General features: G+C 43.3%; 5 protein-coding genes and 1 long non-coding RNA gene across 8 annotated transcripts in view; 3 read left to right on the top strand and 3 right to left on the bottom strand.

The window, feature by feature from the left end:
• LOC130120531 (uncharacterized) overlaps positions 1-3,097 on the bottom strand; it is a 6,734-nt gene extending 3,637 nt beyond the window's left edge. Inside the window, exon 1 of the long non-coding RNA XR_008810984.1 lies at positions 3,063-3,097. This is a non-coding gene — a long non-coding RNA (uncharacterized LOC130120531). The remainder of the gene's footprint in view (positions 1-3,062) is intronic.
• Positions 3,098-5,392: 2,295 nt separating this feature from the next.
• Positions 5,393-9,603, top strand: si:ch211-160b11.4 (proteoglycan 4). Its single transcript, XM_056289869.1, has 5 exons — positions 5,393-6,542; positions 6,992-7,080; positions 7,224-7,364; positions 8,532-8,643; positions 9,159-9,603. The coding sequence occupies exons 1-5, from the start codon at positions 5,393-5,395 to the stop codon at positions 9,224-9,226; spliced, it is 1,560 nt and encodes a 519-aa protein (XP_056145844.1). The 3' UTR covers positions 9,227-9,603.
• Positions 9,604-18,976: 9,373 nt separating this feature from the next.
• On the top strand, positions 18,977-23,835 carry mettl21cb (methyltransferase 21C, AARS1 lysine b). The gene is made up of 5 exons (XM_056289919.1): positions 18,977-19,000; positions 20,076-20,220; positions 21,789-21,949; positions 22,029-22,146; positions 23,034-23,835. The coding sequence occupies exons 2-5, from the start codon at positions 20,103-20,105 to the stop codon at positions 23,429-23,431; spliced, it is 795 nt and encodes a 264-aa protein (XP_056145894.1). The 5' UTR covers positions 18,977-19,000; positions 20,076-20,102; the 3' UTR covers positions 23,432-23,835.
• A 602-nt stretch (positions 23,836-24,437) lies between these two features.
• LOC130120714 (rhodopsin kinase GRK1-like) lies at positions 24,438-36,108 on the bottom strand. Its single transcript, XM_056289410.1, has 7 exons — positions 35,410-36,108; positions 31,492-31,619; positions 29,371-29,528; positions 27,542-27,625; positions 26,095-26,219; positions 25,800-26,001; positions 24,438-24,895 (listed from the first exon to the last, which is right to left on the bottom strand). Exons 1-7 carry the CDS (start codon positions 36,106-36,108, stop codon positions 24,606-24,608), a joined length of 1,686 nt encoding a protein of 561 aa, XP_056145385.1. The 3' UTR covers positions 24,438-24,605.
• A 1,547-nt stretch (positions 36,109-37,655) lies between these two features.
• On the bottom strand, positions 37,656-56,941 carry tfdp1a (transcription factor Dp-1, a). Its single transcript, XM_056289696.1, has 12 exons — positions 56,905-56,941; positions 55,970-56,052; positions 55,654-55,720; positions 55,328-55,443; positions 54,606-54,727; positions 53,541-53,706; positions 48,695-48,841; positions 43,432-43,500; positions 41,100-41,251; positions 40,707-40,873; positions 39,030-39,108; positions 37,656-38,843 (listed from the first exon to the last, which is right to left on the bottom strand). The coding sequence occupies exons 2-12, from the start codon at positions 55,979-55,981 to the stop codon at positions 38,717-38,719; spliced, it is 1,224 nt and encodes a 407-aa protein (XP_056145671.1). The 5' UTR covers positions 55,982-56,052; positions 56,905-56,941; the 3' UTR covers positions 37,656-38,716.
• Positions 56,942-60,049: 3,108 nt separating this feature from the next.
• Positions 60,050-65,209, top strand: dcun1d2a (DCN1, defective in cullin neddylation 1, domain containing 2a). 3 transcript variants are annotated; one of them, XM_056289382.1, is made up of 7 exons: positions 60,050-60,090; positions 61,614-61,830; positions 62,034-62,202; positions 62,556-62,686; positions 62,808-62,890; positions 63,008-63,104; positions 63,236-65,209. In XM_056289382.1, the coding sequence occupies exons 1-7, from the start codon at positions 60,088-60,090 to the stop codon at positions 63,313-63,315; spliced, it is 780 nt and encodes a 259-aa protein (XP_056145357.1). In that variant the 5' UTR covers positions 60,050-60,087; the 3' UTR covers positions 63,316-65,209. The 3 variants fall into 3 exon arrangements, with proteins under 3 accessions (XP_056145357.1, XP_056145356.1, XP_056145355.1); XM_056289381.1 differs by lacking the exon at positions 60,050-60,090 and adding an exon at positions 61,356-61,496; XM_056289380.1 differs by lacking the exon at positions 60,050-60,090 and having other exon boundaries at positions 61,371-61,830.
• Positions 65,210-70,993: the final 5,784 nt, after the last annotated feature.

Below are 70,993 nucleotides of genomic sequence, written 5' to 3'. Positions count from 1 at the left end.
CTTTAAGTTCATAAGTAATTGGCAGGAACTTTTTGGAGAAGATAACAGCTACTCCTCCACTCACTGAGGTTAAGGAGCTTAAAATGACTTCCCCGTCCCACTCTGACCTCCAGTTAGTTTGTGTGTTTCCTGGACAAACATCACATCAACACTTTTCAGCTTCATCAGCCCATATAACTGCATCCTTTTCTTGATGTCTCTAACACATTCAATGAACCAATTTTAAAATTCATCATTGAGAAAAAAATAAAAAGGAGAAAAACAGACATCACATACAGTTTGACAAAAAGAAATCCTTTAACTTGATTTTTCATTTTATTCAATCAGCTCTTGTCTGACCTTGGGCACTATTTTCTTTGGTCTGTATATTTCCTGCTCAGTAGACCCCCCTTCCCCTTTAGTCTTAAGAAAAATCACTTTATCTGGAAAGTAATTTTCCAATTTCACTCGTTTTGCATTCTTTGTTTTTTCTAGGAACTGTTTTATTTTCTCAACCTCATAAGTTTGCTAACTCACATTGTCTGTATCAGAAAAATCTTCATTGCTGGAGTCACACTCCACCATTCGCCCCACCCGTTTGTTTCTGTTTTCTTGTCACCTTCCTTGCCGTTGAACCACTACTGTTGATGTTAAGATTTCTTTTCTGACGAGTGACAGTCAGACTGCTCTCCTCATCTACTACATCTATAGCTACACCTTCTCCTCTGGCCCAGCCTCAGCTGTTTTACAGTCTTCCTTCTCCTCCTCCCCTTCAATGTTTCATCACCACCACCCGTCTCACTGCTCTGCGACTCGCTTAGCTCCTTTCCTTCATCACTGATGACTTCACTGTTTAAAGTCCCATTTTCTCCACCACCTTTACTTCCTTCCTCCCCTTTTCCACCATCTCTATTGTTGTCCCCACCCGCTCCCTCCTTCCTTTCCTTCATCTCAGGTCTGTCTCCTCGCTCTTTGTCTGACTGCCCTGATGTTCCTTCTCCAGTAGTTCAATCAGAAGCTTTTTGCCATGTACCAGCAGGTTTCTCTGGACAGACTCTGACCACGTCCCCCTCTACCATAGCCCACGCAGTTCATATCTTCTGATGTAGCACACAATATATAATCAATCCCGTCAATACTCAGCCGAAAAGACAAGTTTAACTCCTCATTGCTATTATTCAGTATCATGAACAATTGTCTCACGTGAGAAACCACATGCTTACGTGACGGAGGCTTACACCCAGACAGAATTTTTTTTAATGGGGGGCGAGGGACACCACTTTACCATGTCTGGAAAGCTCTCTTTCCAACACGTCATCTCTGGTGAACAGGTAGACATTAGACAGAATCACCTTCCTGGTCGGTGAAGCCAGAGGCAGCACCTGCACATACGGGTCATTCATTACAATGCTGTTTGTGATGAAGGCGTTAGCCTTCTCCACCTTGTCCGCAAAAATCACCACCGCTCCATTAATTCTGGCCGCAGATTTAACACTGCCGGCCCCGACAACCTCCACTACTGTTAACACACACCCCTCCACCGAATAAGAGATACTCGCACAAATCTTAAGTCTGTGTTTCCTCATTAGCTTGGAGAGATCTGTTATGCACAAAAAACCAACAAAAATCTGACAAAACTAAAAATCTAACTGATAGAAATACACACCACAATAATATAATATAGTACAAAACGTCGAAAAAATAGAACATTAGAAAAAAACTACCAAGAAAGAAAGAAAGAAAGGAGAAAAAAATAAAAAAGAAAGGCGAAAGGAAGGAATAAAGAAAGAAAGAAAGAAAGAAAGAAAGAAAGAAAGAAAGAAAGAAAGAAAGAAAGAAAGAAAGAAAGAAAGAAAGAAAGAAAGAAAGAAAGAAAGGATTAACTAAAAATAATTTCTGCAGATTTTCCTGTCATATCATGATTATATAGGTTACTAATACCAGGAAGAGGTGTGATGACCTCTTTTGTTTCATCAAACAAGGTTCCCTGGTTTTGTTTGCAGACATTTCTGTTTCCTCGACCCTGATCCTTCTTTTCTCTCATCTGAAAGTCTGCTGTATGGATGGAGTCCCTGTTTGCACAACGTCTGAGTTGCAGAGACACCCCAACTTTTACTTTTCAGATCACTTCATGTCCTTCATTATGTTTGTGAATATTCTGTGTGTCCTGTTTGCTCTGCATCCCACGAGTCCATCATGTGCGGGTGCAGCGACCCGGTTAATAAATAAGAATTAATCTCCTTTTATCTTATCTCAGTTCTCAAGCTGGACTTCATGTTTACTGTTATATGCATGAAATGATAAACACGATGCAATAACAAGCTTGTGTCCTGGCTATACTTTCTAGGCCATCGACGTGTGCAGTCACCACACACACACACACACACACACACACACACACACACACACACACGTGTATACAAGCATGCACATTGTTGTGGATTTTCCTTTATCCTTTTAATGGGCTCTTGCCCCAGCAACCTCTGGGATGAATGATCATCGGACAAATATTGGAGCAAACGGAGCATCTTTAATGCATCTGCAGATGGAGAGACATAAGGCCACACAGAGGTTCGTCTATGAGGATATGCTCTGCCCCTGAACTGGAGATAGTGGTTTTTTATAGAACAGTCCGTCGTGTCATACACTATGTTTCCTGCATCAGCTAAGGTGTAATCCTACAAAGGAATGCAGGAAACATCTACGTTAATAACGTTCTGTGCCTCGTGAGTGTCTGTTAAGTCTGTTGCACTTGTCTTTTGCTGTACCAGGCCATTCCTGGGATGCAGCAACGGGGAGGCAAGCATGATAACAGTTGCTATGTGGCCCCATGGAAGGTACGCATGAGAACAATGGGTAGGTGTGTCTGCAGTGAGTGAGAAGTTTCATTCACACAGAGAAGTGGAAAACTACAGAGTACATACGGAGTGCATATGGAGTGCATTTTCTACTCCACAACATACACATGTGTGTGTGTGTGTGTGTGTGTGTGTGTGTGTGTGTGTGTGTGTGTGTGTGTGTGTGTGTGTGTGTGTGTGTGATTGATAACAGTATCAATGGTAATAGTTGTATTTCTTACTCACGTTTCCTTTTCTAGAAGAACTTTGGCTTTGTGGACTCTCGGCCCCATTGATCAGGGTGGCACATAGGAGCAAATAGGGCGGTAAATTAAACGCTGCCGAGTCCTGATGAGGTCGGACTATTGGGAAGGGCCACGGACCAACCTTGACTTATAACTTATTGACAGAGAACAGGAATCCGAGGGACGGGCCGGCGTTCCTGAAAAACAATCAGGAGAATCAAAAGCGAGCACAGAGACAAACAGACCATCACAGAGTCCCGTCTACAGGTAAGAATCCATCTGATGTGTTAATATGTGGACTGGGGAACGCACCGGGACATGCACGCCATAATACAGGTTACCCTTTAATGCACAGGCCATTCATTACACAGAAACAAGTAAATTAGATGTAATCTGTACTATGATGAGCGGTTGTTACTGAGTAATATGGAGACTTTTGGATATTTGTAGTTTGCTTCCTTGTCATTACAATGTGATGTTAAATATAATCTACATTAATACTGTCTGGGATAAATTTATAAATCACATTGGGACAAAAGTATAGCGACAGGCATGGGCGCAAGTCCATGAATACTGGGATGGCATCCAGCGCTTTACCTGTGCCCCCGTCCATAGGGTTAGTGGTTGTGTCAGGAAGGGCATCCGACGTAAAATTTTGCCAAATCAATATGCAGATTGACAAGACCATACCAGATCGAACAACGGTCAGCATTGGTACTGTGCCCTCACAGGGTCCTGATGGAAACTGTAAAATCTGCTGTGGCGACCCCTGAAAAACAGGGAAAAAGCTGAAAGAAGAAATCTGAAACATTGGGACAAAAGTATTTTGAATTCATTGTGTCGCAGCCTCGCAGGGATAGTTAATAGAGAGTATTTTATTATAGTATCATATATTATAACATATATATTATATATATTGTAATGACCGGGGATGACTAGACTTGTTAGCCCTTGGCTAGATTCTGCAGTGGATTCCCGGCTGCCCCCTGAATTCGCTAAAATATATTCAAATATATATTATCCATCCATCCGAACTGCTTATCTTGCTCTCAGGGTCGCAGGGATGCTGGAGCCTATCCCAGCAGTCATTGGGTGGCAGGCGGGGAGACACCCTGGACAGGCTGCCAGGCCATCACACACACACACATTCACACCTAGGGACAATTTAATATGGCCGATTCTCCTGACCTACTAATATTATTATATATGAATTATTATAATATTACTGTATAATATTAATGTTAATATTATCATAATTAACTATATATTACAGTATTACATATTATAGTATATTATTTATTATAGTAGTTTGTTATTAGTTAATAAGTAGATAATAATAACTTGAATGTAAGGTGAATATTGAGTGTGGTGCCATCTTTACTATGGTTACCTTGGCAACACCACATTCACTATTCACCATTAACAGATAATTACTATTTATTCCTTTGACAAAAAGGATTAAATATACTTGTTTGGTAGAGTGTCATTTATATAGTTATCCCGTACAGTGTTTGATGTATATTATATTTAACATGACATCATAATGACAAGGAGACAAACTGGAGAAAAAAAGACCCTATTTTACTCATATTATATTATTACTCATATAGCTACTTTTCTGTTTTTTTTTACTCATACATTACTCAGTATTTACTACCTATCCAGGTTGAATTACATCTATTGATACTCGTATGTTCCTTGATTATGTCTGCTCAATGAATGGCCAGTAATTCAAAGTATAACCACTATGAATGACTGACCTGTATGGGAAGTGCTGTTGTGTTTCTTTGCATTGTAACATTTTATGTTTTTAATTTGCATCCAGATCAAAATGAAGAAATTACTATTACTCTCACTGAGCCTTGCAGGTAATGGATTTTACTTCACATTTCAGTTTCAAAGGTGTTTTCTGAAAGTATCGATTTCCATTTACAGTCATGTTTACCCCGCGGATCCATTAATTTTACACGCAACACACTTTCTATCTTTGCCTTTGCAGGACATTGTATTATTATATCGTGACTGAGTATCGTCTCATTAAAATTCAAATGTTTTTATCAAATGTTTGTCATCATTTCCCTACACTACATTGTGTAGCTGCGGTGACTAAAGTGACACTGTTGATCATAGAAATCTAAAGAGACAAAAAGGTATCTACCCTCAAAATCCTGTTTATTACTGTCTATCAATGCAAAAAAAAAAATGTCAGGTCAAATCTCATATCAGGCCCCATAGTAAACCTCTTTGCTATCATGATCTCATTACCTTTCTATATGATAACTATCAGACACTGAAGCTGTATTTGTCTTGAATGTGTCAGTGGCTCTGGGAATGCCGACCGTTCAGAATCCAGATTTATGGCCAGAAGTACAAACACAGACAGAGCTTAAGGTGGAACCAAGGATTGATGTAAAACCAGAACCAGAAGTTAAGGTAGAACTCAAACCAGAAAACAAGATAGAACCAGAAGTTAAGGTGGAACCAGAACCAGAGGTTAAGGTGGAATCAGTACCAGAAGTTAAGGTGGAACCGAAACCAGAAAACAAGATAGAACCAAAGTATAAGGTGGAACCAGAACCAGAAGTTAAGGTCGAACCAGAGGTTAAGGTGGAACCTGAACCAGAGGTTAAGGTGGAATCAGAACCAGAAGTTAAGGTGGCAACAGAAACAGAGGCTAAGGTGGAAATAGAACCAAAAGTTAAGGTGGAACCAAAGCCAGAAAACAAGATCGAACCAGAGGTCAAGGGGGAACCAAAAGTTAAGGCGGAACCAGAAACAGAAGTTAAGGTAGAACCAGAGGTTAAGGTGGAACCAGAACCAGAGGCTAAGGTGGAACCAGAGGTCAACATGGAGGCACACCAGGATATAGAGATCAGCCCAGAATTTCCATCGGAGGAAAAGAATCTTGTGACAGGGGGGGAATCCACTGCGGAAGAAGAGCCAATCATGGAGCTAGAGCCCCTGGAGGAATTGAGTGACGATGAACTCTTCGCGCAGGAAGAGGCTTTAAAGACCGAATTTCTAGGTCAGTCACAGGAGGAGACACTGATGAACCTGGAACCAAGGTCTAGCGAGAAGGAGCCCATGGACGGGACCGAGTCCATCATGGCTGAAGATGTGATCATGGAACTGGAGCCTGAGGTGAAGGAGATGACCTTTGCAGATGACCCCACTGCGTCAGATATTCGTGTGATGGAGGATAGGCCGGAGCTGGATGCCATGGTAGAACAGAACATAATTGCGGAGGAGAACTACTTCCCAGGAGGAGAACCCTTCATGGTGTCCGAATTAGAGCAGGACTCTTACACAATGGGGAAAATGGACTCTATCAATGACATTGCAGGAATGGAAGGGGAGCCTTTCCTAGGTGGAGGTGCACAGCTCATTGAGGAACCAATCAGAAAGACGGGGACTGTGGTAGAAGAGCAGGAAAGACACATGGCAGCTGAGAAGGAACTCAGTCCAAAGAAAGAAAACAAAGGTAAGGGCATGGATGAAAGATGACAATCTGTGTGTGTGTGTGTGTGTGTGTGTGTGTGTGTGTGTGTGTGTGTGTGTGTGTTCATATCTGTTGGGCTATTGAACATCTGCAGGGTTTTTTTATACTGATTATTTGCATGTAAGCATGGGGACCCTGTGTACCACTTAATGGTTTAAAAAAGGAATGTAGGTATAGACCGATAAGTTTTCCCAACACCCTCGACACATGATGGTCGTGGTTTTCTATGATAAAAGTAAAAATTTTACTGCTCGCTCCTTTAAGTATAACAAATGAATTAAGCACAGAGAAAACATGTAAATCATTTGAAATAAATATCTACTTATTTGTGTATTTTTTTCATCTGAATGGAATATGTATATTAATATTATTCAAAAACATGGCACTCAGGCACATGCAATAAAATGAAATGTTGTAATGTCGTTATATAGCCACAAGGTGGAACTATTGCCCGGGTGTGATCCTGGAGGGGAAGTGTTACCAGTTCTTCAGAGGACCAAAGAAGGCTCAAGACGCTGAGGTGATTTATTTTCAAGTTTTCCTAGATTCCCAGGGTTAATTACTAGATTTCCCAGTTACCCACCGTCAGTTATTTTTAAAAGCTAATGAAAGGAGAGACTGATTATAACAGGCATAATTAAACCTGATGTATTTCCTCTACAGTTTTTCTGCCAGGGCAATTTCCCAAATGGTCACTTGGCCTCCATCACTAGTCGGAACATCCACAGACAGGTGATGAACATGATGCTGCAGCAGAACGGAGCATACACACGCACATGGGTTGGAGGACTACGCTACCTACAGGTGTGTGTGTGTGTGTGGGGGGGGGGGTTCATGACGTAGATTCAACAATAACAGTAATAATAATAAGCTTTATGCATATGGCCTGTTTCATATACAACATACAGCTTTACGTTGCCGAGGAACAAATTAAAGCAGCTGCAAGCAGAAAAATCCAGTGCACAAATAGAAAAGGCAGTTTAAAGTGCTTTGAAATCAACTTGAGACTCTAATCCTGAAGATTAACCTGCGAACAAATGCTTTCTCTTTATATCAGAAATACTCTATTCATCCCCGAGGGGAAACTGGGTATATTTTCGATGGCTGGCGTTTTTAAGATAAAAGCTAATCCACAAATCTCAAAATCAGCAGCGCTTTTGCACATTTTAATGGCTACCCAGATAGCAAAATTGCCGTGGCCCAGACCCTTCCCGCACCCGACACTTTCATCTGGCCCATATACCGCGTGGAATGATGGCATGTGGGGTGGTCCGCTCCTGTTTGCCAGATCTGGGCCAGAACCAAGCCATAGCAATGCTGCATGTGCCACATATTTGCCAAAGGTGGCCCATATCTGTTTTGTGATATTTGGGCCATATTCACCATTTACCACACGGGCCACTTCAGGGTCACATCCAGATCACATGTTGCCGAGAGCACTGCATCTTTGCCAAAAAGGGCCCACATTTGATTTGGCATATTTGGGCCATATTTGCTATTATACATGTGGGCCACTTGGGCCGGAAGAAGGCCATCAGTGCCACATCATTGGCTGAAGTGGCCCACATCCGAATGCTGTCTGGGTATGGTTGGCTAGGACCCTCTCAGAAAAAGAACAGGAAAGAAGAATCAGCGAAAAGTTTGAAAAGAAACAAAGTTGGTTTGACTAATTCAGTAAATGCGGCTGAACAAACGTTTAGAGGACCTTGACCAACAGATAGTGCAATATTAATAGAAAAGTCACTCATTCTGAAAGGATCTATGGGATTTGTACTTTTACATCACCAGTGCAAATACAAGCGTCACCACAGGGGCGGGCCAGCACACAGATCCTCGGGATTGTAGCGTTACCGTCATTTATATAGTAAATCACAGAATAACACTGCATTGTATTATTAACCTTGAATCTGACTACTCTGCTGTGGGCACTTTTACAATGAGTCACCTCCGTTCATCTCCATTACCTACCAGACCAGTCGCTTCATCTGGCTGGACGGAGCTCACTGGAGTTATGCCGACTGGCTGGCAGGCGAACCCAACAACACGGCCGGTGTGGAGGACTGTGTGGAGCTGCTGGCCGTCGGTATGGCAGACCTACAATTCATAGCATGCTATTAAAATCTCTCACACAGATAAGATGTGTGGGTGTGTGTGTGTGTGTGTATTGTTCTCCTTGTTTCTTCACTTGAGATGTTCTCAGATCAACATTTGATATGAAGTGTACCTGTCCTGACCTGTCGTATCAGTTAGCCAATCACATTCATGTTAGAATTAGGGTTGATGTCAGCACACACACACACACACACATGCACACACACATGCACACACACAGAAACACACACCACACAAACACACACATACCACACAAGCACACACACAGAAACACACACACCACACAAGCACACACACACACCACACAAGCACACACACAGACACCACACAAGCACACACACAGAAACACACACACACACCACACAAGCACACAGACACATACACAGGCACACAGGCACAGACACACACACAGACACACACACTGTACATGATCATTCAACAGTGTCATTGTTCTGCTGGATTTCTAATCTTTCATTTGTCTTCCAGGAAACGGAAAATTCAACGACATGCCATGCTGGGACCTGCGAGCGTTCATATGTTCCTACTCTGGCTAGAAAGCAGAGTCGGTCAACAGAGACCTCATTCTAATTCAACAGCAAATCTGTATGGTGTTTTCTTCACTCTTTTCATTTTAAGTTTGATTTGTTTTCTTCTGAGGTTCATTTAACTGCACAACGATTTAGAAATTCAGGTTTACTAAAAACTGGTGGACTTCACACTGTGGACTGAATATTAATGAGGACTACGGTCTAGCTGTCCTACTTATACCCACATAATGTCTTGCAACACAAGCCTGTTGACTATCAGAACTGTTGTCCTTAGTGTCAAATAGAATATGAGGGGTTTTTTTGGGTTTTCTTTTTCCTTTTTCACACATACTTGTTCAGAGATGTGGCTTTGGATACAATAAAACAACCGTTTTATATTTTGTTGCTGGGTCTGGTGTTATTGTCATCATTTGTTATTTTAGTCTTTCACTTTGATCTCACTTTGATCTGGGAGCATAAAGCTGTGATGGGCTTTAGGTGTGGAGTGTTTATCGCTGCACAGGACCCAGCCGTGGGTCTGTTGTCCCATCCCCGGCCCCCCGTCAGCGTCCACTTACGCCACCCGACCCGCGTCCAGCCGTGGATTCCTGTCATTCTGGTCTTTTCTGCAGGATCAGTCCAACAGAGATCTGTTCTCATGCCAACCATCTCTCATGCCCACATTTTATATTTGACATGGGTTAAGGTGGAACCAGGGTTGGCGTCCGGGCAGCGTGGCAGTCTATTCCGTTGCCTACCAACACGGGGATCGCTGGATCAAATCCCCGTGTTACCTCCAGCTTGGTCAGGTGTCCCTACAGATACAATTGACCGTGTCTGTGGGTGGAAAGCCGGATGTGGCTATGTGTCCTGGTCGCCGCACTAGCACCACCTCTGGTCAGTTGGGGCACCTGTTCAGTGGGGAAGAAGAACTGGGGAGAATAGCGTGATCTTCCCACGTGCTACGTCCCCCTGGTGCAACTCCTCACTGTCAGGTGAAAAGAAGCAGCTGGCGACTCCACGTGTATCGGAGGAGGCATGTGTTTGTCTGCAGCCCTCCCTGGATTGGCAAAGGAGGTGGAGCAGAGACCGGGACGGCTCAGAAGACTCGGGTAATTGGCCAGGTACAATTGGGGAGAAAAAAAAAAGGTAGAACCAGGGTTGGCGTGTGTGTGTGTTTGATTGGTCCTGTGTTGAATGTGGCTTCAAAAGCAGCTCTTTTCTTCACCTTATAAGCAAGTTTCAATGGGAGACTGACGTCCATTAACAGTCGCATTCACACACCTCATAGCATGCAGCTAATGTTAAAGCTTTACAGGCACTCACATGCTGCTCTGTGTGAGTATGAGTCATTTTCCACTCACGCACATATGCACACACACACACCCACACACACTCACTCACAGCCTTTTAATGACCGCTCGAGATGGAGTTGAGGATTAACAACTCTCAGGTGATGACTAGCAGCCCTGTAGCCATCTATTTCAACTGCTAATTGTTGCACCCTCACTCACTCACTCACACACACACACACACACACACACACACACAAAACAATAGATAGGCAAATGGGCAGGCACACACGCACACACACACACACACACACTTTTAATGACCGCCCAAGATGGAGTTGAGGATTAACAACCCTCAGGTCATGACAAACAGCTCTTTAGCCATCTATTTCAATTGCTAATTGTTGCACATATACATGTACACACACACACACACACAAACGTACAGACAAACATCAACATATACAGAGAGATAAAAACTAACAGCTTGATATGGAAACATTGGGATGGAAATCTATCATCATCATCGGCAGTCACTCAAAGCGAGTATGACCGTCCTCTCCGTTGGGTTGTCTACTTGTGGGTCTTCAGATGGCTGTAGAGGCCGATCCGTGATCGTCATACTTTGGTGCAGTGTGGGCAGGGGAAACTGGTGGTGGTGGTGGTGGTTGAGCCTTTTTCTCTCTCTCTCCTTGCGGTGCTGTCACTTTTTCTCTGCAGCACAGTGGAGTTCCATTTCATGACGTGCAGCTCCTTCCTGCATGAATTTCTTCCAGGAGTGCCTATCCAGTGCAGTGTGTTCCCAGTTGCTCAATGTGGTGTTGAATTTCTTCAGACTGGTCTCGATATTGCCCTTGAAACCTTTCTTTTGCCCACCAGGAGCTCGCTGACCTTCCTTCAACTGGGAGTACAAGATGTGTTTGGGGAGACGTGTGTTGGACATGTGGACGACATGGCCTGTCCATCGGAATTGGTGCTGCATTATTGTGGTGGTGATGCTAGTCATGTTGGCTTCTTCCAGAACACTGATGTTGGTGTCTGTCCTTCCAGCTGATCCTCAGGATCTTCCGTAAGGACCTTTGGTGGTATTGTTCCAAGGCTCTCGGGTGCCTGCTGTAGGTGGACCGTGACTCTGCTCCATACAGCAGGGTGGGGAGAACAACACCTCTGGAGACCATGAGTTTTGTTTGGGCCTTTAGGTCTCGGTCTTCAAAAGACTCTTTTCCTGCATCTGGCATAAGTGCCACTGGCACAACTCAGGCGATGATTGACCTCAGAGTCAATGTCAGCTTTTGAGGAGAGAAGGGTGCCGAGGTAGGGGAAGTGGGCACCATTTTCAAGAATTTTGTCGTCCACTTTTATGGTGGGCTGGGTAGATGGCTGGAGGCTGATATAGGACCTGGGTCTTCTTGATGTTTAATTCTAGACCCAGGGCTCTTTATGCCTTGGCAAAGGAATTCAGAATGTCCTGAGGTCTTCTGCAGAGTACGCTGCGATGACATTGTCATCTGCATACTGAAGCTCCATGATGGTGGTGTTGCAGACTTTGCTCTTAGCCTTGAACCTATTAAGGTTGAAGAGCCTGGCGTCAGTTCCGGATAGGATTGGGATCCCCCGTACTAGCTCTTCGCCAATGAAGTGGAGTATGGCAGCAATAAAGATGGCAAACAGGGTGGGTGCGATGATGCATTCCTGTTCGACCCGTTTCCTGCCGTTGCTGAGCACTGTGACTGACATACCGTCATGTACAAGCCTCAATGTTCTGATGTATTTGTCAGGGCAGCCATATCTTGATAGTATGCTCCAAAGAGCCTGGCAGTCTACCGAGACAAATGCCTTTGTCAGGTCAATGAAAGCCATGTACAAAGGCTGTCTTTGTTCACAGCATTTTTCCTGGAGTTAGCGTGCTGTAAATAGCATGTCTGCTGTACCTCTGGATGGGCAGAAGCCACACTGAGATTCTGGGAATACTTTCTCAACCAGTGGTAGCAGTCGGTTTGTGAGGATGCAAGCAAGGACTTTGCCTGTTGTTGACAGGAGTGAGATGCCCCTGTAGTTTCCACATTCTGCCTTGTACCCTTTCTTGAATATGGCCACTATTAGAGCATCCCTGAGGTCCGAGAGAAGGTCTTCTTCTTCCCCAGACCTTGAGGAAAAGGGCATGGATGTGGTACAGGAGCTCTGGTCCACCTCTCTTTAAGATCTCAGCTGGGATCCCATCTGGACCGGCGGCCTTGCTGTTCTTAAGGCTCCTGATAGCATCTTGAACCTCTGTCATGGTGGAAGGTTCCCCCATGTCTTCTCTGATGGGACTCTGGGGAATGTGGCTGGCAGTGTCTAGTTCAGCTGCGCTGTTGCGGTTGAGGAGTTCCTGGAAGTGCTCCTTCCATCAGGTGTTAATGGACTCGTTGTCCTTCAGCAGCTCCTGTCCGTCCTTTGAGCGCAGAGGGTTTAAGCCATGGTTGCTTGGACCATAGACAGCTTTAGTAGCATTGAAAAAGCCTCTGGTGTCACCCGAGTGTGCCAGTCGTTGGATTTTCAGAGCCTTTTCTGTCCCACAAGAGTTCTTCAGCTCCCTCACCTGTCTCTGGACGTCAGCCTTGGCTCTGGAGTGAGCCACACTCTTTTAGCCTTGCAGGTCACATCATCTTGCCAGGCACGCAAGGTTTTTCTTTTCTTGATGATGAGCTGTTCTATCTCTGTCATTCTCATCAAACTAGTCCTTGTATTTTCTGGACTTGTACCCAAGGGTGCTTTTGCAGGTGTTGAGGATGGTGGATTTGAGCAGGCTCCAGTGCTTCTCAATGTCATCAGAATATTCCTTTTGGAGGGTTTCCCCAATACAGGTCTGAAGTCGCTGCTGGGTGGCAGTTTCATTCAGGTTTTCAAGGTTCAGTCTTGGCCAGATCTGTTTCTTTTGAACCTTCCTCTTGAGTTTGGACATCATGGAGCGGATGAGGTGATGATCTGTCCAGCAGTCATCTGCATTGATCATGGCCCTCACGATGTTCACGTCATGGCAGTCCCTGGTTTGTTCAATGACATAGTCAAGGAGTGCCACTGCTTGGAGCGTGGGTGTCTCCAAGATGTCTTAAATTTATTTTTCTGGTGAAACAGAGTGTTAGTGATGGTGAGGTCATACTGAGCACATCTGTTAAGAAGCAGAACTCCATTGGAGTTGATGCCTTCCTTTCCTATAGTGCCCTTCCAGAGGTGTTGATGCCGACCGACTCTGGCGTTGAAGTCTTCTATGAGAATAATCTTATCCTCCTTGGGGATTCTTGGCAGTGTCGCGTCTAAGCAGGTGTAGAAGGTCTATTTTACTTCCTCTTCAGAGTCTAAAGTAGTGGCATAGGCACTCACAGCTATTGCCATCTGGTTGTTGGCAAGCACCAGATGGATGGTCATGAGACACTCACTGATCCCCACAGGAAGTACAGACAGGTGGCTGATGATCTGGTTCCTGATGGCAAATCCAACACCATGGATCCTGGGCTCATCAGCAGCTTTTCCTCTCCAGAAGAAAGTGTAGCTAGCCACCTTTCTCCTCCTTGAGTTGTCCTTTGTCTGCCAGTTGAGTTTCAGAAAGGGCAGCTATGTCAATCCGGCATCTCTTTGGTTCTCTAGTGATGATCACAGTTCTCCTCTCCAGTCTGTCACTGGTTGCAACAGCTATCAGTGTGTGCACAGTCCCAGCTCCAAAGTTCATGTTTCTGTGTTTCTGACCACATGTGGTGATCCCTCTGGACGTGGTAATCCAATCAGGAGATTTGAAGCAGGCTATTTTCCCCCTCCTTTTCTCCCCAATTGTACTTGGCCAGTTTTACCCTATTTTCTGAGCCATCGGGTCACTGCTCCATCCCTTCTGCCGATCCGGGGAGGGCTGCAGACTACCACATGCTTCCTCCGATACATGTGGAGCCACCAGCTGCTACTTTTCAGCTGACAGGCATTTCGCCAGGGGGACGCAGTGCGTGGGAGGATCATGCTAGTCCCCTTAGTTCCCCCTCCCCCCCAAACAGGCGCCTCAACCAACCTGAGGAAGCGCTAGTGCAGCCACCTAGGCACATACCAACATCCGGCTTCCCACCCGCAGACATGGCCAATTGTGTCTGTAGGGATGCCCAACCAAGCCAGAGGCAACACATGGATTCAAATCGGCAAACCCCATGTTGGTAGGCAACGGAATATACCACTACACTACCCGGATGCCCCAAGGTAGGCTATTTTTAGGGCACCTTTTCTAGTCCCTTCCCCAGGTGGCGTGAGTAGAGTGGATCCTAAAGAGGGCTGCTCAGTCGTAGGTGCAGCTACTGAAGGTCTCTTTCTACCTCGTTGCAAGAGCCCAGCGACTGAATCTAGCACCCACCGCCTGATGTGCAAGCTCATGACAGGGGACTTCCAGATCTCACCCCCGTCGACACTTGCTGGTCTTCTTAGAACGCAATCCGGGATGATAGGGTGAATTCCCTTTATGGAGGATACCTGTGCATTACTTTGTTTAACATAGGGAAACTGGTGCACAGACAGACATCACATGGTCCTTGACAGATTTGGGTCAGGATCCAGTGGCATGGAGTTGAAGACAACTGGGGGCCCATTTCTGCTGCAGAACTTCATCCACCTTCCCAGCCGTTACAATGCCTCCCTCAAGTCAGCCATCATCCTCCGCCTGTTCCACCGTTGAGGTCTTGGTTGGATTACTCTTTGTCAGGGACCTCCCCCTTGATCTTACCACCATGGGTGACCCTACCAGGAGCATAGCTCCAGACAGCATTACTCTTGGGACCTCAGGATCATGCAAGTTTCTTCACAACAAGGTGACAATCCACAAAGAACACACACACAAACCATACCAAACTATATAAAAAAACACACAAACCATACCACACATTCTTCACTCATTTTACGTAATAAATTTGAAAGATAAAGTCAGTCCTGTAGTACAGTCAATTCAACACACTGCGTTTTGCATACAAGGCCAATGCTCACACTCAAAAGTGGGTGTGAACACCAGCCTTTAACATGGATACAAAGGAACCATTCCAAAGGGACCGTCATTGTTGTAGTACCAGGAAACATGACCTTAGTCGGATTTAAGAGATCATGGTGGTAACATGGTCATGGTGAGATCTACCTCCACCGTATTACTGGATTGATATCTACAACAGTGTGACTGTGAACAGATGTGACCACATTATGGAATCATATTTTTAGATGGAGGACTTAACGTGATCCTTCGCTCCAGTCTGAGTCCCTGTATGGATGTATTAGTGTTGGATATTAAAACTGATGGCCTGCCAAGCAATATACACAGGAGATTCACTAAATGAGATTATTAGTAAAAATGACACCATCTGTGCTGTGTGTTTCAATCATTAAGGGATTGAGAAGTGAATTAAGAAGGCCTCTCCTGTTGCGTTGCTCTGGAAATCCCCTAATACTTTGACCTGAGTTATGAGGTTATTAGAGCTGCTGTTTTGATGGGAGTGACTCAGTGCTGCTGCTCGCTGCCTCTTCCAGTCATTTTTTAGCTTCGTGGAGTCCAGCCAGTTATTTGCTTGCTTCTGTGTAAATGTGTGTGCGTGTGTGTGTGTTCCTATCCCAGTGTTTTTATATTAATTTGTTATCTTTCCTTTTATCTTTAAATGTGTGTGTGTGTGTGTGTGTGAGAGAGAAAGAGGGAGCGCATGAGTATGTATGTGTGTGCACTCGCATATGCCTATCTGTGTTTGTGTGTGTATTTATGTGTGTGTGTGTGTGTGTGTGAGTGTGTATGCCTGCGTGTGTGCATTTGTGTACACATGTATGTATGGGCATCTGTCTCTTTGTGTGTGTGTGTGTGTGTGTGTGTGTACTTTATCCCAACGTTTCCATATCAAGCTGTTAGTATGTATCTCTCTGTATGTGTTGATGTTTGTGTCTATACGTGTGTGTGTGTGTGTGTGTCTGTGTGTGTGTGTGTGTATGTGTATTCATACAATGAGGCTATGAACCCAGATCCACCTGTTCTTTGGTGAGCCCTGCAGCCAGGCTTTAAAACAAATACTCGGCAGATTAAATACTGCTCCATCCATACTCAGTCGTCAGCTTTACAGCACGGGCCTCCCTCGTGACAGCCAACTCGTTTTCTTTTTTTTAAGGCATAACTTTACTTTTCCCCATAACCTGCTGTACCCCGACCACAACAGTTTGCATTATATTTGTCCATGGGCTCCAACTGACCAGCACACCAACACGGCCCAACCTCCTTCACTCCGAATGAAAACCCAACTGGATAGACTTTCTGCTGCGTTGGCCCATCTCTGTTGATGCAGCTTTAAGTATTAATCTCCATGGTTTGCAAAATGCACGTGAGATACAGATCTTCTCCCACACAAATGAATTAACAAACAAACAAACAAACCTCTGTCTGGTGTCCATCGGTAAAACAACAATGTCTTTGGGAAGGTGAGAATCAGCACAGAACAGGAGGATGAAAGCTGCGAAGCCCTCCAGAATTCTGCAGCTTTTTTTGGGGGGGGGGGGTTGTTGCAGCCTAAAATGCCTGATTTCACAGCAGCTTTGCCAAAAAGAAAAAAAATGCAATGCACGTTGTGATGTTTTCAGCCGTTTTGTGCAATGGAATTGTGGAAGCAAGTAAAAATCTCTAAAGTAGTTGCGACTTTTTTTTCTATTCATTAAAAGCCGAAGGCAACTTGTTCCAGTGAGAATAAAACCGCACTGTTTCTAAGTGTTATAAGTAACATTAGCAAAAAAGGCTCAGGGTTTCAAAAATTCATGCAAACAAGCTGTTTGCATGAATGTGGTAACCCTGGCATATTGCCTCTAACTCACCTTGATTCTTTCCGCGTGGAACCTCTCTATTCTGGTCACGACTCCAAAGCAGAAACCACATCCACGCAGATGCGTCGGGTTCAGGCGACAAATGTCCCGTTTATTATTGTCTGGCAATGAATCAAAACAACAGTTGGTCGAGTTCATTACAACATGAATAGTACTCCAGCTCCGCCTCCCCCGCAATCGCCACGCAAAGGGGGACTACTCTAGTTAACCAATGTGATCGTTTAGTTTGAATGACACACACGTAGCTGACGAACCCACGTCACATGAAGCCGTTTCCTCGTTACTAAGGCGGGACAGGCTGCTAGCTAACACGCTAGCACGCAACGGACAAAATACACAATTTATTACACGGCAGAAAATACGCAATAAACATACCTGGCAATGAATCAAAACAACAGCTGGTCAAGTTCGAGTCACAGTACGCACAATACTTCAGCTCCTGTGTGTGAAAATAAAAGAGAAGTTTGCTTAGAAGGTTCGCGACGGCCATTCGCGCCTCGTTAGCTAGCATTAGCATTAGCTAGCGTTTCATAACGCCTTCAACTAGCGTCAATACATCCGGTAAAAATAAGCGAAATAAACATTCACAGCCGTCTGACCTCCATGCACTGTGATCTACGCACATTCACAAAGCACTTTACAGTTAGATAAAACGTGTGAGCATATCATGACATTATATCACAAAACGAGCGGAGCTCATATTTTGACGTACCGTCTTCGCCGCAATCATCACGGAAAGGAACGGTTCTAACAGAGACAGCCAACTCGAACCTGTAATAGCCAGGTTATACCAGAAGGGGGCACCAGTGTAGCGTAACACAAAGAAACAAGAAGTATCGCGTTCAGCGTCATTCCCTTGGTAATATAAATGGAGTATTTTGACGAACTTCATACAAATAAACGCAGGTACTTTCATTCCTGCTACGCGCGCTTGCAATAGCGTCTGTCACGGTGACGTGCCCAGTCTGTGGTCCACGCCTTCCGGCCATTCTCCGGGCGTATTTTGCGGTAGAAACGTGCTCGTCGATGCACGATTCTCGTTTGTGTTGCGCCGCGGCGTGATGCAGAGCGGTTTACCGCCGCTTTCCTGCAGACCATCGGGGAACTGCCTCGCACGGTCTTCGGCAGTAACTTTAGCTGGTAAATGCGAGACGCTCGAGGAGCACACGTCCGCATCTTCACGACCACAAACAAGGAAGTGGGTTTGGTGACGTATGGCGCGGGGGACTGCTGTGATTGGTGAAACTCGCGGGAAACTGCGATGATTGGTCAAATTATGGACAAAAAATTGCAAGGTCGCGCAGAGTTCACGGGGATTGGCTGAATTTGCGTTAATTGTCCTAGAGGCACTGCATTAGTCTTTGTTTTATGTTATTAACTTCCCTTATATGACTTGTACCTCTTCTAATACCCTTCATAATACTCTATGATCTCTGCTCACACCCTCGTTGCAATTTTGGTATATTGACAAGATGTCTGCATCTGTTGTTTATTTGTGGCTTTGAGTGACCCCTCATTCACCCACCCACCCACCCCAGTAACCCCAACTCCCCCTGCCTCTTTCAGGGGTGGGTCAACATTGATGCTGCCTCTATAAACGGGAGGGAAAGCGGTCGCGGGGCAGAAAGAGACGGGAGGAGAGAGAACCAGCAGCTTCTTACAGGTATGTATCACAGCCACGTGTTCCCGTGCCGTCTGCACTGCCTCCACGGAGGATAGAAAAACAGAAAGGGGAAAAAAATGTAAAAGGATTTTCAAGTAGCAACGATTTGTGAGTCATTTTTGGAGACGTGTAACCTGCATGTCATCTGGTGATAAATGATGCAACGTGGTTGTTAAGAGCAGAGGAATATTGCTTGGATGGTGTTATGTGGTTTGTAAAGCCCTGGGATAGAAGACAACTGTTCCTCTGGGCTCCTGCCCAGCAGGCTGACAGTAGGCTAAATCTACTTTACTTCATTTCACGATTGCACAATCACACTACACTACACGCGCGCGCGCACACACACACACACACACAAAAGAAAAAGTATTGCAACAACTATTGTGCAGACACACTATAACAGAGTTTCAGTCACTGAGCAAATGATATTAATGGACTAAACATATTTTAGTAATGTAAAGCTTGAGAAATATGTCGTGGGAAAATGGCTGATTAAACTGATAACAAACAATCCATAAATTCACAAATATCTCTTTCCTGATCGTCACGTGACGTTTTATCCCATCCGTCAGCGGCTGCTGCAGTGATGCACTGTGCTACTGCTACTGACTTGGGATATGGGCTGATCTGAACAAATGAATGGACATCATGCAATATTCATGTAAAATGCTTAACTATTCAAATGCATAATGTAAACTGAAGCATTTATCATTCATATGCTTTAAATAAAGCTTAAAGAGGTAGACAATTATCAGAAGCCACAAACAGCTTTGTTGTTTGTCTTATTTTTACCTGTAATGCAGTAATTACCCAATTTCCTCTCGGGGATGAATAAAGTATTCTGATCCTAATTATTTATTTAACATAACCTCTTTCTTTGGCCTTAATATCTGACTTACAACCGCTTTAAGAGTGAAAAGAATTCAATGAACAACTTCAGAAGATGAGGGCAACGTTTGCCCTATTTATCTCCATAATTTAGTTCATTCAGCAGCACTGTAAGGAGGTGATAAGATACTTGGTTTGACATCCAGACCAATACAAAAACAAATACTGATTAGCAGTTTTATAACAGTTTTCACTTCAGCAGTAATTTGTGCTTATGGAGACTTCATCCACCTCCGGCCATCACGTCCAGGTCGCAGGTCGCAGGAAGAAGAAAGCGGATGATGAGACTCAGGACAGAAAACCACTGGTGGAAAAAGGAACGGCCAATGAAGGTGACTTTGATTGACAGCCATCATGTTAGTTCATCATTCTCATCATGCCCCAATACACTGATATAATTTGACTTTCTGATCGTAATATTAGTGATCAGTCTTTTAAGGACATGTAATCTGCTTAAAGTGTATGTGTGTGGGGGGTATTTCATACTTTTTTTGACAAATTGGTATAACTGCTGTATGCCTATGAAACAAATCTGTGACATTTTGTTCTGCAAAACTTGTTTGGTTTCACCAAAGGTGGTTTGGTTTCCAGTGCTCCACACCCACCTCTAATAACACAGGCTGTTTGAGGGGGTCATTAATATAATAGCATTATTAATGAGCGGCTACTCTGATTGGCTGGCAATATTGCTCCTTCCCTGACAGGAACAATGGCTGCCCTGTCAGAGGCTACCTTGCTCTCTGCAGATACAGTCGGTATTTATGGAAGGCCCACAAAACTTCACATCCTTTTACGCCGAGGGCGAAGGACAAAGCTTTAGTTACAACTCCGAAGAGTTGCTGTGTGGCTTTCTGCACGTCCAATAAACTTTAAAATCCAGAGTTAAAGTTTAATATATTACCAAATCAAGGGACAGAACCAAGTAGGGGAACACGGTGGCTGCAAGCCATCCGGCTTGCTATTGTTAAGCAAAATCAGTAAGCGTCATCCACCACTTACCCCGCCATGCAAGCGGGGTAAGGGGACACCTATGTAAAAGCTGTGTTTCGGGTTCTGGTGTGACATCATTCTAGAGGGCGTTAACATCCCCCTTTTTTCTTTTTTTTGTTGCTGTTCATGACGTACGTAGATAAGTCCCAACCGGTCGACTCTGCGTCAGCGTTGGCATTGGCCTTCCAGGGCTGATTCAAAACAGTAGATGGCACTTTGAGCCTTTTTCAACCCATGAAATGCAGATTTTTGTAAATTTGGTAAGAAATGTCAATATCAACACCAGCTTTGATGTGTTTCATCACCGTGCAGTCATATCATTCAGTTTACAGCTCAATAAACACGTTTAAGTGTTTAGGGCCTCTTTAAATGATACTATTTCCTCATAAAAAAAAAAGCTGGTGAAAGTTGGATTGAAATCAAAACTTAATTTCTAACTTAAATTCATTTAATCATCATACATTTTGTCTCTTTCTACTGAAAAAAACATACGTACAAGTTTTTCTACCTTTTCTCAGCCAATCTTTTATTCTAATGCTCATGATGTCATCAGATGCCATACATACAGCCAGTCAGATCAAATAAAAATATGAAACTCTGACCACCATTACTGCCAACCCTTGTTTTTGCTTGTAACCCAAAAGTCAGCTCATGAATATCAATGACCACTCACAGTTGTCGAGACAACTGGGAACAGTTATGCATAAAGGTATAAAAAAAACACCTTGAAAAAAACCTTGAACAAGGCTGTTAGACATGAAAATTTAAATCTAATTACTGATTTCAGCCCGACTTAAAGAGCTGTGAAAACATGAAAAGGGTTCTCTTCAATGACATTGAAATCAACACAAGGACAAGACAAATCTTGTTTTCCCATAATACCTCACTTTAATCTCATCTTGTACAGCAGAAATGGAGTGTAAATTGATGGCAGGAGAGGCGCTGAACAGAAGGAAGGTCTGGGAGCCGAGTGTTTACTATGCATTGGGAAAGGAGTCGTTCTTCTTTTCTGGTCATGACATCTGCATCCGAGAGTCTCTGGACACCTACGGAGCTCTCATCTGGCCTGGGGTGAGCTGAACTCAGAATTTGTGTCACGCTGACAGTAAGCGTCGTCAACAATGACTAATTACGACTATTGTGTGTACAGGCTATAGCTTTGTGCCAGTTCTTGGAGAACAACCAGCAGCTGGTGAACCTCATGGACAAAGCTGTGCTAGAACTTGGAGCTGGAACTGGTTTGTTGTCCATTGTGGCCAGTCTGCTGGGTAAGTCTATTCACTGTGCCTTTTCCTCTGCGGCTCTTCATGGAACTTGCCTCTGTTGAAGAAATGAAATGAAAATAGTACACAGATTGATGAAGGATCCAGTCCAATGAAAACCTTGTTTTGCAATCTCACTGTATTTACTTAACATATTGTTTTTTGATATATTAGAACTACAATTGTGAAAATGTGACTAAAGCTCCTTGAAAAACCACCCTCATCATTGTCAACATAATTAAACTGTTTCAGAAAACCAATCAACTTCTGGTAATAAATGACATCATCTAACACTCTGATTTTATTGGACAATCAATGAATTGTCATCATCAGTCTGTCAGTTGCCTAGCAACATCATGCAAGTTAGCAAGCTAGCTAGCTATCAATAAGGAGTCTCATGAACGCCTGAGAATTGGTTGTGTTCAGAGAAGGGGCGTTAACTTAAGCTTGGATCCATCCATAACAAAGATTTTAACCGTCTGTTAAGACGTACACTCCCACATGGGACCTGCTGTGGTGTTTGAATTCAGACCACAACTTAACAGATTATGTAGGGCCATCAAATGCTTCAGAACATTAAAACTAGATAGGTAATATACTTTTTTTCTCCAGGAAAAGAGCATATTAATATCATTTCTGCAGAATGTGTTATTTTCATTTAATTATTTGTGCTGTATGCAAACTTACATATAGTACCTTAACTATCATACCACTAATAAGGCATGTAAATGATAATACAAACGGACTGATGACACAATGAATGGATAATACTAAGTCACAATCATAACCAAGCTGAATAAGTAAAATGAGAAATGTTTAAGGGATTGATAGCACTGAATCTGATCGAATTTCTTCAACACCTCATCAGCTGATGGTTTGTCGCCACTTCCCAGGTGCCTGGGTAACAGCCACTGACCTGCCAGAAATCCTGTCCAACCTGACCTTTAACCTCTTGCGAAACACCAAGAGCCGCTGTCGGTACACTCCTCAGGTGGCCGCCCTCACCTGGGGTCACGACCTGGAGCGAGACTTCCCCTGCGCTTCCTGCCGCTATGACTACGTGCTGGCGGCAGACGTGGTCTACCATCACGACTACCTCGAGGAGCTGCTGGCCACCATGCGTCACTTCTGCCGGCCGGGGAGCGGGACCACGCTGCTGTGGGCCAACAAGGTGCGTTTCGAGTCGGACCTGCGGTTCACGGAGCGCTTTAAGAGCAGTTTCAACGTCACGCTCCTTTCCGAGCTTCCACAGGAGGAGGTGAGGATCTACAAGGCCACGGCGAAGGAGTGATGGAGGGCAGAGATGGAGAGCTAATGGAGAAACACAAAGGAGGGCGAATTGATGTTTGTAATGGCAGATGCTGGAATGATGTGTGTGTACAGAGGTGTAATAAGGTAATGTAATGAGGTAATGTTGTGTATAACGGAAGTAAGTGTTTATAACTGTAGGAAGAAAACACGAGACTTGAGTTTACCTCTCGCTGGTTTGGACGACTAGAGAGAAGAGACTAGAATATGAAGACATTCCTGCACAGTCCTTTAAGCTTTGTCAAGTAGAAAGTAGAAAGGAAGGTCTGAACTCGAATTAACATTTCATTTAGCTATTTTATTTACCAGTACCTTTTCATACATTTGATATTCTCTTTGACTTGATCCAGGTTCCACTGACATATTTCATTTCAAAATAAAATAACTTTGCTCTAAAACGCATGTGTAAATTATTGCCTCTACACGCATATTACTTTGAACGCGAGTAGCCTGCTAGTTATGTAGCAAGTAGATTATTAATGATGTCATAAACCTTTGGTGCTTATTCACAGAAGATTGTAAATGTTGAATTCAGTTTCTTTGTTTTTAGTTTTTGGTAATTGTTTCCAGGAGTTACTGGGTAACAATACATATTTTCACAGAAGCTTCACATCAACAAAATATAGCAAAAACTAGAATCATTCAGTTTAAAATTTCAACACAATAACAGTACCTTCCATGGAATGGCATGATGAAGCAGAACACAGGGTAAAAGACTTTTATGTTGAAAGTTACATACAGAAAATAACTTTAATGGAAACACATCAAGTATGTGTGACTGCATCCAAGTTACAATGTGACTAAAAACCTTCTTAGAGAGAGAGAGAGAGAGAGAGAGAGAGAGGTGATCAGACATCAATTTGTTAAAAGAGCTATATTAAAGTAACAATGCAAAGAATTTTCACGTCATCCATTTCCGTTACCTTGGCTTCTTGTGACGTACTTTGTCGTTTGGTAGGAAACAATCAAACAACAACAACAATCTCTGGTTCGGTGTCACATTAATTAAATTCGTTTATTAAAAAGTTCAGAAGCGACTTCTGGCTGTCCTGAGTATGGGAACGTCCCATTCTGTGTGGTCTTCACACCAGAGTGCCTGATCAGCTGTGGACGAGGTGTGCGTTTTGTGTGTTTCTTTGGGTTGTGATGGAGCTCCTCTACGACATACAGCAGGTGGATGACTTTGGTTGTTCTAGTATGGACTCCCGGCGAAGGTCGTTGGGGATGGTGCCCTCCGGACCCCATACATTGAGCTCCCTGTAGATGCCCATGTCGATCATCTCCTCCTGCCAGGGGATGGAGATGTTCCCTGAGGAGAACTCGTCAAAGAAGGTCTTGTCAGGCTCCTCCAGTGCCACGCCCTTCACCGACGAGAAGGCGCCCACATCGTCCAGGCTCTTGGCGTACACCACTTTTGGGTCGGGGACAAAGGGGGGAGGTAGGATACCTGAGGAGAGGAGATGGGAGGGTTAACCAAAAACACTGATCCTCACTGTTATAAAACTTTACTTTTATCGTCTTAAATGTTCGGTTGTTTTTCGTTCTCTGTTCTAGATTCTTCAGCACTTTTGATTTAAAAAAAAAATTTCCTGCTTGTGATTGTTTTAATTCAGCCATTCCCAAATTTAAGAATCCTGCAGCAGAAATCTGTGGCCCACAAGTATTCAACTGAAAATCACTCCAGATCTTGCAAGCCCAATACCATTCAATTTAATAATTCACATCCATATAATCCAGAAACCAACAAATGACCAGTGAATAGTCTGCAAAATTAGTGCAAATAGACTTGACACATTCATATCCTGCAGAAAGGCCATTTAACACTAGATTCAAACACATTTCCCCTGCTTTATGCAACTTTGAAATACAAAAATGAACCTTTACAGCAGCAGAATCCATTTCTAGTCAATTTTTAAAAAAAATCATATTATTTTGAAGGTGATTTTCACTGCATAAAATGGTTTGAGTGTACCATTTCCATAAAAATAAAAAAATAAAAACCTGGCAGCCCACATGCAATACCGGTGTGTACCACTAGTAGGCCACAGCCCAAACTTTGGGAAATGCTGCTTTAATCTGACTGCTTCTATATGTAAAGCATTTTGAGCTGCACCTCCAGCATGAAAGGTGCTATATAAATAATCATTATTATTATTATTATTATTATCATCATCATCACATTAAATAGAGTATTCTATTATCATTATCACTACTGCTGCATTGTGGCAACTGCCAGGACCCATGAATATAAATCATAAATGGAAAAAATAGATTAACAGCTTTAAAATAAATTCATGGCCTTAGTTTTCATTTTCATTACACATAAAACATACAGATGAATAGCAGTATACCTGCATTCAGTTTCCTCCAGTTGATTTCGCTGAAGAAGGGGTGGGCTCTGATCTCGTCACAGCTGTCATTCTTAAAGCCCATCCTTTGGTCCACCTCTTTGGCCATCAGTCCATCGCATAGGGACTTGGCATGCTCACCGAAGCAGTCTGGGTAGACCACAACGCGGGTTAGGATTCGCCCTTTCATCTCCTCACGGTCAACCTGAATGGGAAACATCCAACCAACCAAGTAATTAAACTCAGTTCACTAAATAGTTCATTTTACACCGCAGCGGGAAAACAAAGGGCCAGATACCTTCTCCCCCCGCTCTCTGAATGGATTCCTGGCAGCCATGAACTCATACAGTGTTACCCCCAGTGTGAAGTAGTCCACAGAGGTGTCATACCTCTCCCCTTTCAGCATCTCCGGTGACATGTAGCCTGCAAGATACAAAGCAACATATCAGCATCATACGTGTCGCCGTGGAAACATCTAACATGATGACCATCAACTCCAACAAATGTAACTACTTAATGCCCACGTATGGCAGATAAAGCAGAGCTGGGCAATATATCGATATAGTATTGATATCATGAAAGGAAATTTAGATATCGTCTGGGATTTTGGTAACCATTATATTGGTGATGTAACTTAGATATTGCCATTCTCTGGTCTAATAGACAACTTTTTTTTTGACTGTGTTAGCTCATTGCCCCAGTCAAATTATGCATATATTCAATAACTTATGGCAACAAAAAAAAAAAATCACAAAAATTCCTAATCCTGTCCTTCTTCGTCACTCCCAATGAAAATCTTAGCATCTTCAACTCTGCCACCTCCAGCTCCACCTCCTGTCTTTTCATCAGTGCAATTGTCTCCAAACCATACAACATAGCTGGTCTCACAACCGTCTCATAAACCTTCCTTTTAACTCTTGCTGGTACCCTTCTGTCACTAATCACTCCTGACCCTGCCTTCACTCCCTTCTTCACCTCTCTTCTGCACACCCCATTACTTTGGACAGTTGACCCTAAATATTTAAACTCATATGCCTTCATCACCTGTACTCCTTGCATCCTCACCATTCCACTGTCCTCCCTCTCATTCATGCATATGTATTCCATCTCGCTCCTACCGACCTTCATTCCTCTTCTCTCCAGTGCATACCTCCACCTCTCCAGGCTCTCCTCAACCTGCACCCTATTCTCGCTATAGAACACAATGACATCCGCAAACATCATAGTCCATGGAGACTCCTACCTGATCTCCTACGTCAACCTGTCCATCACCATTGCAAACATGAAAGGGCTCTGAGCCCTTTTACAACAAAATCTAACTTCCTCTAAAACAGTCAAGTTCGTGTGACTGCGTCACTAAGTCTGGGCAAGCGGGCAAGCAACATTCACACCAATAATATCATAAAATGCTTTGCCTGAGCCAATCAAATCATATCCCTCCCTATGCTTTGTCCCGCCCTAAATCCAGTTTTACTCAGAAATACGTCACATTACAGAAGCTCTGAATGTCATTTCACAGAGAAGTGGTCCGATATTCTGATTTTATTCGACTGTTTTAGAAAATTGAACTGAACAATTAATGTCTCTACCTGTTTGGTCATCATATCCACTTTAATAATGATCATTTATTAACGTTTTCTTGTCCGCAAATATCTTATGAAAGCACAAGTAGTCTCCTCCAAAGTGATGTCACATTATCAACATGGAGATATTGTCGCCCGGCGTTAAGTACAAGTGAAACGCACCTGGTGTTCCTGCGTAGCCTTTGGTTGTTGTTTTGCCTTCTTTCAACTCGACAGCAAGACCCAGGTCAGATATCCGCACATTCCCTGGTTAAGGTAGGAAAGATCTTTTCATCCGTCATCGTACCAATATGTTAACTTTGTTTGCACCAAGATGTGCACCTGGTGGCCCATTTGTAAGACAAATGATTATTAAACATTACATTTTTTTCCAACACAGTGGATCTAAAAGCTATATATATGAGAGCTGAGAAAAAAATACAGCTCATGGTTTAGTTTTATGATTAGAATCCCCTTTTTTTATATGAAAATCCATATATTCTTCATCCTAGGTACAACGTTAAACTCCAACCGTCGGGTCGGCGGCGGCTAAACTGGCACCCCCATTTCAACCCTTGGATTGTTGTGAGGAGGGTGTGTGGACACCCAGCAGGACTAAAAACAAAACCTGTCGAAGGGCGGATGAGTTCCTCTGTGACCCAACGGCTGTCCATACCTGGAGAGGAGATAGGGACCACCAGGTACTCCCCCTACTGAAACACAATGATGACTCAACCTGTTGAGGCATCAGCTGTGCTCCTACGACCTCCATAGGTTACGGAACTAATGATGATGATGATGATGATGATTATAATCTATTTCAGTAATTCTGTGCTCATTACAGTCTTGACTGTTAAGAATTAAGTTCATTGCAAAATTCATTCACTGATTTCCACAAACCATCATGTACCATACGCTTCATTAACTTCAGCACAACAGAAACACGCTACATGTTACATTGGAGCGATTTATCAAAGTTGTCGTTATACATCATAACTTTCACAGTACCATTAACCCCAAGTAGGGATGGTTAGTTTGTTTCTTTTTGTTTAACAGGGGAGACGGCGTCCAGTTGCACTAGGGCTGAAACTAATGATTATTCATATAATCACTTAATCTATTGATTATTATTTTTCATTAATCGCGGCCTGTCCAGGGTGTCTCCCCGCCTGCCCAATGACTGCTGGGATAGGCTCCATCATCCCCACGACTCTGAGAGTAGGATAAGTGGTTTGGATAATGGGTGGATGGATGGATTAATCCTTTAGTCTGCTAAAAGTCCAAAATACAGGGGCATCCGGGTGGTGTAGCAGTCTATTGTGCCCTTCAGACACAATTGGCCGTGTCTGCGGGTGGGAAGCCGGATGTGGGTATGTGTCCTGGTCGCTGCACTAGCGCCTCCTCCAGTTGGTTGGAGCGCCTGTTCGGGGGGGTGGGGATGGGTGGGGGACTGGGGGAAATAGCGTGATCCTCCCATGTGCTACGTTCCCCTGGTGCAACTCCTCACTGTCAGGTGAAAAGAAGCGGCTGGCGACTCCACATGTATCGGAGGAGGCATGTGGTAGTCTGCAGCCCTCCTCGGATCAGCAGAGGAGGTGGAGCAGCGACCGGGACGGCTTGGAAGAGTGGGGTAATTGGCCAAGTACAATTGGGAGAAAAAAAAATTGGGGGGGGGTCAAAAATACAGATGAATGCCCATTTTAAGTTTCCAGAATCCAAAGTGAAGTCTGAAAACTGTTTACTGAGTCTGACCAACAGCTAAATAAATAAACAAACAAACAAACAAATAAATAAGTAAGTAAGTAAGTAAAGGCAAGCAAATCTTAGCCTCTATGAAACTGCAACCAACACGTTTGGTATCTCTACTTGATGAATGACTCAAATGATTAATATGCTACCAAAATTGTAATCAGTTCATTTTCTGTTGATCAACTACTCGATTGATCACCTAAATCAACTAATTGTTTCAGCACTACTCCCCCCCAATCCCCCAGATCAACCCCAGTGTGTACCTTCATTATCCAGCAGCACATTTTCTGGTTTGAGGTCTCTGTAGATGATCCTCTTCTGGTGAAGGTGCTCCATGCCCTGGATGATCTGCGCGATGTAGAAACAAGCTCTGGGCTCGCTGAAGCCCGGGTTGTTGTCATCCACCAGGTAGATGTGGTACCTGTTGCAGTACGGGAGGGACAACATGCACGGCCAGTCAACATGCAGCTGCAATAACACCTTCATGTTGTCGTCGTTGTTTATGTCTGTATTTAACTCAGACTAAAGACAGTCGTAACACGGGCTGGATTCTGTCACCATTTGTCTTTTTCCCTCAAGTTGGAGTGACCTCAAAGCATGCGAATAGTTGTGAATATGCATCACTGGATAGGAACCGTAATATGGAGCTTCGTGATCACGAAATGTAGAATTTCAGACATACACACACACACTAGTGTAGTGTAGTTTGTACTTTGGTGGGAAGCATCGAGTGTATCTTGGTTAAATTTGTTTGATGCACCAAATCAGAAATAATTTTAACCACCCGTCTACAATAAATAGCTGTCTGTTTTGGTCATTTTCCTTAGCGTTTCTGTGTTTGCATCTAGTCTGCAGTCCACTGTATATTTTCAATACCTATGGTTCTGAATTAACACTATGTACAAGGCTCAGCGTTTTGGGTTTTTATTTTTCAAAGCCATCCAGCATGCCAGATTTCGCCACAAGAGGACACTGTTGCATAACCTCACACGAACAGGAACAACTTTTGGATCTGTGGAAACATAAAATCTGGGTGAAAATCAGTTTAAACCGATCTGCTCCTTTTAAAAAATCTGGGTATTTTTAGGTTAAAATCAGGAAAAACCAAAAACGCTGAGCCTTGACTATGTACAAGCTGATAACAGTTGACAACGGCAGAAATATTGGGTATTTTGCCGTTTCACATACGTGTAGCCCCTGATATGTGCTCATTTACAAAATGATATAAACACAATTCTGTTCAATGAAACATGCAAGTAAACAATCATACATATATGATCATAATGATCATAGATATTATCCATCCATCCATGATCCGAACCGCTTATCCTGCTCTCAGGGTCGCGGGGATGCTGTTGCCTATCCCAGCAGTCATTGGGCGGCAGGCGGGGAGACACCCTGGACAGGCCGCCAGGCCATCACACAGGGCCCACACACACACACACACACACACACACACACACACACCCACATTCATACAATTTAGTGCGGCCAATTCACCTGACCTACATGTCTTTGGACTGTGGGAGGAAACCGGAGCACCCGGAGGAAACCCACGCAGCCACGAGGAGAGCATGCAAACTCCATACAGAGGACGACCCGGGATGACCCCCAAGATTGGACTACCCCGGGGCTCGAACCCAGAACCTTCTTGCTGTGAGTCAACCGCGCCAACCACTGCGCCACCGTGCCGCCATCATACATATTATCCATCCATTCTGATTCTGATTATCCGAACTGTGTATCCTGCTCTCGGGGTCGCGGCGATGCTGGAGCCTATCCCAGCAGTCTTTGAGCGGCAGGCAGGGAGACACCCTGGACAGGCTGCCAGGCCATCACACAGGGCCGACATACACACACACATTCGCACCTAGGGACAATTTAGTATGGCTGATTCACCTGACCTACATGTCTTTGGACTGCGGGAGGAAACCGGAGCTCCCGAAGGAAACCCACGCAGACACAGGGAGTCACACATATTATGATCATTACAATCTCATCATATTGTTATTGGCATATCTGTCTTCTCTTTTCATTGTGGCTCAATTTTGTCACAAATCCTTGATATTCTACATCATATTCATCTCCAGCTGTGTGTCACAACTGACAGTAAGTGAAACTGCAATATCGCCTCTTGCATCCGTTTTTAAGACCTGCATGAAAATTCTCTATGGACATTTAAAAGTTTGAAAAAAAGTTGTTTCATTTTTTCCATTTTGAAGTCAACATTTCCATGCCAAGTTTAAAAGCTTCCAGTGAATCAGCCACAGATTTAATAATGCGGAGGGGTAATGAAGGAAAAGGTTCAGCAGCTCCTTGATAAAAGGTTTCTGTGTGTGTGTTTCTGACTTGAGCGGCGAGCTCGCGTCAGATCTCAACATTACTTGAGGTCTCCTCCGTTCATGATGGTCATGACCAGACAAAGTTCCTCCTTTGTCTGAAAGGCGTAGGCCAGCGACACAATGAAGCGACTGTGGACCCGGGCCAGAATCCTCTTCTCCACCATCGCCCCCTACAGGACAAACACGCGACAAACAGCAATGAACACAACTAGTTTTGTATGATTTTTTGGGCTCGTTTTGTCAAAACACAACACGACCACACACACAAGTAACAGAACAACTCAAGATATTTTGGCAAATTGAAACACTTCACTGAACACTACACAATAATTGACAAAAAACAATTTTGTCACCGTATGGCACACACATGGTTCATAGGATCTGACTGAACCAGTAACACACTGCTGTGCTCAAACTAAACACTTCCTACATTTCTGCTTTTCTAATGATGTAGTCTGGGTTGGATTTTTGCCAGAGATACTGCTAAACTACATGAATACATTGACCAAACACAACACACAAGACCAGTACTGCACACTGATGATAATATTTATTTCTCTCCACATTGTAAAATCAGTCAATACACCCATGCATTTGCAAAGGCTGCATTTTGCACTGAAAATCAGAGCAGAACATTTGTGGCGACAAAACAGAAAGCATGAATTAAAAAAATAAACCTAAGCATCATCTCTTTGCTAGCAGGAACTGGCCACAGCACTTCCTCCACATCACAGGATATGTCCTCTGTCGCAAGACAGTGAGGGAAGAATCTTCTTGAATGGTGAATCCATCCTTGCACAAACCCTGCGTCAGTTTGGTCGCAGGCCTCCTCCATGGCTTGAACGAGGGGTATCCTGACAAACTCCTCAATGGGCTTAAGGAAGGGAAGAGTATGGTGGGATGCTGATGAAACCAGTGTGGGACCAGAGCAGATCGGTGGAAGGATACATGGTCCCGGGTGATGATGTAGCTCATCTGCTCCGCATCCATTTGGTCTTCTGCTGCGACGACGTTGTGTAGTCCGTCTAAACATGCGAGTATGTGAGCTGTGTTGTAAGGATCTTAAGTTGGCATGGCGGTGGAGGACACCATTCTGTGTGATTGTAGTGCACGTTGGGATGCTACCACCACGTTGGCCTGGGACATTCAAAATAGCTCAGTCGCCGATGTTTCACTCTATTCGTCTTACTTTTGTCAGGTTAAAGCCAGCCTCATCTATGAAGAAGAATTCATGCAGGATTGCATCAGCATCCGTTTGCAAAACTGAAAAAAAGACAAGATTGTGTAGTATTTCACTATAGGCCTACTATAAATTTGCATGTACAAAGGTTCTGTGTTCGGTGCACAATACTGAAGTGAACATTACTCACCTCCATATGTTCATGCTTCAAGTCTTTTACTCTCTCAGAATTTATTTCAAATGGCACTTGGTAGTTGTTTCATCTGTACGTGATTTTTTTTCCCTTTTGGAGTTTTCTCTTCTTTTTTTTCCCCTCTCCAATTGTACTTGGCCAACTACCCCACTCTGCCGATACGGGGAGTGCTGCAGACTACCACATACCTCCTCCGATACATGTGGAGTCACCAGCTGCTTTTTTTCACCGGACAGTGAGGAGTTTCACCAGGGGGACGTAGTAGCATGTGGGAGGATCACGCTATTCCCCACAGTTCCCCCTCCCCCCCGAACAGGCGCCCCGACCGACCAGGGGAGGCACTAGTGCAGCGACCAGGACACATACCAACATCCGGCTTCCCACCCGCAGACACAGCCAATTGTGTCTGTAGGGATGCCCGACCAAGCCAGAGGTAACACAGGGATTCGAACCGGCGATCCCCGTGTTGGTAGGCAATGGAATAGACTGTCATGCCACCCAGATGTCCCATATCACATTATTGACCAAAACCATGTTTAAGATAACCCTCTCTTGTTCCTCTGAGAATATTGGGCCCCTTCCTCCTTGACGTTCTCGACCCTCAATCCTATGTAGACTGATCAAAATACATGTACAATATCACAGGGCAGTGTACGAAGCACCGTTTCAAACATGGGACGCAGTGAATGGGCACCTCAAAGTACTGATGCAGTGCCTATAGTAGTGATTTTACTGTAGACAGTGGAGAAAAGTTGTTTTTCACCTGTGCTTGTGTCAAAATGTCCGAATTACTGTTGCAACAGAAGGTCTCCTGAGGCTGGGCTGAACCCTCTGTCCAGCCCGTGGTCCACAACATGGTCAACCAACGTTGCTCAAATCTCATCTGATAAATCTGGTCCTCGTCTTCTTTGTCCACATCCTCCTCCAAGTCCACCTCTCCTTCTTCCTGCAACGTTGCCTTCCGTTTTTGTTGATGACAGGTACACTCACCTGTTCTCTTTTTATAGTGCTTACACCTGATTGGTCAGCTTACGAATAGGCACGTGACGGCCGTGCTTGAGCGACTGGTTCATCGGTGTGGTATTTTGAAAGGCGGCGCCTTGAAATGGCAAAGACGGGACATCGTGTTAAGATTTCTGTGTCTAATGTAGACAAGTGTCTTCAGTGTTTTGCAAAACGTATGAGGCCGAGAATGTGCCTCAATGTGCAGTGTGTTTCAGTGTGGAAGCAACTGTAAAAAAAACTGCAATACTCGTACCGCCAACTTTAACATAAAGTCCCAACTTATAGTTAAGTTAAAAGAAAAGCTCCGACTGCGTGCTTTTTGTCCATGAGGACGTATGAATATAGTCTTACAAATATTGTCTTCCCTACATACAAGAACATAACCCGTTTAAAGGTTGAGGTTGCGTTTCAGAACGATGACCCCAGGCAAGTCAAGGGCGAGATATGTGCCAAGCAGTTCCATTCAGACCGGCTTTCCACTAAAGCTCTCAGTAATCACTCTATCCTTGTATCTGTGTTTAATACTGTTAGCTAAGGCCAGAAGAGACAGAGGCAGGGACAAAGATGATTAATACCATCACAGGCTGCTCGTGGCACACCTCATGAACATGAAGCTCGCGAAAACTTTCTTGGAATTCAACCGTACGCATGCGCATCGCTCATCAACGCTAAACTCGAAATTGCAGCAAACTACGGACACAACACCTCTTCAGGAAGTTCCTCTGTACCATTTAACCCCCCCCCCCAACAAACAAATACCCCCAAGACACCATCAGCGATATCTACATTTGTGTTGATTATGATCCAATTTACTCCCATGTGAGTGTTGATAGATAAATTGGCTATTATAATAAAGAACGAAAACGCTGACAACTGACATTAGACCCTAGAAACTGATGATTGTTTACATCCCGTCATGAGAAATATCTAGCCCCAACACTACCTTCTGCAACCGACAGCATACATTTCATTTCAGCCCTTGACCCGCATATTGAAGTTTGGTCATCCCTGATATAGAAAATAAAAATGTCAACGCACCTCCCGCCATCATCAGAATGAATCACTTCTCTTTCTATTGTGACAGATAAAAGCAGGTAGAGCTTTACGGTTGGCGTAATACTACCGGTTTTATTATTAGTAAGACTTTATATGCTATGACATTGATATTGTTTCATGTTTCATATGGACTGTAGTGGAAGTCCCATGTGCGATATGTTCCCTTCTCAAAAACGTAGCTACGATGGTACATTTGTGGAAAATGTACCTTTGTATATAAAAATGTGCTCCTCTTGTACTTCTGTTTGAGTGTTTTAATCCTTGTAAATATTTCTACTACACATATCACTAATGACCCTTTCATGCATCAAATTTGGGGAGTTCAATTTCATTGTACTTGTGCCATGACAATAAAGGGACCTGAACTGAACCGAGTAGTTCTCCAGACTAGGTTGAAGGTCTGTAGTTCATATGGCTGACCAACAAAGACATGGACGTGTGATGATGCCGCCATTATTCACTGTAAAAAGAAAAAGCTGGGAAAAAAAACAAACCCAAAAACTAAAATTGACCTTTACTGTCTCACCTCATAGCCTTTCCTCTTCTTCAGCCTTTTCTTATTGAGCTTCTTACAGGCGTATAATTTTCCTGTGGCCTTCATCTGGCAGGCGGACACTTCGCCAAAGCCGCCTTTCCCCAGTACACGGAAGTCCAGGAACCAGTCTGCATCCATAGGCTGCATCTCGAGCCACTTCCACTGCAGGAACCTCTTCAGGTACATGCTCTCCAGGAAAAAAATGAACGGGGCCTCACGGAGATAATCCAGGACCACCGCAGAGGCCGAGACAAAGAGTTCGTCGTCGGCCTCCTGCTGGCCTTCCTTAACCTTAGCGATGACGTCCTCGGACAGGAAGGGGCAGAAGTGCTTGGCGGAAGGTTCCATGTAACGCTGGACGATCTTGGAGGCCTTTTTCACCCGGTCGGCGTCCTCGGCCAGGTCATAGTCCTCGACATCCCGCCACAGACGGCAGGCCCCATGATACTCCGGGGCTGCGTCCAAGAATTCCCTGAAGAGCCGTTTGCCGATGGGCTGGTCCATGCAGACGGAGTCAAAGCTCAAATCCAAGGTGTCCCTCAGACCCTCGCACACGGTGATGTGGGGCAGCTTGAGACGGCTGTGGTACTTTTTGTCCCGCGCTGCTGCCTGGTTGGAGCCATCAAGGCTCCCGCGAGCGTTGATGTAGGCAGAGTTGGCCACCACCGTGGTCAGGCCTCCGATGTCCATGCTGGCGGCAGGTCAACGTCGGGCGCCTCAAACGGAGAACATTGTAAACTAGGAGGTGTGGGGAGGGGTGGGGTGGGTACACAGATGATCAGGTATACAGCAAAAGCAAACACGTAAAAATGCAAAAAGATGCAACGGGAGGTTGAGATTAGCAGGGAGTGACGGAGCACACAGAGGGAGCATGGGAGAGAAATGAGAGATTTGAGACCAGGGGCTGGACTAGATCCCGCTACACTTTGATGAGCTTTACCCCCTCTCTTGTTCACACAGATATGTACACACATACACAGACACACACACACACACCCCTGAGTCAACACCTTTCAGTAATCCATTAACACCCTAATGCCCCAGACAAAGTGTGAGTGCCCAAGCTGGGACAGGCAGATAGACTGAGTGCCTTTGTACCAGTCAAGCAAGCAGCAACTCACATACAGAACCACTACGGGCAGTGACAGCAAACCCACTGTAGGCTGTGAAAAATGAGTTGCTGCATTTCTTAAAGGTATCGCTCCAGTTTGAAGAACAAGAGCTTGCATCATTAGTCTTGAGGCCTTTCACACCATCCAAAATACACCCTGGCAATGATTTGCTTCTTACTTCCGAGGTATATGCGTCTGCAGATTTAGTGGCCAACAGGAGCACGATAAGGGATGGGAAAACAAAGACAAACAACACAACTCCTACACTATGAGGCAAACCTGAGGTGTCTGAATCCATAATCCTGAAAGATAATGAAAGTTGACACTTGCGTTGAAGTACTGGAAGGTACACGTGTTACTTAACAGTGGTGAGTTCAATGTTCTGACCAACGGCATGAACCAGACACACAGACCGAATAGTCGGTGCTCTGATATACACTACATTAACTACAACGTGGAACTGGAAGTAGTTCAAAATGCCTTACGATCTTCAGAAACTGCATTCAGTTCCATTTACTTACACCACCATGTCGTGCATGACGACACCAAATAACTTGGAACATTCAAGATGCAGTTTTCATAAATCCCTTTGCGACCGTGTACTTTTAAATTTGGGGTTACTTTAACTTAAAAAAGCTTTTCTCATCTTTAACCCAATCATGTATATTGTTATGCCTTTTTGTAAATCCCATTTGCGTACACAGGTTTCAGTTAAGCACTATTCTTGTTGCGTGTTGGCATCCCTAACACTCATTACCAACAATTTCTCAAAACCCAGATGCCAATGCAAAAGGCTTCCGGGTAGAATCAAGACTGTTCAGACAAGTTCCTTAAAAACAACCCGGAAATACCCATTTTACGTTTCTTCAAATACTGGGATTTTGTGATGAATGTCATTAAATTAATAAAAAGTCTTGAGTTTGTTGCGGTGTTAAAAAAAAAAAAAATTTGACTGCCCCTCCGTCATCCATTAGGAGTGAAAAGTGTATCGTGTCAAACCAGATCCAAGACATCAGAAATCGGGGTAGTCAACAGCACATTGTATCTGACATCTCCCAGCTGGTCTTGTTTTAAGGTTGTGCAATAACTCACGACAAAATCTATAGATACAAACTTATTAAAACAATCTATATTTAATTTGCAAACTTATATTAGATTACAGAAAAAGGTATTTGGAAGAGTCAGTACATGTGTTGCTCAGTTTTAAAAAGGAGTTCTCTGCAGGGAATACATAAAGACCTACACAACCACATTTCACACGTCAATAATTTTCAGGTCTACCTTTTAGCACTGGCCTCTAAAGGATACTATAAGCTACAATCATCATAGGATCCATATACTTAATTAACAAACAAAGCTTATTTTCCTAGGAAGCCTGGGTTATGGAGGTCTTTACCTTGCTGGTGCCATTCTTATGTAAACACTACCAAGGTGTGACAGGGCGGGGAAGGGATAATTCCTTAACAACTCCAGAGTACAAAACATAAAACAAAACAAGCAAACGAGATCAGGAAAACAGCTGCCTGCAGAACACAAGGAAGCCGGCCCAACACAGTGGGAGATAGGAAAAATCCAAAATTATTGTCCAAAACACACAAAAAAAGGAAAAAGTATCCACGCATTCGATGGAGCAGGCCCCATCCTGGGATGCAATGGCAACTACAGAGGCCACACTGGCTTCCACAGTGTCACGATGCGGCAAAGCCGACACTACGGTGGCCATCATGGAACACTGGATCTTCGAAAAAGTCTGCCAACTGTAATCATAGCAGGGATAACTATTCACACACAGTACACTATACATTCTCCAACAGCAGTGGGTTGTACAGAGGGTTTTTTGTTTTATTTGAAAGTGGGATGGCTTATTGAGACGTGGATAGGGACATAGAGAAACTTTAACACGGTGCTCCGGCCATAGACTATAGTTCCTAGAGAGCTGTGGTGCAGGTGCACGTGTGATTAGGAGCCAGGGAAAGGAGAGGGGAGCCACACACACACACACACACACACACAAACGCACACACCTCTTCTACCTCAGAATTAATCAACACCCCTGAGAGGCCGGGCCAGGAAAGAGGTGGGGGAGGGGACACAGGAAAGGGGACTGGGGGACTAGGATCCTGTGGTGACGACAACTTGAGGGACTGTGCTTGTTGGAGTGAGGGAGGTGGGCGTCGAGAGGCAGGTTAATCGTCATCGTCGTTTTCGTCATAGTCATCCTCGTCGTCGTAAGACACTGGAGTCTCCACACGAGACCCGCTGTAGTGAGAGTCGTTTGAGCTGGAAGCCATGGTGCCATCAGCCCCTCCATCACTGAGGGGAGAAGATAGGAGCATAGTGTTTTATCAATTCATTCGCAGAGAATGAAGGAAAAAGGTGAAGGGGAAAAAGAATGAGGATAACAAAAGAGAAAAAATTTACAAGTTTCAGCATTTGTAGAGAACCTAGTTTTCTACTTCTAGTCACATTTCTGTCACATCTACAGCGACGACCTCTCACCTGCCCACAGGATAACGAGCTCCATTAGCTGAGGATGCTCCAGTGATGTAGACGTTACTGATGGGACCCTTTGCCATCTCTACGAGACACAAGAAAAGAAAGATGACATGATTCCCACATTATGTGGCAGACCTGAGATGTCTGGATCTGTCACATTGACAGATAACGCACAGTATGGCACTTTTGTGTAAGTTGACACAGTATTGTGAGGTACCATTGTTATTTAGTACAGTGGTTGAGTGCACACTGTTCTAATCAATGGCAAGAACCACATACATCAGCATGGGAGCAATCAACTTTTTCATATAAAAAGTTTAAACTTTGTTTTGAGCAAATTTGGAGATAATTTGCATCATTTAGGAAACGGGACAACAGATATATAGCATGGTACACTAGCCAATTTCTAAGTTGTGAATGAGAAAAGTTAAACGGAAACACCAAATTAGTCTCTTTAAGTAAAGTGTACTGATAAAAACAAGTGGCAATAAAGGGTGTTGGAAACTGAATTTTCTAATAAATGACAATGTAGGAGATAGTCAATAGCCATTCCTTCAGCCATTGTAATACTGCCAATTAAATTTCCTCATCTTTGGACAATGCGGTATGACTAGCTACAACAGATATAAACTTACAATACTAACTCCCATACTAACTCTCATTGGAGGAGTTAAGTCTCCACTTCTCTATCCTGAGAGTTATGCACTTGTTAGTGGGAATGCTGGGCATTCACACTATTGCTTTGCAGTTCTTCATTTATTTATTTTTCTTCCGCCCATTTTTTTATACTTTGTAGCTCCTTCATACTTTTAGCTACTGAAACCATTCAACTATCAAAATGTTCAACTCATTAAGGGCATTATTGCTCCCCTTTCAGATTTTTCATACCTTTTGAAATAATCAACTTTTTTCAGCCATTTTTTGAATGGGAGTCAATGGGGGACTCTTGCAACCTTTCCACCTCTTTTACTCCTTCATACTTTTAGCCACTGAAACCATTCAGGTATCAAAATGTCCATCTCTTTAAGCCCATTAAGGCTAACATTTCGTTTTTTTTTTTTAATCTTTTATACTTTTAGGCATACTAAGCTTTTTCTATTTTTTCAAAACAATGGAAGTCTATGGGGAAAGGTTGAAACCCTCATCACCTTTGAACTGTATCTCCTCCTTTATTTTTTGAGCTAGAAACCCCATTTAAAGCTTAAACAGTTCAGGAGATTCAGCTCTTTCAGAATCCTATTCAGATTTAAAAAATATTTTATAGTTTTTGAACAATTCAGCTCTAAAGTTTAGCAATTCTGCCATACACTTTGCCTGTTAGAATGTTCAGTCCCTATTGTGACATCACATATCAATTTGAAACTCAACTGCCAGCCTAATGGTAGGCTAGTGACTTTCTGACTTTTCCTATTTATCCATTTTCAGCAATGTTATCGCGAGTTCTTTGAGCAGCTCAGCATTCACACGCTTTTTCTGTGGAAAAGCATTTTTCTAGTTAGCTGTTGTTGTTGAGCGAACTTTTAGTCTTATCGAACCCTGTGTACAGAAGTTATTTATTTGCATTAATGATGGAAAGTGAGCTCCATTTTCTTTGGTCAACTTAAAAATAAATAAATCACTTAAAACTTTACAAAGCATTTGGATGGAAATATGACTTGCAGGCCCTAGCTTGGTTCTAACCTGTGACGTAGGGCTCCAGAGCTTTAGGCACTAGGCTGCGTGCCACTTTGAGGTCCTCTGGAGAACACTTCCCCACCTCCAAACCACAGGCCATGCCCATCCGTTTCAGCACTTCAATGTCATCGTGGATCTCAAACATGTTGTCAAAGTTGAACAAGTACTCAAACCTGCAGATGGATGTGAAAGTAAAGAGAAGTTGGGATGTCAGTAAATGAAACATGAAACAGACAAGAGACCAAACTAATATGTCCCTGCTCACATCTCATCTTAGATTATAAGCAATATTAAAATGCATAAGAGCCTTACAGTGATTCCTTGTTTGCTTAAAAAAACAAACAAACAAAACAACCCATACGACAGTTAAAAGAATAATGATTAGCACAAAAGACATACTTGTCATTGGAGATGCTGCAATCAATGACTGTCTTCTTGCTGGTGTTGACAATAATGAAGGGAAGGTGGATGACTGAGTTTGGAGGAGGGGGCCTGTTTGTCTGCTGCTCTGTCTGTCTGTTCCGTTGGACCAGGTTCTTAAACGCTATTTGCTGTTAGGAAGCATTAAAGAAAAAAAGTTAAGTTTGTTTTTTTATAAGGAAAATCTCCTAAAAGAGACTTTGATTATTGATAGAATGCATCAAGAGAACTGTCATGATAATGAAATATCCAATTTCATCATGTTTATTTGTAAGCTTCCAGAGGACAAAAGGGACTGGGGCAAACATTAATTCACAGCATTTAATTGTGCAAATAGACATTTCAACACTATTGCGTCCTCAGTGTTCCTTTCACTTTGACTCTGATGAAGACACAGTAGTGTCGAAACGATACGTTTGCACAATTAAAGGCTGTGAAATAATGTGCTCCAGTCCTTTTTCTCCTCTGGAAGTCTGCTGCCCTTGAGCTGAGAGGCACCTGATACAGCTGTATTTTGCTGGAAGATGCAGAGAACCCTGTTTCATCTTCCTATAAGCATTTGTTTGGTATAAAAAGCAGCAAAAACTATTCCAATCGGTTTTAACAACTTATGAATGTGAATTCATGCACTGACTCTATCATGTGGCTAACCTGGTTATATCGCATTCTGAAACACCCTTCAACTGTCAGGAGCATCAGCAGCCTTCGTCAGGGATTGTCACAGGTGTGCACGTATGATGTGTGTGTGCGTGTTGGGAGATGTCAAAATTTTCCTGGCAGCCCAACAATTGGCAGCCATTTTCAGTGAATGTATGGAATCATCATGGAAGAGCTTATTGCTAAAAAGAATACAAAATCCCCTATTTGGAATTATGTCGGTTTTAAACCAGATGCAAACGGCAAGCCAAAGGACCTAATTCAAGCGATTTGGAAACAAGAAGTGCTGGCAAAAGATTTTAGTGCTACCAATTTGCACGAACATGTGCGAGTACACCATCCTGCAGCGCATGCTATGCTAGCAGAAAGTGCAGCGGCCCCCAAAACTGCCACTGGAAAAGCCCTGCTTCACCAGCCCACAATCCTTGGTGCTTCTGCCAAAAGTAGTAAATATAAGGACGGTCTAAGATGGGTGCGATGGCTGTGTCTAGATATTTTGCAAAGGATATGTCTTAACATATTGTGGAAAAGGAGTACTTTAAGGAGTTGCTCTAAACTTTTGATAAGCAATATCAGCTTCCTGAGTGAAATATTACTCAAAAACCACCATACCAGATCTCTGCAATAAAGTCAGGGCTGATATAAGTAAAGAGCTGGGGGCAGCAGACTTTGTCGCGCTGACTATAGACATGTGCTACCAACATGGTCCCCTAAACGAGTGTCACAGCATACTGTCCCGAAAGTTGGAAACTGCAAGCAAAATGTCTACAAACGACATATATTCCCGATGACCACATAGCCAAAGTGCCAGCCAAAGAGCTGCGAGAGTGCACTCAAGAATGGGGGCTCACAGAGGAAAAAAATGGAGTCAACATTGTTAGAGCAAACATTATTAATGCCATCAGGGACCTCGACTGACCATGGTTTAATTGTTTTGGACATAACCTTAATGTGGCTGTGAATAATCCCATTAATAAAGAGAAAGCAAACACCGACCGAGCCTTTGGTGTATATAGATGTATCATTGGAGCATTTGCGCATAGTTGGCAGAGCCGATGGGAATTCCGCAAGGCACAAGCGGAACTTGACCTGCTACCACATACCTTGACAAAGGTAAGCCCACACCAGGCCTAAAGAGCCAAGAAATAATATAAATAAAATAAGCATAGCCTATCTGTTCCACCAAATTGGTCTTAGGTTATCAGCTTGCATCAACCATCATCAGAGCTGAGCATATTAATGTTGCTTGCATTTTTTTATAACCTTATTAATTAGGCCTGGAAAGTTATCAACTCAGGTTTGTATATTAGCCTAGGCTATTTCATGTAGGCCTATTTAACAGCCACCTAACATGTCTCCAGTTTTAAAACATTAGCCTAATTATTTTGTGTTTGTTTGATCACAGAAAGTTGAATCAGTTTATCAGCCAATCAAATCGCCCAAGCATAGTCTGAGTGTTGAGGCAAACCGAATGACTTGGCCTTTTGTACATAAACCTGTTAATTCAACACTGTAACCAGGGTTACTGTTAGGAATTTGTGTCATCTGCCAACATGACCGGCAACATTTTAATTTACACGACATTTGGAAAATTTACTGGACATCCATATGCGAGAGGTGTGTAAACCTATTAGTGGTGCATTTTCCTTCCCACCTGTAATATGAGCTCTTGAAGTTGTGACTGTTTCTGCTTAATTCTCTCCAACCGCCTCTGTCTCTCCACCTATAGTTGAACAGAAACAGGGGAGGTAACGTCTGGTTAAGAACAATAAAACAGCAAACAGGGACAGAGGTGACAGAAGTACAATGCTCAGGTTAATGTGAGCACATGTGGCACTTAAATGTCAGTGCTCTGAATTCACTGGAATCTCATCCCCATATTTAAGATTATACTAATAAAATTCAATAAGTTTATGTCCAAGACAAAGTTGGTCTACACTAACTGTCCAGACATTGGGACTAGCAAATGAAATGTTACCCAACCAGTTCCACATTAGTTCCTAGAATTACTACTTTTGCTCTCCAACGGTAGGTTCAAGACAGTGTGTGTGCATTATTACCGTTTTACATGCATGTGTTACATTTCTATTCAAATCTTTAGGACTTAAAAATAAATAACTAAATGAGTAAGTAAGTAAGTAAGTAAGTAAGTAAATCGTTATTTCATCAGATATCTGGACCATGGTGTCAGGCTACATAAAAACTGGTTGGAGAGACTCGCCAGTCTCTGCATAATGCTGTCTTTATACATGCTCAATAACCCAGGTAAGAAAATCAAAGAAAGTTGAATCAGTTCATCTGGATACAACCTTTATTGACAGAAACGATCCATCACTCATCTAAGTGACCTCTTCAGTATAACTGACTGCAGGTATCCCCACCCTTATAAACAATACAGTTGCATAACGACCAAAACCAACAATCGGTTTCATATGCAAATATGGGCGTGACCATTAACTAGAATTACAATGGCCATGTGTACTATTCACAGAGGTGTCTTTATGTGGGCTCAATAATCCAGGTAAGAAAATCAAAGAAGGTTGAATCAGTTCATCTGGATACAACGTTTACTGACATACGTTTCATCACTCATGTAAATAACTTCTTCAGTCTAAAACTGACTGCAGGAATCCCCACCATTACAAACTACAGTTGCATAACGACCGAAACCAACGACCAGTTTCACATGCAAATATGGGTGTGACCATTAACTACAGTTTCAATGGCCATGTGTACTATACACAGAGGATTTGGGAATGTCCGCAATCACAGCATTGTAAGACAGCGACAGAATTGATGGCAAATGGTGATGGGGGACATCTGATTGTTGATGTTTAACATAAACCAATACGTACTGATCAGTACTTAAGGTTTGACTCTCATCATCCACTGGAGCACAAACTAGGAGTCATCAGGACGCTGTACGACCGAGCTGGCAACGTCCCCCCCGACACAGCGGCCGGGAAAGGAGAGAAATCCCACATTAAACAGGACTTGGTTAAGTGTGATTATCCTAATTGGGCATTTGCCAAAGCCAGGAAGATGCCCAAACAGTAGACCAGCCAAAGATGAGGAGAAGAAGGACAACAGCTGCCTAAGCATAAACCAGTGGTGATTCCGTATGTGGCAGGAGTGTCGGAAAAGCTGAGACATGTATTTTTCAAACACCGTGTCTCAGTTGCTTTCAAACCCCAAAACATGCTGAGCCAGAAGTAGGTCCACCCCAAGGATCAGGTCCCCGGCACAAACAGAGCAATATAGTGTACGCTGTTAAGTGCCAGGAGGATTGCCGTGACTTGTACATTGGGGAAAGAGTCTGTGAATGTTCTCATTCATCCAGGTCATGGTTATCCAAAGGAATTGAATCAAATGCAATTGGACTTGGTTATATATCCGTGAAGACGTTTCGCCTCTCATCCAAGGGGCTTCATCAGTTCGTGCCTTTCTGACTAGACCAAGCTAGTCTGACTGGCTGGTGATGAAACTCAGATATTTATCCTCTTTGGAGTCGTTATCAGAGCTATTGATGTACATGGCTCTTTGTGTTCCGATGTTTAGCAACGCCCGTCTTTATCAGAGCTATTGATGTGTGTGGCTCTTTGTGATCCGATGTTTAGCAGTGACGGTCGTTGGGGTGTTAGTTTCGACTTCGTTAGTGCTCCATTCAGTGGTCATGAGTCGTTGGAGCCGTTAGTGACCGACTGTTGTTCTTGGAGGCTAAGCTTCTTGAGTCTCCTGGGTAGAGATGAAAGGACGGCATTGTAAGTGGGAGATAGGTGGTGCCGCAGACCTCCTCCTCTGTTGAGGGATGGTTTTTCCAGTTTTGCATAGATGGCTTCCTTCACCCCTCTTTCAAACCATCTATCTTCCCTGTCCAAAATGTGTACGTTGCTGTCCTTGAAGGAGTGTGTCTTCTCCTTTAGGTGTAGATAGACTGCAGAGTCTTGTCCTGAGGAGTTTGGCCTTCTGTGTTGGGCCATCCGTTTGTGAAGTGGTTGTTTGGTTTCTCCTATGTATAGGTCAGTGCGATCCTCATTGCATTGTACAGCATACACCAGATTGCTTTTTTGGATGTGTGGTACACGGTCTTTGGGATGAACCAGTCTTTGTGTTGCTGGGTTTGAAGTATACCGGGATACGGTGTTTGTTAAAAATTCTCCTGAGTTTCTCGGAGACCCCAGAAACATACGGGATGTCTGTGTTATTCTTTCTGTTCCTTTTCTCCTCATCGCTCACCTGGTTGGTCTTTTTGGAACGTGTTGCAGTTTTCATAAAGGTCCAACTGCGGTAGCCGCAGGTTTTTAAAGCTCCGCTCAGGTGTTTGTGTTCTTCCCATTGGGCCTGAGTGCTGCTGGGTACATTGACAGCTCTGTGTTGCAGAGTTCTGATGATGCCCAGTTTGTGTTCCAGAGGGTGGTGTGAGTCGAAAAGTAGATATTGGTCTGTGTGTGTAGGTTTCCTGTAAACCCCAATGTGGAGGCTCCCATCTTCCCCATTGTGGACGTCACAGTCCAAGAAGGGCAAACTATTGTTCTTTACGTCTTCCCTTGTGAACTTAATGTTCTTGTCCACTGAGCTGATGTGTTTGGTAAACGCTTGCACCTCTTGTGTTTGGATTTTGACTCATGTGTCGTCCACATATCTGAACCAGTGGCTCGGAGGTGTTCCTCTGAAGACCTTTATGAAAACTGCAACACGTTCCAAAAAGACCAACCAGGTGAGCGATGAGGAGAAAAGGAACAGAAGGAATAACATAGTCATCCCATATGTTTCTGGGGTCTCCGAAAAACTCGGGAGAATTTTTAACATACACCGCATCCCGGTATACTTCAAACCCAGCAACACACTCCGACAAAGACTGGTTCATCCCAAAGACCATGTACCACACACCCAAAAAAGCAATCTGGTGTATGCTGTACAATGCAATGAGGATCGCACTGACCTATACATAGGAGAAACCAAACAACCACTACACGAATGGATGGCCCAACACAGAAGGCCAAACTCCTCAGGACAAAACTCAGCAGTCTATCTACACCTAAAGGAGAAGACACACTCCTTCGAGGACAGCAACGTACACATTTTGGACAGGGAAGATATATGGTTTGAAAGAAGCTATCTATGCAAAACTAGAAAAACCATCCCTAAACAGAGGAGGAGGTCTGCGACACCACCTATCTCCCACTTACAATGCCGTCCTTTCATCTCTACCCAGGAGATTCAAGAAGCTTAGCCTCCAAGAACAAGTCGGTCACTAACGGCTCCAACGACTCATGACCACTGAATGGAGCACTAACGAAGTCGAAACTAACACCCCCAACGACCGTCGCTGCTAAACATCGGATCACAAAGAGCCATGCAAATCAATAGCTCTGATAACGATGAGCGTGGCTAAACATCGGAACACAAAAGAGCCACACATATCAATACCTCTGATAACGACGGGCGTTGCTAAACATTGGAACCCAAGAGCCATGGACATAAATAGGTTTGATAACGACTCCAAAGAGGATAAATATCTGAGTTTCATCACCAGCCAGTCAGAATAGCTTGGTCTAGTCGGAAAGGCACGAACTGATGAAGCCTCTTGGATGAGAGGCGAAACGTCTTCACGGATATATATATACCAAGTCCAGTTGCACTTGATTCAATTCCTTTGGATATATTGGGGAAACTAAACAGACGCTGGCCAACAGAATGGCACAAAACAGGAGCGCTAACGCGTCAGGCCAGGACTTTGCAGCCTACACCCATCTACAGGCCAGTGGCCACTCTTTCAAGAATGAGGTTGTCCACATTCTTGATAGGGAGGAACACTGGCTTCAACAGGGAGTCAAAGAGGCCATCTATGTTATGAGGGAACGACCATCCCTGAACCAATGGGGGGGGGGGGGCTAAAAGTACATCTGTCTCTATCTTACAATGCTGTGATTGCAAACAATCCCAAATCCTCTGTGAATAGTACACATGGCCATTGTAACTCTAGTTAATGTTCACGCCCATATTTGCATATGAAACTGATTGCTGGTTTCAGTCATTAAACTGTATTGTTTATAAGGGTGGGGATACCTGCAGTCAGTTTAGACTGAAGAGGTCACTTATATGAGGGATGAAACATTTGTCAATAAACGTATCCAGATGAACCGATTCAACTTTCTTTGATCTGCATAACGTTGTTGAAATTCTTTTGACCAGGTAGGACAAACACCGGTAAACATGCACGTGTGGGAAAACATTCCAGTTGCAAAAAAGATTGAAACATGATATTAACGTGGCCATGACAATCAATATCACTGTACAACAGTGTTCCCATATAGTGTGATGTACATCTGACAACTGTGTTAGTTTTTGTCCCAGGATCCATTTTTAGAAGGGTGGGGAACTTTTTACTGTTGAGCTGACGGCACACCAGCCACAATAGATGCTACAACTTGTTTGTAGTCCCAAAAAAAAAAAATCAATTGCAATAGGTCTATTTACCACTGCCTCCTACACTGAGCCATACCAGACTACTGTTCTACTGGAATGTAGTCTGTCCAACAGAAATGGCATATCGTCATTACCTTCAAAAGAATAAAATAATTTATTAATGGAAAAAAAAAAATCAGGTTTCAGCTGTAGGAACATGTACATTTCATTTGTAGTATTGTAATTAGCATTACACTTTGTGCTAACTTTAGTCGAAGAGTAAATTTGCAGAGAATTATATTTTCTAATGTGAACTGATTTTCACCTGAAAACCATACTTTGCTATAACTTGCATTCACCAGACATATGTGCACCTGTAACCCTTACAATCAATCCACTGTAAAACATGCTGGATTTTGTCTTGTTTCAGAACCATTAAGTGAGTGATACACTAGCTCTCTTCCACCTGTCATGTTTTTCTGCAGTTGGGTTCATGTGCGTTCTGTTACCTCTAAGTTTTGGCATTCCTGAGCCGAGTTGGTGGGAAGGCCAATCCATTTGATTTCTTTCTTCTCTTTAGAAATTATGTTCATGGCCATGAGGACATTGAGTGCATCGTACACACGCCGTCGGATGTTCTTCTGATCGTACACATGCTATATGGGAAAAGGTGAGAGAAAACGTACACCATGCAAATGTCTACATGACAACAAGATTGCACAAGTACTTGCAGTGCAATAAGTTGAACCTGTTTGAGTCACACACACACACACACACACACACACACAAAAACTTGTATGAAACGTATGAGGGCTTTTAATTTGAAACACACAGGAAGTGGCAACACTCAGTCAGGGCCAGACATTCACGTGTACATGGCTGGTCTCTGCAGTTATTAGACTATGTCGGGCATAAAATACGAAGTGTGGGATCATTTTGAGAGGGTAAAGGGCGACCCCAAGAAGGTAATACGCACATCCTGCAGGCAAAGATCTGCCTATCATTCGGTGACCTCAAACATGGCAAGTTGTCCTCCAAACCTGCTCGTAATGCCCCTCCCCCGAAATCCATGGCTCACTGAGGTCATCAGAGTAAAGGGCGGGGCTCAGAGCAGCAGAGAGAAAACCAGAGTCCATTGATCTCAGTGACTATCAGCGTCTCCTAGCGTCACTCTCCTCCAGTTTAAAAACAGCTAAGACCACTTACAATCAGAACAAGATCTGTAGCACCACTGATGTTAGAATTTTTTTTTTTTGCCTTTTAACTCAATCCACCTCCTCTTTCAACCTCCACTCTGCTCATTCCTGACGCGTTTGTCTCGTACTTTACTGATAAGGCTTCTGCCATCAGTAACCAGTTCTGAGCCCGACCAGCTCCATCTGCTGCTGCCAGCTAACAGTGCCTCACTCACGTCATTCTCCCTCCTGACCAGGGAGGAAGTCTCCCATCGTCTGCTGGACTCTCATCCCACTACCTGTCCGCTGACCTTATACCATCCAACCTCCTACAGACCATTTCCCCCACACTTAACCCCACAGTCACACACAGCATCAACTCCTCGCTTACAACAGGTGTGTTCCCCACCTCATTTAAGCAAGCTCAGTTCCCGCTGCTGCTCAAAAAACCCTACACTCAACCCAGTCCAGGTTGAAAACTACTACCCCGATCTGGTGGCCGAGTGGAATAAACCGCCATTCTTGCAACCCGCTCGTCATGTGGCTGGGAGGTTCGTATCCCAGACTTGCCGTAACCGGTCACGGCCAGAGCGTCCACGGGGTAAGGCATTCATTAGGCCACCCTTACCCGAGGGATAGTGGGTGTAGATCGGTGTAGTGTTCGGGGACTCGTCGTTCTCCAGCGACCCCTCTGGCCCACCCGGGCACCTGCAGCCAAGCAACTGAAAGCATTCTCCCTACGCCTCCTTCGCAGCCTGAAGGTGATGCAATCCATGTGAGGCTTCAGCGTGTAAAATAGCGAGAGCAGCCGACACGAGTTTGAAGGAAGCTGGTGTTACGACTATCTCCTTCCTGTGGAAACGTGAGCCAGGGGAGTTACTCGACAAGAGTTCTGGCCATATGCCATTGGGTTAATCGGGTGGGATAAGGGGAAAAACTAGAAATAAATTTATAAAAAAAGAAAACTACTACCCTTTCTTTCAAAAAATACTTATGTGTGCGGTCTTTAACCAAGACTCTGAATTTCTTTCTGAGAACAATCTGTATGATCCAAATCAGTCTGGCTTTAAGCAGGGGTCACTCTACCAAGACTGCACTCCTTTCAGTAATAGAATCACTGCGTTTGGCTCGAGCTGCTGGTCAGTCCTCAGCTTTATTGCTGCTAAATCTGTCAGCTGCCTTTGATGTGGTTAACCACCAAGTCCTCCTCTCCACACTCACTGACTTTGGTATTTCAGAATCTGCTCTCCGCTGATTCAAGTCCTACCTCTCAGGGAGCTCTTTTAGAGTATCTTGGAGAGGAGAAGTGTTCAAACTGCATGGCTTATCCGCAGGGGTACCTCAAGGGTCAGTGCTCGGTCCCCTCCTCTTCTCAATATTCACCTCCTCAATTGGTGCAATCATCCACTCCCATGGTTTCTCATACCACTGCTATACTGACGATACCCAGCTCTTCCTATCATTCCCACGAGATGACCTCAGTCTCGGCACAGACATAGTCATGCCTTGCTGATATCACTGCATGGATGAAAGAACGCCACCTTCAGCTTAACCTATCTAAGACTGAGTTCCTTGTCACCCCAGCCAGTCCACCCTTACAACAACAGATCAATATCCAGCTCAGATCAACCCAACTCATGCCCACAAAGTCTGCCCGAAACCTGGGTGTCATGATTGATGACCAACTAACCTTTACGTTTCACATGGCCTCGATTGCTCGGTCATGCCTATTTGCCCTGTACAACATCAGGAAAATTAGACCCAACCTGTCTGAGCATGCAGGACAACTCCTGGTACAGGCTCTTGTTATATCACGCATTGACTACTGCAACTCCTTACTGGCAGGTGTCCCTGCATGCACTTTCAAACCTCTGCAAATGATCCAGAACGCGGCGGCACGTCTGGTCTTCAACCAACCCCAAACAGCACATGTCATACCGCTGTTTATATCCCTCCACTAGCTCCCAGTTGCTGCCCACATCAAATTCAAAACCTTAATGCTCGCTTACAAAACAACAACTAAAAGGGCTCCCACCTACCTGACCTCCCTCATTAAGGTCTACACTCAGACCCGCTCACTACGCTCTGCCAATGAAAGGCGCCTGGCACTTCTGCCATAACGAGGCCCTAAATCACTAGCCAGACTCTTCTGTAGTTCCCCGGTGGTGGAACGAGTTACCAAACTCCATTCGACCTGCTGTGTCCCTCTCCATCTTTAAGAAGAAGTTAAAGACCCAGCTCTTTCTCAAACACCTCCACACCTGATGCTATTTTTTTTTAAATTCGCTTCTATGCACCTTTGCCTTTGTGCACTTCCTGCTGACACCTATGTCCTTATTGAACTTGAACCTAGTTTTCTTTTTTTGACACTTGCATTGTTGCCTTCTGACTAGATCCTTGCTTGTGTTGTATTAACTCTCACATGTGTGTTGCTTTGGATAAAAGTGTCTGCTAAATAAAATAGTAAATTGTAAATGAAATTGTAAATAACATGTGTGACATTATACTGTGTTGAAATAAATTAACAAAATGTTCAGTGTCCTTGCTGGTTGTTCCAACACAATTCAGAATCATTGTTCATTACCTCTTTTGCCAGTGTGGGTAATAGGAGGCTTGTTTTGTTGGTACGCTTGTAAAATTCATATTTTAAAGGCTTACAATTTATTGTGTTAGTGTAACAAGTTCATAAGTTGTGAGATATTATACTATGTTGGAAATTAACAAACTGGTCAATCTCCTTGCTGGTTGTTTCGACACATTCAGAATGATTAGCGCTTGTCGTTAACAGGCAGCTTGCTTCATGCATGCCCTTGTAAAACACATTTTAAAGGCTAATTTTTATAGTTTTGTATTTCTCTGTAATGTAGCAGTGTTAACGACGTTACTTATAACATTCTTTCACAGCCAAAGAACTCAAACCATTTTCTGATGCCCCAAAAAATATACATTTAAACAATCAAATTAATATCATAAACGTGCGATGACTTGTCGACAAATGCCTTGAGCCGACGACTACTGGTTGACTGGGAAAATCTTTGGTCGGGGGCAGCCCTAAAAAAATATTGTATTATTCTTTAAATGCTTTTCGTGGTTAAGAGATAAGTTATAATCAACACTGCCACTGGCTTCACAATAACCAACTAACTCTTTATAATATCTGCAACAACAAAAAAAGACAATTTGAGCATGGTAAATAGGCAATCTTAAATAATACCCCTCTCAACCATAAGATCTGGAAACTGGATCTTGGGTTTTCCACTACTGAGATACTGGTAGTACAAGTACATCACTTTTTAATATTGTTTTCCAGTCAACCCAAGCACAGTTTTCCAAAGTGTCACGAGTAAATTTGGGTGATCTGATCACAATAGCTGAGAAGAGAATTCTTGATGGCAGTAACCCTTGGTAAAGAGTAAACTATATTGCAGACCTAGGGACTGTGTGCACTTGGCGATTTCATACTGAGGTCAGTCTTTCATATTAAGGCAAATGGGTGACTTGAATGTTTAAATGACTTTATCTGTAGTGTTTGCAGAATAAAAAGTACCTTATTTTTATAGCAGCAAGATCTGAAAGTTGGGAAGAAGCAGTTTACAAAACCAAGGTGTATTTAATAAACCTACATTTTAAACAAATTTTGCAGAGTTCATATTCAATTCTAAATCATTAACACACAGTAAAGCCATTCAGGTGGGGCCTCATCCAAGTCAAGTCAAGTCAATTTTATTTGTATAACAAATCCACCAGAAAAAGGAAATGTGAATCTTGTTTATGAAATTGTTGTGGATAATCCACTTGGGAGTGACGTTACAGTGAAGCATGTGTTCAGTAAAACTATCAAAATGTCAACTTGCCTGAATTCCTCATCTGTCTAAATGCAGTGCAGCTGGGCAGGTTTTCAGGCTGCCAAACCTTATGCATTAACTGACATTTTGGGTTTCGTTAATGTCTTTCAAGCCACTGCTAGCAATGAATGACTCAGCTGATATTTATACCCCTCGATTTTGAACAAAATCTAAATGTCTTGTTCAAAACGCTTAATGAGTCCTACACTAAAACTTGATTACTGATAAACAGCACACTGTTGTTAGTGTCATAAAGAGGTGTCAACATTTTCTGCTTTTATATCAGAGAATTATCACCACGTTCCAGATAATTCTGGTTCAGCTTCAGCACTTACCGAGTCATTAGGGGACATGTGGTTATCAGTCGAGCTGAATTCTGCTACCAGCTCATCTGCCACTTCATTGTAGGTTGTGACTCCTTTCTTCTGGACTTTCTCACACACTTTCATGGAGAAATGCCTTAAACCTTTCCCATTCTTCTCACCTTTCTTACCTCGTTTCCTGTGGATAGGGAAAACATCTCATAACACTGGGCTCAAGTAATGTAGAGTGAATAGGTTTAAGCCTACATGCACACCAAAATTCCTATATTACCCTAATTGAAATAATATTCTTAAGACATTACCATGTAAACACTACGTTTTTATTATAACCATGGGCTGCACAAGGTCCAAATTACAGAGGGCACATTTTGACTATAACATATGGAGCATGCCAATATTAGCCAACCTGGTTATTAAAAGGGCTGTTTAAACATGTCAAAATCTTAATAGCTCTATTCCTCTAAATTGGGAATCATAACGCAACCCACCACCTGACGAGTGACAACAGCTCTCATCTGGTGTTGGCAAAGTTATTAAGAAGAAAAATCAGCAAAACCAATAACAAGTCGTTTTTCAATTTTGACCAAACTTGATATGGCAACAACAAAAAAACCTGACTGTGGCCTTTAAAACAGGAGGGAAAACTTGCACGTAGAGGCATGTTATGGGTGTGCTGCAGAAGAAGCTTTTCAACATTACCCACCGTTATTCTGACTGATCTGTTACACATAAGCAAGAATATGAAGGTTTTTTTTTCTATTTTACATAAATAATGTAAATTAAATTGTTCTCTTATTTAGAGTAAGAACCCCACTGGAGTTATTGCGTACATGTAAACTCGGAGTCAATGACCCTAAGTTTGCCAAATAATAAATCCATTCACTTTGTGGTTATGACAGAATGGGATGATGATTTATGAAAATAAATTTCAAATACCCCATCCCAACTTCTTGAAAACACACCTAAATGTGGAAACACAGCTATTTAATAGCACATGTCCACAGAAGCTAAGCCTTAAATGATATCTCCAACTTTGTGAGGATGAAGAAATTTGGAAGGAAAAGAATGAAAACTCACCCTGAAGACCATGGGGAGGCATCTGGTGGCTGGGTCTGGGTGAGGAACTGGGAACTGGGTGTATGCGGACTGTTTACCAGTATGGTATTGGAAACAGTGGGCCTCTGGGGTGTTCCAATCACCTATAATTTAGAGAACAAGGGTAGCAAATATTCAAATATCCAAAATTTTCATTTCAGGAGGGTTCCAGTTAAGGAAAAATCCCCTAGTTGGTTAGCTTCTTATTGTACATACAAAAACCCAGTATTTTGAAGTGGGGATATGTGAAGTACCAATTTCATTTAAAGCATTTTAATTTAACTGCATACTGAGTAAATTATTAAAATATTCATTTAATCCTTCGGGTGACATTTAGAAGGTAGGTGATCTATTCCTTAACTCAGGTGAACTCTAAGCTGATTTCCGTTATGTATATATTCCATGTATATAATGGGATGATGGGAGTAATCCTGCTGACTGTGGAGTTTGATCAGCTTAGGATCAACTGCCCCCACCCACTGTACACCCGGTCACCTCACAATGATAATGGAGGGGCTTACACAACAGTAAGACACACAGGAGAAACCAACACTACACATTTCCACTCCACTGAGAATAAAGTAGTGCACGATTAAGACAGACCTAGCTTAGTGCAAAGTTTTACATCGTCTTGAGATATGTGTTTGTGACGTCAAGGAGCTAAAAACGATCTTAGTTTGATAGCGATGCAAAATGCCACTCACCATATGGGGCACATGTTGCATGTGTGGAGCAATGTTCACGTTGGAGGGTCCGAGGGTTTTGGGCAGGAGCTGTTTGGCAACAGCTGTGGGCTGAACAGTAACCAAGGACAAGACACCTAATAGAAGGGAGGGGGACAATTTGATCAGAGGAGACATCTGAACTGTGTAGTTCCATTGCCCCCTGTTGTTTGAACAGTAGTCATATGGCCCTGCACTTGAAAGTTGGTGGTTTAGTAAAATTCATGCTTCTGTTATTGGTATGAAAATACAAGTGCCAGAAACATTTCACACAACACATATTACCAGGCAATTAAATAACAACTTACCTTTACTGGGGCTAAGATTCTGATCAATGAAAACCTTGATTTCTCCGTTTGTTTCAATCAGACCAGCCTGTGGAAAAAAAGAGGACTATATGAAGTCTATCAAAGCTCCATTGGCTTCCACCTGAACTTGCAATGTGCTGCTGCACCACTAAAAAATGTGGGTGTAGAAGAGGAAATTCATTGCTGGGTTGCACTCAGCTTTTAAATGTATACATCAGTACAGCAAATATAAAGAAATTACAATATTTTCATGATGATGAAAAACAAGCATATTTTAAATATTGTTTTTATATTGTGCACGTCTGCAGATACCTACATCTTTAGCCATGATCCAAAAGGACCGGGGAAGTAAAGCTTCAGGCTGAAAAGAAAAATCTTCCTCTAATGATGCTCAGGACCCTGGTTAAATGAAATTGAGTACATCATGTAATATACAGTGTATTTCTCAGTTGTATTCACTCCTCTCCTAGTCAGCTTAAAAGTTAAGACAACAGAAATCTAAGAAGATATGGTATTATGCAAGACAAAATCATTACTCGAACCAGTTATTTTTCGGGGTTTTTTTTAAAGTTTTTTACATTGCACATCGGACGACACATTTTTGCTGCAAGGCCCTTATCTGCATGCAGCCAACACATTGTAAAGCTAGTTACAACACCAACGTTAGCTTGGCTAGCCGGCAATTTTGAGGACAAAACCAACACTGGAAGGCGAAATATTAATGGAGGACAGTCTGAACTGTATTAATCCTCTGATTAATTTGTTGTTTTGTACAAATCCTCAACAATTTTTGACGATCCAACATGCACCCAACTTTTACTTAGCCATCTACATAGTACGGCCTAGTTTAGTTATTGACCACGTCCGGAGGGGAGGAATCCTCCAACTTCAGCTACAGGTCAATGCAAACATAACTTTATCTTACCAGGCCAGAGATTTCCGTAGTCTTAAAATGGCAATTTAATCTATTTAAGAATAGCGAGGCTGTTCAGGGCACTAACAGCATCACTATTGTATGCCGATGGCAACGAGCAAGCTTTTGTTGAGCTTGGCTAGCTGCTTCTAGCTAACAGGTTATGATTGCTGACGCTAGCTAGCTAGTTAGCTTTACACACGTTTGGAAAGGATTCGGACGAAATTATGCCATCATATCACTCCTATTACAAATTTCCGGGATTGGTTGCAAAGTAATGAAATGTGCATGCGTTCTGCAGGAAAAGCAACATCAATGGTCCGTTTCTGTGCACTTACGAGTGCACTCTTTGCCTCTTCGACGGGCTGTTTTTGTTGGCATCTGAGAATGGAGGAAGAGGAGGTCTGAATCCCTGCCGCCAAACAGGAAACTAAGCCAGCCACTGTCCATATACTTTCTCATTAATTCAACGATTCCTGAAAAATAACTTGTGTTCTGTCACATACAGCTGATTAATGGCGCCCTGATGTCCTGCTGAAGTGTTAAATTTGTTTGCGAGCGTTCGCTTGAAACTAATACCGAGTTTTGCCTTCTGACTGAGTGTGACCAGTTACGAATACAATTCTAAACTAAAATACACTAATCAATGTGTTAGCCACTATTTATTTAAATGATGCCGCGTTTAGCAATTCCCTTTTCATTCGGGTGCCACTCACCTCCACGTGTTTCACATATACAACATTTCAACATAACGATACAATCTAAACACATCTAAACAAATGTCCATTGCGTTGCTCTGTCCCAACTATGGTCTTGGTGTTTTTCAGCCGCCAGTCGTCCTGATACCAGCTACTGTCACGTACCTGCAGCCAGCCACAAAGTCAACTAACTAATCGCGTATACATCGAAAAACCAGTTAAAGAGAAAAATACATTTTTGACCAAATCATTTTTTTGGGGGGATGTTTTAAATTTGTTTCATACTTACACGAGTGTTAACGTTTAATGTTTCTATTGCCGCATCTTTACAATATGCTGCGGTGCACAAGTTTCCCCACGGACAACAATAAAGTCTCTCTTTAATCACCTCTCCACGTATCTGTGTTGACCGTCGGTCCATTTTTTTATTTTTATTTTTTTTTGTATTACTCGGCCGGCTTACATCGAGCTGCGGCTTACTCGGTAGTCAGCCTTTGCAGAAACGATAACTGAGCGGAAAGCGCCGGGAGAAGCGAAGCTTGGGCGCGGGTGTGAGGTGGCTGGCTGGCGTCCGAGGGTAAAACAACGGTAACGGGCGTTTAAGGTTTGTGAGGAGCTGAAAAAAGAGCGTCCGGTCGGCTACCAGGGGCTGAACTTCGGGAGTAAAACTGCGAGCTTGGGAACATCTTAAATGAATAATGAGCAAACGTTCACGTAAATCAATTCAGACATGCCCTCGGCTACGTATATGGCACGTCTGGAGGCTAGCTGGCAGGTTGTGCTCAGTTAGCTGGCATTAAATGTAGTCTTACTCAAAATGCGCTACCCGACGAAAAGGACACGGCTAAAGTCCCGCTAACCCGCAGCGTAACGACGGCGCCCCGTTAGCCGACCGGCTTGCTAACTGGAAGGCTAATAAGCCACAGCTGTCACCGACAGAACCCGCCGGGGACAGTCACAACACCGCGGTAAAACAAGTGGCTTATTACGCCACGTCGGCAAACACTTCAAAAATAACTTATCAGCGTAATGTCCGAATTTATTACGAGGCGTCAAACGTGAAATATTTTCGCTTTAAATCGGTGAGCGGTGTGCTGTAGCTCCGTGAATGCGGCTTACCGGTACGGCTCAACAAGTTAGCAAATGGTACATTAGCCTCCCCGACGTACCCAGTGGCTAGCGCCGTTGTAGCAGTGCGTCTCACAATCTGATCTTGGCGGCGTCTCGCGTTCGCGATTCTGATTGGAGAGAGTCGACGTGACGTACCCAAACAAACGCGACATGACCACGCCCCCCTCTCTGTCTGATTGGTTACCCGCTGGCAAACGTCCGTGGCAAAGTCTGCCATTGGGTAGTAACAGTAGCGCTTTTCGCTTCCGGTGGACTTAAACGAACAAGCCTCAGATATTTTCGCAGGAAAGTTTCGGAGATGCGCGTTTTTCAATTTTGTGTCAAAACCATCGAGGAACAGAGTTGAATAAGAAAATCTCACAACGGTACTATTTTATTTCATTTTTAATTTAATTTAATTTCACTTTATTTTTGAGAGTTAAAAAAAAAGAGGTTTACCCACCAGATAACCATTGGTGGCGGTAATGCACCACTTCGCGTTTGGTGAAAGCCGTCAAAGCTGAGAGAACAAGGTATAATAATCGCGTGCCCGCTGATCACAAGCAAACTAATTAAGCATTCCCCCAGAAAGAAAAAAAAACAGTTTTTGGCTTGCGTTCAGTCTGTCATAGTTTTTATTGACTTGTTTGGGTCAGCATAGAAGAAAACAATATATCTTGTCAAACATCCTCACCAGTTGTCCATTTTCACCTTTTCAAGGAAAAGCACCGTTCCCCACACAGGATTTGCATTCGTTTCAGCATCCGTTGCGCGCGCACAGCAGGTTCTTGTGGCAGCTGTCGTATCGCCATTGTTTTCTTTCTGTCTCTGTATGTCTGTGGTTTGGACTTCAGTGCGTGCGTGTGCGTGTGCGTGTGCGTGTACACGTGTGTGTGTTTTCCGTGTTGACGCTACTTCGTACTGTGTTTCTGTTATGTCGTGATGTCTTGACTATACACTGAAGTTTTCAGTTGTAAACAAAAATGAATTTATCGCTTTAACATTTTTTATTAGTAGTTTATAGTTTTGGTTTTGTTTTTTTGTGTGTGTGTTTTGATTCTAACATCCTAAACAATTTTCTTTCCTTTTATTCACAAATACTTATCAAGGCATACACAGTGTACTGCTCACTGAGCAATTACATAACAAAGTACAACTCTGTCAACAGCAAGGGGGTCATGTTAATTTAAGGTGCCTTTGGAGGGTATTCAGATTATGGGCGAGTTTGTATGTCATTAATTTCAGAGACCTACCAAAGATCTCCAAAATCCCTTTTGAAGCTAATTAACAAGGAAGGGGATTTGATAAATGTATATGTATGAATTGAACTGTATATGTATATTTGCAGAGAAAGATTAAATGATTTTCCAGTAATTCTGCTGTTTTAGCCTTCATATATCCCAAGTTTTATGTTATCTAATGATATGGGTGGTAAATTTACTCCTTTGGATTTAATCCATTAATGGAAAAAGCTCAAGAAAGCTTCCCTAACTTCATATGAATAAAGTATTTGCTTGGTTGTTTCTACACCTTATTACTCATTCATATATCTATATCTATATTTATACAAGAGCTTGAAATTGCTTCTTTATGTTTGGAAGGTAGTGGGAAGATTCGAAATACTAAACCATAACGGCCCCGAACCACTTCCGCGCATGCGCACAATGAACGACGGTCGGGCTATCGACTTGGTCAAACAGCGGTGGTGTGAAAATGGTAGGTAACCCGAATAAACACAAACCAAATCGTTGTTTCTGGTGCTGGTGAGGCTTTAACAAAACGAGGGAGGTATTTTTTACACAAGGTAGAAACCCTGACAGGTGCTTTCGAAACCTTACATATGAATTTGACTTGAGTACACACACACACACGCACACACACAGACACACACACATATATATATATAGCAGACCAGAAAAGGAAGGTCAGTAGCTGATATTTTGAGAGCAGAGCTAGCTTAGCTGCACCTCCCTTTATGGAAGACCACTAACTTTGACTGTCAGCAGCGGAAAACGCTATAAAATCGTAATGTTAGAGGGAGAAAATCAGGGCAAATTGCTCAACAGCACTTGCGTTTTTGCCAAATTTCTGCTTGTTATTATGCCATTATGTAGCTGGTATCGATCATGCTAATTTAACCTTTTTTATTACATTTACATTTACTCAGACGCCTTAATACAAAGAGACGTACAAGAATCAGTAATTAGCAGATCAATTCGAGTGTTACCTACTGGCGTCACTGAGCACTACATAGTAATCAAATCATAGAAATACTTTATAAAGTAGTTGTAGTAGTACATTTTCTAAATAATAATCAAATTTTAGTCTTACTATATGAAGTAGTCGTAGTAGCATTACATTTGCTAGATAACAATAATGCCAGAGTAGTAATATATGAAGTACTAGTACATTCACTAAATAGTAATGTTCTTAGTTGTACCATATGAATTAATAGTAGTACATTTGCTCAAAAGTAATCATCGCTTGCATGCCATGTAGAGTGCGTTTAGTGTCAGTGCACCATAGGATCACCATAGTACTGTGAATAGGAGAATCACAGTGCTGCATAATTTACATTGCCTCATATCAGTATAACATACATATCATCATAAGAGCATAAATTATCAAGCATGGGGATTTGTTCAATGTTCTATTCAGTTCTAACCTAGGAAAAAATGTTTGTTTTTTTCAAAACTGGTGAGTTGCTGCCATCAGTGTCTAGTGTCTATTAATGTTGGTGGCAAGGAGGGTTGACTTAGCCCCTCCCCCTTGTATTTATGAAATGATATTTTGAAAAGTAGGATCCCCATTCAAACATTGGTAGTCGGTGTTGAAACAATTTCTTCACTCTGGCACAGAGCTTGTGTTACACTCCAGACATGTTGCACGTTAAACCCCTGTTGATGTCATTCCCATACTCAAGTTACATCTTGGGATATAGCACGTGCTTTTGAGAATACTCACTGTTCACCCCCAGCATAGCTTGATCCTTGCCTTGCTCTGAGATGGAACATCATGACCACAGCTTTATTTACTCGCTAATCTTTTTAAAATATGATTGAGCGCTTCGCCGTGTCTCGGTCCTCACTGACCTCGCTGCTGTTGTCTGAATGCCTGTAGAAGTGTGTGTCTCGATGTTCATATTTGTTTGCATCTCAGTTTGCGTATGTGTCTTGCTCTCCATACTCCCTGGCTTGTGTTTGCCGGTGCCTGATAGCCCATATCCTGTATTTGTGCAGCATAAGTTGAAGTCTTCACAGCGGGACAAGGTGCGGCAATTCATGTCCTTCACTCAGGCTGGGGAGAAGACAGCCGTGTACTGCCTGACACAGAATGACTGGAAACTAGAGGTGGCTACAGACAACTACTTCCAAAATCCAGAGCTCTACTGTAAGGAATCCATGAAAACTTCTGTAGACCGGAAAAGGTTGGAGCAGCTCTACAATCGCTACAAAGGCAAGTGCAATAATTAGCAATCTGTGTGACTGAATGGAACTAATTATATGGCTAATACTGTATAAAAATATGCTGTGCCCTTTAGGTTTGATAGAAAGAACATGTTTGAGAAAAAATAACTAAGGTATCTCATACCCACGCTTAGGTTTGTATCTTTCATATGGGCAGTGACATACAGTGATATATGCGGGTTGTTTTGATAGATCCCCAGGATGAGAATAAGATTGGAATTGATGGGATCCAGCAGTTTTGTGATGACCTTTCGCTGGACCCAGCCAGCATCTCTGTCTTGGTTGTGGCATGGAAGTTTCGCGCAGCCACCCAATGCGAGTTCAGCAAAAAGGAGTTTTTGGATGGCATGACAGAACTGGGGTGAGTGATGGCGTCACAAACCTGTGATTATTCATTGGGACATAAACACTGGACACGAAATGTCTTAAGTGTAGTGTTTGTTTCTTAGTGGGTCCCCTTGGAGGGGAGAATTTCTATATATAGACACACTCAAGCATGGCTCAAGTATATTATGTCTTCAAAAGTCATGGCTTGGTGAAGGAGACATAGTGTTTTGACTTTTCAGCCACTTGTCAGAGTTAACGTCAACCATTTTGTAGCTCAGCAAGGCTAACAATGTCTGTGGAAAGGCATAAACTTATGATTTGGGGTGTTTATGTGTATGCAAATGGAGGTATATGTGTTGGCCTGTGACTCGAACTGTTTTTCTACAGGTGTGATAGCCCTGAGAAACTGAAGGCTCTTTTGCCAAGACTAGAACAGGAGCTCAAAGATAGTGGCAAGTTCAAGGACTTCTATCAGTTCACCTTTAACTTTGCTAAAAATCCTGGGCAGAAGGGTCTCGGTAAGCAGGATGAAATAAATGGCTTGATAATTGTCAATCAAAAACAGCTCAGACAGAATAGTTTATGTGAAATGAGATACAAAACTGTCAATCTTAGCCATGTCTTTTCATCTGTCTTTAGATTTAGAGATGGCTGTAGCCTATTGGAACTTGGTTCTCACAGGACGCTTTAAGTTCCTGGATCTCTGGAATAGATTTCTATTGGTAAGTCAAGGAAGGGAACAACTCGGGCTTTGGAAAACATAGATTTCTTTGTTAGACAGTTTCTTTTTGAATACTCACAAATTTGTTTGCAAAACTGCTTATTGTTGTCTACGACAGGAACACCATAAACGATCAATTCCAAAAGACACGTGGAATCTGCTGTTGGACTTTGGTAACATGATTGCAGATGACATGTCGAATTATGATGAGGAAGGTGAGTTTGACAGCTTGACAGACTCACAGAATTTCTTTTGGTCTTACATCAGTCTGTTTCCATTTGAATTTGGTAATGAAACCAATATGACTCAAATGACACCTTGCCCCCCGCTGTTCCTCTCCTCTCAGGTGCATGGCCCGTCCTCATAGATGATTTTGTGGAATTTGCTCGACCGATTGTGACAGGATCCAAGCGCAAAACACTCTAAATCAAATTGCCAGCCTGGACAACCAGAACTTTGCTTCCTTCACAGAGACTTTGTAGTTTTTTTAAAGACTTGTACAAAAAGGAAAAAAAATCATAGGCTTCAGAGAGAGAGAGAAAAAAAACAGAAGCACTTATTATCAGGAAACCACCTATTAGGAAGATGAGCAAAAACACTGAAAACAACTGGGTGGACTTCTCCTGTCCTCACACGACTGAGGCATCATGAGGACATTGCCAGATTTTCCTCTGTTGTTCCTGTTGGAATTTCAGCATCCCAGGCAAACCCTCTCCTCAGCTTCAGGAGGAGCCCCAATCTGTCTGGCATTGCTGCTGCCTCTCGAATGGAGATGGACAGAACTCTTAGGGGAGTGCACTGGCTTTGAACTAAGGGACTAAACAGGAGGCATGCGTGTGTGTTTAAGGTTTTGTTCTTGTTCGTCTGCTTTGTGGTGTTATACAAAGCTCTGAAAGATGGTGGGAAGATCCTGTCTTTACTCTGACTTTGGGGCAGAGTGCTCACTACACCAGCGCCAACAGAACTGCTGCAGTTGTCACTGTATATACTGTATCTATTAAGACAGTTTACAAAGAGACCTATATGAAGAATAATATAAATGCTACCTTTATAAATGCAAAATATGACTTTTTTTGTGTACACTTAAGTGTTGAACTCTCATGGGATGCCCTAATGTCATTTGAATGATTCGCTGTAGATGTAGCCGTCAGAGGGATCTATCAAGTCGTGAAATTGTTGAGCTACTCGTATTGAAAGCATGTTAACCACATTTATGTTCACCTCTGTCAGGCTCAGCAAATAAATTTGCCATTTTAGTAAAGACAGTGCTTCGGTTTACATATTTGTTCATGATTTGCAGGATTCTAATCTTCTCATTTGCTAGCCTGTCAATGTGAGCTCATGAATTGTTAACAATGTACAAATGTCCGGTGTTTGTCAGACAAAACAAGTATTTGAAAACATTTTGGTGTCCCGGTGTCAGAAATACCTGAGACCTCTAAATTTGACCATCCAAATGTGTCGGTAGTGAAGCATGGTTTGTTGTTAAACCTTAAGAATGTTTGGCCTCCTAGCCACAGAATTCTGGAACGTTTCCCTTCTCTAAATTTGCAAGTGTTGAGGAAAGCTTTCATTTTCATTCCAATTTTCCCCTGGAAAAGCAAAAACAATCAAACCTTAACCGTCTATGAGAAATGTGGTATTGATGCTCCAGCTGTTGCAGTTGCGTGGTACATATCAATCAATCAATCAATCAAGTTGAATTTTATATAGCGCTTTTATAGCTGCAACAGCCACTCAAAGCTGTGTTATGTTCTGCAGCACGTAAAAGTCCAGGTTCAAGCAGCCAGGACCCTTCAGGGTATCAAAATGAAATGAAATGTTATGCCTATGGATGGAGTACACAGCTATCAAATTATTTGTTCAACTTTTAAGCATTTAAAACCACCTGTTGAGTATTCCTGCAGACAGTGCAAATGGGAATATGTTATTAATCCATCATGTAAGCAGCCTTTACATTTTGTTAAATCAAAATAGGCCGGAATAAAGCATGATTTTTCTCGTAATCAGACATGTATTAAGCCTTATTCTTATTGATGAGACAGATAACAGACATTGTGTAAGTTACATCTCATTCATATTTACACACGTTTATGTCCACATCAACTCAAAACATGTTGACATGTTTGATTTGTATTTGCTGCTCTGTTTTCAACTGTCTCGACTTCACATAACAGCAGTTGGACATTGTCAAGTGAGGCCTTGTGTGTTTAATCTTCTAAAGCTCACTTAAAAACTTTAAGATTAATTTCAGTGTTTACCATCATGACAGCTTAAACTGGCATCGGAGTTTCTGCCAAAAGCAACAGGCAGATATTAAACGTTTGACCATGTTTAATTTTAACATTTACTGTGCATTTCTTTTGCAAAACTGTTTTACTTCATACATTGCTGGGTACACACTTCTTTTTATTTGGGGGTCCCCTCCCCCTTTTTTTTCTCCTTTTCTCCCCAGTTGTACCCGGCCAATTACCCCACTCTTCCGAGCCGTCCCGGTCGCTGCTGCACCCCCTCTGCCAGTCCAAAGAAGGCTGCAGACCACCACATGCCTCCTCCGATACATGTGGAGTTGCCAGCCACTTCTTTTCACCTGACAGTGAGGAGCTTCGCCAGGGGGACGTAAGGCGTGGGAGGATCATGCTGCTCCCCCAGTTCCCCCTCCCCCCCAAACAGGCACTCCGCCCGGCCACAAGAGGCGCTAGTGCAATGACCAGGACACATACCCACCTCCGGCTTCCCACCCGCAGACACGGCCAACTGTGTCTGTAGGGACGCCTGACCAAGCCGGAGGTAACACAGGGATTCGAACCGGCAATCACCATGTTGGTAGGCAGAGTACCCGGGTACTCACTTTTATTCAGATGATTTTATGACATTTCCGCATGTAATTAGAGAACAGGTTAAAAGATGAATGAAAGGGGGCCATAGTGCTAAGCAGATGTAAGTTAATAGCATGTATCTATGTTTCTAGTTGACAAGAAGATGTGAAAGTTGAGTCGGTGTCTGGAAGTTACTGTATTATTTTTCCTGAGCCTACAAACATTGTAATAATGAATTCCCATACATGCAGTCACTCATTCCCATTCATATCTGGGTGACTAAAGGGTGGGTGACTAAAGGGTTAAAGGGGGTACTAAATGAGAAAACGGGGTTTTTTGCTTCCAAAAGCCTGCAGGACAGAAAAGAGCTAGCTCCTCAGTCAGAGCCAACCATCCCTAGGCTCGAACGTTGTGCTGCAGTCCTAGCAGTAGAAATGGCAGAGCTCATCCTTGATGAGATCGACCTCAAGATGGATGCAGTAAAGTTTTACTGTGATAGCACCGTAGTGCTCGGGTACATACATAATGAGGTAAAGTTCTTGTCTGAATGTACACAATAGGGTCCAGCGGATACATCAGTCAACCAAGCTAGATCAGTGGCTGTCTCCGCATCCCACCTTGCAAAAACAACATGGCTCAGCGGACCAGCTTTCCTTCATAGACCATATAAGGTCCTGCAAGAGAAACCTGAGTCCTTAGAACTCAGCAGTCCTGAACTTGATGTCGAAGTGCGGCCTGAGGTGTCATGCTTCCGCACACAAGTTCAAAGGAAAAACCTCACTACAGACCAGTTCAAGCGCTTCTCTACGTGGGACTCACTATTGAGAGCTGTTGCCTTCCTAATCCATATAGCTCGATCCTACAAGTCTACAGACAATGCCAAAGGATGTAGAGGGTGGCATCGGTGCAAACAACCCCGCACTCCTGACGAGCGTTCTCAAGCTATGGACATCATTATAAATGCAATCCAAAAAGAAGCTTTCCCAGTGGAATTTTCTGCCCTCGCTGATGGCAAAACCCTGCCCAAGAGCAACCCACTCTTCAAACTCAGTCCTGTGCTCCAAGAAGGCCTCATGAGAATTAGAGGCAGACTCAAACATGCACCACTGGAACATGCTGAGAAGAATCCCCTAGCTCTACCTAAACACAGCCACGTCTCTACTCTGCTAGTATGCCACCACCATACGCAGGTGCAACATCAATGCCGCCATTTCACTGAAGGGGAAATCAGATCTTCTGGTCTATGGATCATTGGATGCAAAAGGCTTATCAGCTCAGTTGTACACAAGGGTATCACCTGCCGGAAGCTCCATGGCAAGATGGAGGTGCAAACCATGGCAGACTTGCCACCTGAACGCCTCAGCACATCTCCCCCATTAACCTACGTGGGATTGGATGTATTTGGGCCTTGGAAAGGCGCACAAGAGGTGGACACGCAGAGAACAAGCGTTGGGCAATACTGTTTATCTGCATGAGCACTAGAGCAGTGCACATCAAGGTAATTGAGTCCATGGACACCTCCAGTTGCATCAACGCTCTGAGGCGGTTCTTTGCAATCCGTGGACCTGCAAAGCAACTGAGGTCAGATCACGGGACGAATTTTGTTGGCGCTAGCAACAAGCTCGGACTGACCAAGCAGCAACAAGGATCCAGTATCCAGAGATACCTGAGTGAGCAGGGCTGCTCCTGGGAGTTCAACCCCCCTCATTCTTCACACATGGGAGGCTCCTGGGAGCGGATGATTGGAGTAGCTCGTCGAATACTTGACTCCATGCTGCTACAACAACATATTCGCCTCTCCCATGAAGTCCTGTGCACACTCATGTCCTAAGTTTCTGCTATAATCAATACTAGACCCCTCGTTCCAGTCTCTTCTGATCCAGACGCCCCCTTCATCCTAACACCTGCAATGTTGCTTATACAAAAGGTCTGTGCTCCCCCTCCACCTGGAGATTTCTTAGACACGGACCTCCACCGAAGCCAATGGAGGCAGGTGCAAGCTCTTGCCAGCACGTTCTGGACCTGATGGAGACACGAGTATCTCCCGACACTGCAGAGTCGCCACAAGTGGGTCAAGGATCGCCGCGACCTACGGGAAGGTGATGTGGTGATGCTGAAGGACAGCCAAGCTGCAAGGAGCAAGTGGTCTATGTCACTGGTAACATCCACCTTTCCAAGCCAGGATGGAAAGGTGCGCAAGGTCGAAGTAAAGACCACAACTCAAGGAAGTCAGAAGAAATTCCTGAGACCTGTCTCAGAAGTCATTCTTCTTTTTCCTAGAGGACTGAAGGTTAAGTTAATGTGTAAATATTTAATAGTGGCATCACAGACGTCAGGCGGGGAGTGTTCTGCCCTCCTGACAGTTGGTTTAATGTGTTTGTTGCTTTAGCACCACCTTCTGGTTAAATGTGGTATTGCAGTAGTTTGAACAGGAAACAGGAAGTAAGACCGCATTTTCAGTTGCAAGGAAGATCTCAGCAGATCAACATGACGTTTCATCATCTGTTGTAATCCTTTGATTTGGCCCATCGTCAGCATTGCTTGTAAGTAATGATTTGTTGTTTGCAAGGTTACCTTTCAGTATTGAAGAACATTTGTTGTTGATGGGATATTTTTATATTTGTATTAGATTAATGCTGTATACCGGCTGATAGGTGCTCATACTATATGACATGTTTAGTACATCATGGCTCAGTAGCATATAGTCTAAACTGAATATATTCTGAGTACAGTTTGTGTAATTCTGGCTTCATATGTAGTGCTTTAGCAAACATCTGTCTATGCATTTACTATTTCTTTATAAATAACTCGATGTATATTTCTGTTGTTTCAGTTTTACTCCTTTGCTATACCAACATGCTCAACAAGAGCCTTCATTAAATCAGGAGCTAGAAAGCTAAGTCCTGACTCTCCTGTTGTTTATTGAGGGAGTTTGGCTGGCTGTCTAATTTTGGTTAGAAAACGCCATTAGGAGGACAGTACACCAGTACAGGGACAAGGTACAGCGTACCCTGACTGAGGGCAATGCTACGGCTGTATGGGCTGGTATAAAGACCATGGCAAATGCCCCCTTTAAGGGAGGGGAAAAAATGGACCCCTGTCCAAATGAGAGGGTGCACCTCTTCAGCCAACAAGCTGAATGAATCTTCCACCCACTTCGAGACAGGGGGCGGCGAAAACATTTCTGCTTGGCAAGAGGTTGACAATGCTAAGATGGAGAACACACACAACACACTCATCATCGATGAGGAGGTGATGCAGCAAGTGTTTGAGAGTACTAACACATGGAAGAGCCCAGGGCCCGATAACTTTGGTGGTAGGGTGTTGAAACACTGCTCAGCCCAACTGAGTGGGATTTTCTGCTGCCTCGTTCAACGCTCACTGATAACCGGGTAGCCCCATCCCTGTGGAAAACATCAATTGTGGTCCCCCTTCCCAAAGTCCCTCATCCATCCTCTCCTAATGACTACAGGTCCATTTCCCTGAAGTCACTGGTAGTTAAACCTCTTGAGAGGATTAGCAGAACTCATGTAAACAAGACCTGGACCCACTACAATTTGCTTATTGCTCTGCAAGAGGGACAGATGATGCCACTGTAACGCTTTTAAACTTTCTGTATATGCAACTGAAGGGTTGTAAAACACATGCACGAGTCCTCTTTGCATATTTGTCTTCTGCATTGAATACAATCCACCCACTAATCCTGGCTGACATACTGAAAGTGCAGTTTGGACTGGACTTAAATATCATCACATGGATTTTGGATTTCCTTATGGGCAGAACTCAAATGATAAGGGTAGGCAACACCATGGCAGAGGTACGTTTGACTTCTATTAGCATGCCACAGGGCAGTGAGCTGTCACCTTTACTATATATTTTATACACAGACTGTTGTCTCAGCAGATACCCTGAACAACAAATAATTTGCGGATCACACTGCCTTGGTCATCCTGCTCCTATTGCAGCAGGATGATGTCGAGCATGGTCCAGTTCTAAATGACTTCGTTGACTGATGTGAGGCTTCACATTTTAATCCGGGCACATCCAAGACCAAAGAACTGACTTTAGATTTTAGACATGATGCTCCACCACCCACTCTATCTAGGCTCAGAGGAGATCGAGGTGGTGACAGAGTATACGTATCTCAGTCTCATTATTGATCACAAACTGTCCTGGGACCAATATGCTGATGCCATTTTTAAGAAGGACCAACAGCACATTCACTTTATTAGAAAACTGAAAATGTTTAATATTGATAGCAAAATTCTTACTGTATTTTACAAATATTTTATGGAGAGTAGCCATTGTTATTGTATTGTATGCTAGAATGGACATTCAGAAATCTCTCACAAGAATACATTAGGAGACTGTGCGGACTGCTGGGAAAATCATGGGGGAGCAGCAGGCTGACCTGTACCACCTGTACCTGATCAGGCTGACTGAGGAGGCAGACAAGGTCTGCATGGCTAGATCTCATCCACTTTCAATGGAGTTCCAGCTGCTTCCTTTTGGTTTAATGTATAGATACCCCATGACCAAAACCAGTTGAGCAAAAAAACACATTTATTCCCATGGCAATAACTCAATTAAATAAGATGCAGTAGCCATGGGAAATACATGGACTCTCCTACTTTCAGCTACCACTACTTTTGGCTGCTCCCATTGGGGGTCGCCACAGCGGATCACACATATCCATCTCTTCCTGTCTTCTGCATCTTCCTCTGTCACACCAGCCACCTGCATGTCCTCCCTCATCACATCCATAAACCTCCTCTTTGGTCTTCCTCTTCTCCTCTTCCCTGGCAGCTCCATATTCAGCATCCTTCTCCCAATAAACCCAGCATCTCTCCTCTGCACATGTCCCAACCATTTCAATCTTGCCTCTCTTGCTTTGTCTTCAAACTGTCCAACCTGAGCTGTCCCTGTAATATACTTGTTCCTAATCCTGTCCTTCTTCATCACTCCCAATGAAAATCTTAGCATCTTCAACTCTGCCACCTCCAGCTCTGCCTTCTGTCTTTTCGTCAGTGCCACCGTTTCCAACCCATATAACATAGCTGGTCTCACAACCATCATGTAAACCTTCCCTTTAACTCTTGCTGGTACCCTTCTGTCGCTAATCACTCCTGACACTCTCCTCCACCCACTCCACCCTGCCTGTAATCTCTTCTTCACCTCTCTTCTGCACTCCCCGTTACTTTGCACATTTCCATCCATCCATTATCTTAACCGCTTATCCTGCTCTCAGGGTCGCAGGGATGCTGGAGCTTATTCCAGCAGTCATT

This window comes from Lampris incognitus, chromosome 11 (genome assembly GCF_029633865.1).
Source record: "Lampris incognitus isolate fLamInc1 chromosome 11, fLamInc1.hap2, whole genome shotgun sequence".
Lineage (NCBI taxonomy): Eukaryota > Metazoa > Chordata > Actinopteri > Lampriformes > Lampridae > Lampris > Lampris incognitus.
Note: the sequence above shows the minus strand (reverse complement) of the source record. Positions and strands in the feature narration are given on the sequence as shown.

Bases quoted from the DNA above. Each gene is read 5' to 3' on its own strand.
- si:ch211-160b11.4 (XM_056289869.1), top strand. From the start codon at position 5,393: ATGCCGACCGTTCAGAATCCAGATTTATGGCCAGAAGTACAAACACAG. The intron at 7,081-7,223 runs GTGATTTATTTT...TTTCCTCTACAG, and splicing joins AGAAGGCTCAAGACGCTGAG to TTTTTCTGCCAGGGCAATTT. The intron at 8,644-9,158 runs GTATGGCAGACC...TTTGTCTTCCAG, and splicing joins TGTGGAGCTGCTGGCCGTCG to GAAACGGAAAATTCAACGAC.
- mettl21cb (XM_056289919.1), top strand. From the start codon at position 20,103: ATGGAGACTTCATCCACCTCCGGCCATCACGTCCAGGTCGCAGGTCGC. The intron at 20,221-21,788 runs GTGACTTTGATT...CTTGTACAGCAG, and splicing joins AAAAGGAACGGCCAATGAAG to AAATGGAGTGTAAATTGATG. The intron at 22,147-23,033 runs GTAAGTCTATTC...GCCACTTCCCAG, and splicing joins CATTGTGGCCAGTCTGCTGG to GTGCCTGGGTAACAGCCACT.
- LOC130120714 (XM_056289410.1), bottom strand. From the start codon at position 36,108: ATGGACATCGGAGGCCTGACCACGGTGGTGGCCAACTCTGCCTACATC. The intron at 26,220-27,541 runs GTGCGTTTCACT...TGTATCTTGCAG, and splicing joins AGGCTACGCAGGAACACCAG to GCTACATGTCACCGGAGATG. The intron at 24,896-25,799 runs GTATACTGCTAT...TCCTCTCCTCAG, and splicing joins CTGGAGGAAACTGAATGCAG to GTATCCTACCTCCCCCCTTT.
- tfdp1a (XM_056289696.1), bottom strand. The intron at 41,252-43,431 runs GTGGGAAGGAAA...GCTTCCTAACAG, and splicing joins TTCAAGAGCTCATATTACAG to CAAATAGCGTTTAAGAACCT. The intron at 40,874-41,099 runs GTATGTCTTTTG...ATCCATCTGCAG, and splicing joins TGCAGCATCTCCAATGACAA to GTTTGAGTACTTGTTCAACT.
- dcun1d2a (XM_056289380.1), top strand. From the start codon at position 61,485: ATGCCTGTAGAAGTGTGTGTCTCGATGTTCATATTTGTTTGCATCTCA. The intron at 61,831-62,033 runs GCAAGTGCAATA...TTGTTTTGATAG, and splicing joins GCTCTACAATCGCTACAAAG to ATCCCCAGGATGAGAATAAG. The intron at 62,891-63,007 runs GTAAGTCAAGGA...TGTCTACGACAG, and splicing joins TCTGGAATAGATTTCTATTG to GAACACCATAAACGATCAAT.